At 44.9% G+C, this 72,089-nt stretch overlaps 1 long non-coding RNA gene across 1 annotated transcript; it reads left to right on the plus strand.

Moving 5' to 3' along the window:
- The first annotated feature begins 3,422 nt into the window (after positions 1 to 3,422).
- LOC140453314 (uncharacterized) lies at positions 3,423 to 59,157 on the plus strand. Its single transcript, XR_011952348.1, has 6 exons — positions 3,423 to 3,547; positions 13,566 to 13,692; positions 28,354 to 28,517; positions 37,301 to 37,444; positions 47,970 to 48,095; positions 59,116 to 59,157. It is a non-coding gene; the product is annotated as an uncharacterized lncRNA (long non-coding RNA).
- The last annotated feature ends 12,932 nt before the right edge of the window (positions 59,158 to 72,089 follow it).

Consider the following 72,089-nt stretch of genomic DNA (forward strand, 5'->3'; position numbering starts at 1 on the left):
ATCAGGAAGAGAGGCTGGGAGCCTGCAGAGTGGGGAGATAAATGAGAGGGGGGTGGGGATGGGGAGAAAGTAGCATAGAGTACAATAGGTGAATGGGGTGGGGAAGAGGTGGATAGGTCAGAGTCGAAGATGGGGGAAGGTAGCAAAGAGTACAATGGGTGAATGGGGGTGGGGATGGGGGTGATAGGTCAGAGAGGAGGGTGGAATGGATAGGTGGGAAGGGAGATAGGCCATTAGGACAGGTCATGAGGGCGGTGCTGAGCTGGAAGGCTGGAGGTGGGGTGAGATAGGGGAAGGGGAAATGAGGAAACTGGTGAAGTCCACATTCATGCCCTGGGGTTGAAGTGTTCCGAGGCAGAAGGTGCGGCGTTCTTCCTCCAGGCGTCGGGTGATGAGGAAGTAGTGGTGGAGGAAGCCCTGGACATGCATGTCCTCGGCAGAGTGGGAGGGGGAGTTGAAATGAAGGGTCACAGGGCGGTGGGGTTGATTGGTGCGGGTGTACCAGAGATGTTCCCTAAAGTGCTCTGCTAGGAGGTGTCCAGTCTCCCCACTATAGACGAGACCACATCAGGAGCAACGGATACAATAAATGATATTGGTGGATGTGCAGGTAAAACTTTGGATGTGGAAGGCTCCTTGGGGGCCTTGGATGGTGGTGAGGGAGGAGGTGTGGGCGCAGGTTTTGCAATTCCTGCGGTGGAAGGGGAAGGTGCCAGGAAGGGAGGGTGGGTTTTTCGGGGGCGTGGAACTTACCAGGTAGTCAGGGAGGGAAAGAGGAGAGGGGTGGGGAGGGAAATATATCCCTGGTGGTGGGGTACGTTTGGAGGTGGAGGAAATGGCGGCAGATAATTTGGTTTATACGAAGATTGGTAGGGTGGAAGGTGAGCACCAGGGGCGTTCTGTCCTTGTTACGGTTGCAGGGGTGGGGTCTGAGGGCGGATGTGCGGGATGTGGACGAGATGCATTGGAGGGCATCTTTAACCACGTGGGAAGGGAAATTCCGATCTCGAAAGAAGGAGGCTATCTGATGTGTTCTGTGGTGGAACTGGCCCTCCTGGGTGCAGGTACGGCGGAGGTGGAGGAATTGGGAATAGGGGTTGGGAATTTTGCAGGCGGTAGGGTGGGAAGATGTGTAATCTAGGTAGCTGTGGGAGTCGGTAGGCTTGTAAAAAATGTCGGTGTCAAGTCGGTTGTCATTAATGGGGATTGAGAGGTCCAGGAAGGGGAGGGAGGTATCAGAGATGGTCCAGGTAAATTTAAGGTCAGGGTGGAATGTGTTGGTGAAGTTGATGAATTGCTCAAACTCCTTGAGGGAGCACGAGGTGGTGCCAATGCAGTCATCAATGTTGCGGAGAAAGACGTGGGGAGTGGTGCCATTGTAACTACGGAAAATGGACTGTTCTACGTAGCCAACAAAGAGACAGGCATAGCTGGGACCCATACGGGAGCCCATGGCTACCCCTTTGGTTTGGAGGAAGTGGGAGGATTTGAAGGAAAAATTATTAAGTGTGAGGACAAGTTCAGCCAAACGAATGAGAGTATCGGTGGAAGAGTACTGTTGTGGACGTTGGGAGAGGAAGAAACGGAGGGCTTGGAGATCCTGGTCATGGTGGATGGAGGTGTAGAGGGTTTGGATATCCATTGTGAAGATGAGGCGTTGGGGGCCAGGGAAACGGAAGTCTTGGAGGAGTGGAGGGTGTGAGTGGTGTCTCGAATGAATGTGGGTAATTCCTGGACTGGGGGATAGGACAATGTCGAGGTAGGTAGACATGCGTTTGATGGAGTAGGAGCATGCTGAGACAATGGGTCGGCCAGGTGGTCAGGCTTGTGGATCTTGGGAAGGAGGTAGAACCGGGCAGTGCGGGGTTCCCGGACTATGAGGTTGGAAGCTGTGGGAGGGAGATCTCCTCCTGAGGTGATGAGGTTCTGTATGCTCTGGGAGATGATGGTTTGGTGATGGGAGGTGGGTCATGGTAGAGGGGGTTGTAGGAGGAGGTGTCTTTGAGTTCGCATCATGGTTTCAGCGGTGTAGAGATCAGTGTACCAGACTACCACTGCACCCCCTTTATCTGCTGGTTTGATGGTGAGGTCGGTATAGGAGCAGAGGAAGTGGACGGCTGCACGTTGTGAGGGTGAGAGGTTGGAGTGGGGGAGGGGGTAGATAGGATAAGGCAGTTAATGTCCCGGTGGAAGTTGGAAATGAAGAAATCGAAGACAGGTAATAGGCCAGCGCGGGGTGTCCAGGTGGATGGAGTGTATTGGAGGCCAGCAAAGTGGTGCTCAGAAAATAGGCGGGAGTCTTCATTGTAAAAGTAAGCTCCGAGGCGGAGGTGGTGGAAGAAGTGTTCGATGTCACGGCGTATATTAAATTCATTGATGTGTGGACGGAGGGGAATAAACGTGAGGCCTTTGCTGAGGACTGATCATTCGTCCTCAGTGAGGGGGAGGTCAGGGGGATGGTGAAAACTCGGCAGGACTGGGAGCTGGGACCAGGCGTAGGTGTGGAGCTGGGGGAGGCGACGGAGCCTGTAACTGTAGTGGGTGTGGTGTTAGGGTGAATGGGGATAGAGTCATGAGCAGGGGTGGTGTTCCCCTCAGGGTTCTGGGGGCAGGGATGGTGACGGTGGGACCTGGGGGTGGTGTCAGCAGAATGCAGATGAGTGGCGTTGGTGGGGGCGGAAGTGGTGGCAAACACGGCAGTGGGGGAGAGGGGGGGGCGTGGAAGTCACTGAGTATGTGACATCAGCGATGATGTGAGGGGTGGAAGTGATGTCACTTGCAGTGTATGAGGAATTGTGAGCGGCAGAAATGGCATTTACTTTATTTTAACCAATAATTTCCCGTCACAAATCTATTTGACAATGTCGTTTTTAATTAAATTCAGTCCCTTACTGTTTCTTTCTTTTGGTCTTCATTCACATCTCCATGGTGTTCCAATATTTCAACCTTTCTCTTTGGACTTCGGAATTTCCATTCACCTCAGACCTGTCCCCCTCCTCATCTGTGTCCATTTATAGCACACTGCATAATCCTGGTACCAGAGGAGCCTATCCCAATAAAATAGCTCAGTCCTCCCTGAGTACTGGTAGCAGTGCTCACTGGTCAGAACCACTTCTGTTGATACCATTGTGTGATCCTGACACCTTCCAGCACACTGCTGATATCACTCAGTCTCTCTCCATGTGGTATCCCTCACTGCGTGGGTCTAATTGCTGCCTCTGTCAGCGTCTCTCACTCTTGCAGCTACTCCAGATCCTGAGCCAACAGCATTCTCCACTCCAGTGGGAAGCAACTGCACAGGCCATGGATGGAGACTGGGAATTTCCGGATCTCTGTGGGACTCAGTGCCATTCTCCATGTGTAACCTTCATTGCATTAGTCTAATTTCCCATTCTGTCTACTTCTCTGTCTCCTGTAGGTATTCCTGATGTCCCTGACTCAGCAGAATTCCCAATTCCTGTCTTGTCCATCACCACATTGAAGACAGTTGGTCAGCCAGAGAGAGATGGAGAGTGAGATCTGGAGCCTTCAGTAAATCCTGCAGCCGGTAAGATCACTCACAGTAAACACCACAGTGAGGAGTTAGTGGACTTTAATTCAGATCCTGAGGGTATGATGTAGGAACAATGCTGGGCAAGGAGAATGAGAAAATTCTCAGGCTTCATTATCACCATCTTGTCTGTAAATTCATTGTTCCACAGAACCCTCCCTATGTCTGTCAGTTTCTCCATTGTCTGTTTCATCTATACCACTTCCCCTATCTCTATCAGCCCCTACAATCCTGCTTATCCCTGTAAGTTCCTCCGACCAGTACAACTCTCCAAGTTTCTGCCTTTGCCTTTAGTGCCGGGTTCTGTCACATCTCTCCTAAACTCAAGAAAAACAACTCTTCAGTTCCTCAAGCCATCCTGGTCAGTGTAGTCCTTTCCAGACCTGAAAAACCTCCCTGTCTTTATGACTTTTTTGAACTCCGACTACCTTCATGATCTCTGTAACCTTCCCGTCACGACAAAAAAAAGCTGTGTACCTTAGTAACCTCCTCCAGCTGTTAGACTCCTCCTTGTCTCTGGGCACAAAGCAGAGTGACCCTGCTTCTCTCATCAATTAGTTTCTCCATTTCTAATGATGACTATGAACTCTTCCTGTCTCTAAAACGCACTCAGTCTCTGTAAACTCTGCTGGTCCCGATTGATGGAATTTCCTTCGGTAACTACAAACCTTTATACCTTTAACCTCCTCCAGACGCAACCACACAGTTTATTTCTAAAACCTCTGAGTGATAGAGTCATAAAGATGTACAATTTGGAAACTGACCCTTCGGTCCAACCCGTCCATGCCGACCAGATGTCAAATTCAATCTCGTCCCACCTGCCAGCACCTGGCCCATATCCCTTCAAACCCTTCCTATTCATATACCCTTCCAAATGCCTCTTAAATGTTGCAATTGTACCAGCCTCCACCACATCCTCTGGCAGCTCATTCCATACAGGAACCACCCTCTGTGTAAAAGTTGCCTCTTGGGTCTCTTTTATATCTTTCCCCTCTCACCATAAACCTATGCCCTCTATTTCTGGACTCCCTGACCCCAAGGGAAAAGACTTTGTTTATTTATCCTATCCATACCCCTCATAATTTTGTAAACCTCTGTAAGGTCACCCCTCAGCCTCCGATGCTCCAGTGAAAATAGCCCCGGCCTGTTCAGCCTCTCCCTGTAGCTCATATTCTCAAACCCTGGCAACATCCTTGTAAATCTTTTCTGAACCATTTCAAGTTTTACAAACCTTTCCGATAGGAAGTCTACCAAAATTGCACACAATATTCCAACAGTGGCCGAATCAATGTCCTGTCCAGCACAACATGACCTCCCAACTCCTGTACTCAATACTCTGACCAATAAAGGAAAGCATACCAAATGCCGCCTTCACTATCCTGACTACCTGTGACTCCTCATTCAAGGAACTATGAACCCACACTCCAAGGTATCTTTGTTCAGCCACACACCCTAGGACCTTACCATTAAGTGGATAAGTCCTGCTAAGATTTGCTTTCCCAAAATGCAGCACCTCGCATTTATCTGAACTTAACTCCATCTGCGAGCTCTCAGCCCATTGGCTCAGCTGGTTCAGATCCTGTTGTCGTCTGAGGTAACATTCTTCGCTGTCCACTACACCTCCTCCAATTTTGGTGTTATCTGCAAACTTACTAACTGTACCTCTTCTGCTTAACATCCAAATCATTTATGTAAACGACAAAAAGTAGAGGACCCAGCAACGATCCTTGTGGCACTCCACTGGTCACAGGCCTCCAGACTGAAAAACAACCCTCCACCACCACCCTCTGTCTTTTACCTTTGAGCCAGTTCTTTATCCAAATGGCTAGATCTCCCTGTATTCCATGAGTTCTAACCTTGCTAATCAGTCTGCCATGGGGAACCTTTTCGAACGCCTTCCTGAAGTCCATATGGATCACATCTACTGCTCTGCCCTCCTCAATCTTCTTTGTTACTTCTTCAAAAAACTCAAACAAGTTTATGAGACATGGATTCCCACACACAAAGCCATGTTGACTACCCCAATCAGTCCTTGCCTTTCCAAATACATGTACATCCTGTCCCTCAGGATTCCCTAACAACTTGTTCACCGCCGAGGTCAGGTTCACCGGTCTGTCATTCCCTGGCTTGTCTTTACTATCCTTCTTAAACAGTGGAACCACTTTTGCCAACCTCTAGTCTTCTGGCACCTCACCTGTGACTATTGATGATACAAATATATCAGCAAGAGATCCAGCAATCACTTCTCTAGCTTCCCACAGAGTTCTCGGGTACACCTGATCAGTTCCTGGGGATTTGTTCACCTTTAACCATTTCAAGACATCCAGCACTTCCTCCACTGTAATCTGGACGTTTTGCAAGATGTCACCATCGATTTCCCTACAGTCTATATCTTCCATATGCTTTTCCACGGTAAATACTGATGCAAAATATTCATTTAGTATCTGCCCCATTTTCTGTGGCTCCACACAGTGGCCGCCTTGCTGATGTTTGTGGGGCTCTATTCTCTCCCTAGTTACCCTTTTTTCCTTAATATATTTTTTAAAAACCCTTTGCATTCTCCTTAATTCTATTTGTCAGACCTATCTCATGTCCGCGTTTGCCCTCCTGATTTCCCTCTTAATTATAGTCCTACTTCCTTTATACTCTTCTAAGGATTCACTTGATCTATCCTGTCTATACCTGACATATGCTTCCTTCTTTTTCTGAACCAAACACTCAATTTCTTTAGTCATCCAGGATTCCCTCTACTTACCAGCCTTCCCTTTCACCCTGACAGGAATATACTTTCTCTGGACTCTTGTTATCTCATTTCTGAAGGCTTCCCATTCTCCAGCCATCCCTTTACCTTCGAACATCTGCCGCCAATCGGTTTTCAAAAGTTCTTGCTTAATACCGTCAAAATTGGCCTTTCTCCAATTTAGAACATCAACTTTTAGATCTGGTCTATCCTTTTCCATCACTATTTTAAAACAAATAGAACTATGGTCGCTGGCCCCAAAGTGCTCCCCACACTGACACCTCAGTCACCTGCCCTGCCTTATTTGCCAAGAGTAGGTCAAGTTTTGCACCTTTTCTAGCAGGTATATCCACATACTGAATCAGTAAATTATCTTCTACACACTTAAAAAATTCCTCTCCATCTAAACTTTTAACACTATGGCAGTCCCAGTCAATGTTTGGAAAGTTAAAATCCCCTACCATAACTACCCTATTATTCTTACAGATAGCTGAGATCTCCTTCCAAGTTTGTTTGGCAATTTCCCTTTGACTGTTGGAGGGTCTGTAATACAATCTCAATAAGGTGATCATCCCTTTTTATTTCCCAGTTCCACCCAAATAACTTGCCTGGATGTATTTCTGGGAATATCCTCCCTCAGCTCAGCTGTAATGCTATCCCTTATCAAAAATACCACTCCACCTCCTCTCTTGTCTCCCTTTCTATCCTTCCTGTAGCATTTGTATCCTGGAACATTAAGCTGCCAGTCCTGCCCATCCCTGAGCCATGTTTCTGTAATTGCTCTGATATCCCAGGCCCATATTCCTAACCATGCCCTGAGTTAATCTGCCTTCCCTGTTAGGCCCCTTGCATTGAAATGAATGCAGCTTAATTTATTAATCCTACCTTGTCCCTGCCTGTCCTGACTGTTTGCCTCACTTCTGTTCTCAGTTGTACCCATCTCAGAACAAGTTCCCAAAATCTTCCCTGTGATTGTTACCACGTCCCATCCCTGCATTCCTCAAAATTCCTGGAAAATCCTCCCATTCCTAAAACCCGCCCTGTATCTATCAGCTGTTCCATCTTCCACAACCCTCCCTATCACTGTAAGACAGCCCCCCCGTCCCAGTTACTACAGCCCGCTGCATCACTAAATGCCAGTAGTCACTGTGCATCTCTATAAACTTACTATCTATATAACCTCCTTCAGTCCCCACAGCCCTCCCTATCTCCATACAATCCTTCAGTCCTCACAACTCTTCCTATCCATGTAACCTGAATCATTCCCCACAAACCTCCCTAACTCCATAAACTCCAAAAGGCCCCACGACCCTCCCTATCTCCATAATCTCATCCTGACCCAATGACACTCCCGCTCAGAGTAACCTCCTTCAATCCCCATGATCCTCCTGATCTGTGCAACCTCATTCAGGCCCAACAGCCCTGCAGATCTCTTTGGCCCCTTTCAGGCCCCACAGCACTCCCTATCTCCATAATGTTCTTCAGTCACCACTGCACTCTCTGTGTCCATAATCTCATACAGTCCCCACATCATTACCTCCTTAATTCCAAAGCCTCAATTACCTGTTGAACCTGTAAACTACCTTTTTCAGACTGAGAAACAAGAACTCCCATACCCATTTCTGCTGCCAGTCTTAAACCGAACAGTGTCAGCCTGACAGTAGGTCGGGAGCTGAAATATGTTTGAAATGATATGTCAATATTCAATAACTGGACCCTTAGAAACACATTTAATAAAAAGACAATGTGGATTTGAGCCTGTTGGATTGTATTTATATTGGTGTGAGTATAAATGGCAGAGTAGATAAGGGTGAAGGAGTGACTGTAGTGAGGATACGGTGTATTTGAATTATCAGAAGACGTTACACAAGTTTCAATAAGGGCTAAGGAGTAACTTGGTAGAGAATAGGGCACCTTAACTATCAGGAGGTGGGTGAGATATTGGACAAGATAGTGTTGTCAGAAGTTACTGTGGAGAAAGACATGGAAGCTCGGGAACTTGGGGAAATAAAGAGTGATGTGTTGGAAAGAATCCTCAACAGAGAAGAGAAAGTGTTGGAGTCTTAAAACAAATAAAGGTCGATCAATCCTCAGTAGCTCATTATGTCTATCCTAGAATATTGTGGGAAGCTAGGGAAGAGGTTGCGGTGTCCCTAACAGAGATATTTATATTATCCACAGACACAATGCGTTACCAGAAGACTGGAAGGTGGCTAATGTTATTCCATCACTTAAGGGTTGCAGGGAAAAGCAAGGAAATTACAGTCCCGTGAGCCCAGTGTTGGGGAAGTTGTTGGAGCAGATTCTGAGAGAAAGGAGCTATATATATTTGGAAAGGCAAGGGCTGATTCAGAGATAGTCAGCATTGCTTTGTGAGTGGAAAACCGTGTTTCACAAACTGGATTGATTCTTCGAGGAGTTGGCCAAGAGATAGATGAAGGCAGAGCAGTCACCGTTGTCTACATGAGCTTCAGTAAAGCATTTAACAAGGTTCCAAGGGATGTAGAACATCTAGTGAAGAGGAAGAAGGAAGCTAACCTCAGGTTGAGGAACCAAGAATCAGAAGCAGGGCTCTAGAGGGTTACATGGGCCAGCACGGTGGCTCAGTGGTTAGCACTGCTGCCTCACAGCACCAGGGACGCGATTTTGATTCCAGCCCCAGGCAATTGTCTGTGTAGAGTTTGCACATTCTCCCCATGTCTGTGTGAGTTTCCAATAGGTGCTTAGGTTTCCAAAGCCCAAAGATGTGCAGGTTTGGCGAATGAGCCAGAAGTTTTTCAAGAAAGGGAATCGAGATAATCCTGGGAATCACAGACCTGTCAGTCTTCTCTTTGTGATGTGCAGATTGTTGGAGAGGACTCTGAGAGATGAGATTTGTGATTCCTTGGAAAACCATAGTTTGATTAGAGAAAGCCAGCATGGCTTTGTAAAGGACAGGTCATGCCTCACAAATCTTATTGAATCCTTTGAGAATGTGACAAAACACATTTATGGCTCATTGAGAAAGTACAGAGCATGGGATACAGGGAAACCTGCCAGTCTGGATACAGAATTCCTGGCCCATAGAAGACAGAGGGTGATGACAGATGGAAATCATTCAGCCTGGAGCTCAGTGACCAGTGGTTTTCTGCAGAGAGACGTTACAGGACATCTGCTCGTTGTGATTTTATGAATGACTTGGATGTGTGAATGAAAGAGTGGGTTAGTAAGTTTGCCAATGACACGAAGGTTGGTGGAGTAGTGAAGAGTGTGGAACGGGACATTGACTGGATGTAGAGCTGGGCTGAGAAGTGGTAGATGGAGTCAAATCAGGAAAAGTGTGAAGTGATTCATTTTGGAAGGTGAGACTTGAATGCAGAATACAGGGGTAAAGGCAGAATACTGGATAGTGTGGAGGAACAGATGGATCTTGGATTTCATGACCTGAGATCCGTCAAATTTGCCACCCAAGCTGATAATGTTGTTAAGAAGGAATATGTTGTATTCGCTTTCGTTAGCTGCGGGATTGAGTTTTCAAGCGTGAGGTTATGCTTCAGGTCTATGCAGCCCTGTTTAGATCCCGATTAGAATATTGTGTTCAGGCTTCGTCCCTTCATTTCAGGAAGGATATGGAAGCTTTAGAGAGGGTAAAGAGGAGATTTACCAGGATTCTGCCTGGACTGGAGGGCATGTCTTATGAAGAAAGGTTGAGGAAACTAAGGCTTTTCTCCATTGGAATGAAGAAGAGTGAGGGGTGACTTGGAAGAGGTGAACAAGATGGTGTCAGGCATAGATAGAATGAATAGTGAGAGACCTCTTTATTCCATGGCATACATAGTAGCAGGGGCATAATTTGAGGGTGATTGGAGGATGGGTAAGGGGAGAATTCAGATGTAGGTTCTACACGCAGAGAGTGGTGGGTGGGTGGAACGGGACATTTTAACAGACTCTTGGATAGGCACATGGATAATAGCAAAATGAAGGGTATGTAAGTTAGTTTGATCTTACAGTCGGGTAAAAGATGTGCATGGCATGTGCGTGGCCGAAGGGTCTTGTGCTGTACTGTTCTGTGTTCTACGATCCGTATGGTAAACTGGGTAATATGGTCAGATCAATGTAGAAGGATATGACATTCAGGAGGAGCTAGTCAACTGGATACAAAATTGGCTTGATGGTAGGAGACAGAGGGTGATGGGAGACTTATTGTCTTTCTGACTGGAGACATGTGACCAGCGGTGAAGTGGGTACCCTGTTGTTTGTCATTTGGATAAATTGTTTGGATGGGAATATTGGTTTCCTGGTAAGTAATTGTTTTGGGTGATACTGAAATTGGTGGGAAAGTGGAGAGTGAAGGTTATCTGTGATACAAAAGGATGAACAGTCCTGCTGGGATAGTGGGCTGAAGAATAGCAGATGGAGTTTAATTAGATAAATGTGAAGAGTTCCATTTTAGTGAAACAAACCAGGGTGGGACTTGTACAGTTAATGTTCGGGCCCTGGGTCGTGTTGTCAGTCAGAGACGCAGGAATGCAGGTAGACAGTTCTTTGAAAGTGGTGTCACAGGCAGACAAGTTGATGAAGCAGGCGTTTGGGATGGTTACCTTCTTTGTGCAGAGCATTAAGAGTAGAAGTTGGGATGTCATGTTGTGGCTGTACAGGACATTGGTGAGGCCACCATAAAAGCATTGTTGATCACTAGGAAGTACTCATCTGGTTCATTTACGTCCTTGAGAGAAGAACATCTGACATTCCAACCTGGTCTGGCCTGCGCGTGACACCAGACCCACAGCAATATGGTTGACTCTGTGCTATGCTCAGGGTAATTAGCAGTGACACCCTCATCCCATGAATGAATAAATAAAAATACATATGTCCCTCCCTACCTCTGTAAACCCTTCCAGCTGCAGCAATCCGTACTGACTTTGTAACACCGTTCAGACCCTGACCCCTCTCTGTAACACTCTCACCACCTCCAGCACCTTCACCTCTCCCAGTTCCTTTTGGGACATAAAACCTTGACAATTATTCCCTCTTCCATCTGACCTCCTCCTGTGAGCAGACCCTTTGCAATCCCTTTAAAACTTACTCCTAAAACATTCTCTCACTTCAGGATTTTAAGTACGTTTTGGTGATCCTCTAAGCCCGATAATCTAATATGATCCTTTTTACTTGAGTGTGGGACCGGTGGGGATTTCTTGCTGAGGATTTGTCTGTTTCAATGGAATGTCCTTTTGTTGAGTGTTTTACACTGTTCCTTCAAATGTTTTCCACTGTTCATTGACAGGCACATATTTCAGTCTGTTTAGCCTATTTACCTTGGTCAGTTCTCCTCTCAAACCCATGTTATTGGTTATTTTTGTTTCTAGTTGTAGCTTGTCCTTTCTGTGATTCACTTTAAACCTTTACATTACTTTAAACTGCACTTTATCACAATTTCCATGAAGATCTCTCCAGGTGACATGACTCATTCACTCAGTTTCATCACACAATGGTCGCTCTGAGACAGTTACGTCCCTCACCAGTTGCACAATTTGTTATTCAAAGAAACACTGGAAAAAAATTTTTCTGAACTCCTCTTCCAATATCACTGTTGTCAGTGTGACTGTCCCAGATTATGTGAATATTGAAGTTTCCGAAAATTCCAATGATTTCCTGTGTAATGCAGTGATGAGCAATGGAATGCTGTTCGGTGGCTAAAACTGTTCTGCTGCTTGTGTCCTTGGCAAGTAGTAGCCAGAATTTACATTCAGACGGACTCTACTTCATGATCTGAGACCAAATGCTTTCTCTGTAATGTCTTTCTTACCCATTATTGTTAGCGTTACCCATTTTGCCTGAGTTTCTGCAAGGTTGTGATCCATTGAATATTTATGTCCACCTTTTGTTCGCCCTGTAACCACGTCTCTCTGGTGTCTAAATATTTTTTTATCTCAGTGTCAGAAATCCATCTACCTTATTGATAAGACTTCGTCCATTCAAAAAAAAAATCATAATTTACTCTTTCCCTCAATTTTCTGTCACAAACCTATTCACTGATGTACAGTTTTAGTTAAACTCTGTCCCCATTCTGTTCCTTTCTGATTGCCTTCAGCCACATTCTCATGTTGCTCCATTACTTCACCTTTTCTCTTTGTGTTTGGAAAGCTCCTTTCACCTGGACCCTGTCCCAGCATTCTCTCTGTCAGTTTAAAGCCCTATCCATAAACCTACAGACATGATTGGCGAGGTCACAGGCCCTAGCACAGTTCCAGTAGGACCATTCTAATGGATTTTTTTATAAATCAGGTATGGGATGTGGGTGTCCCTGGCTGACCAGCCTTCATGGCCTATCCCTAGCTGCTCATGAGCTGAGTAGCTTGCTCGGCCATTTCAGAAGGCAATTGAGAGGCAAACACTTTGCTGTGGGTATGTCATACAGACCACGTGAGGATGATCAGATTTTGTTGTCGCAAGGGCAAGTGGGCGGCACGGTGGCTCAGTGATTAGCACTCCTGCCTCACAGCACCAGCGTCCCAGGTTCAATTCCAGCCCCGGGCGACTTTGTGGAGTTTGCACATTCTCCGCACGTCTGCGTGAATTGCCTCCGGATGATCCGGTTTCCTTCCACGGTCCCAAGATGCGCAGGTCAGGCGAATTGGCCATGCTACATTGCCCCTAATGTTAGGTGTATTAGGTCGAGGGTGATGGGTCTGAGTAGGTTACTCTTGGGTCGAAAGGCCTGTTTCCACACTGTAGGTGATCTAACGGATTGTGTTTTTTGTACATCAGCAATGGTTTCATATTTGTTTATGGGTTGTTAATTGATATTTTTTAAATTATTGATTTTAAATTCCACCATATCTTGTGATGAGATTCAAACCTGCCTCCCCTGAGCACTAACTGAGGTTTTGGACAAATGCCCTAACAATAATGTTACTCGGCCATCACTTCACCTGCTCACTGGTTGCTCATCCCTGAGCACTGATACATGAAGCTAAACCCATTCTTCTAACATGACTGTGTGATCCTGATACCTTCCTGCACTCTGGTGATATCACTCAGTCTCTCTCCATGTGGTATCCCTCACTGTGTGGGTCTAATTGCTGCCTCTGTCATTGTCTCTCGCTATTGCAGCTACTCCAGATCCTGGGCCAACAGAATTCTCCACTCCAGAGAGACACAACAGTGCAGGCTAGGGATGGAGTTTGGGATTTTCCAGATATCTGTGGGGCTCATTTCCATTCTCCTTGTGTAACCCTCACTGCATCAGTCTAATGTCCCATTCTGTCTATTTCACTGTCTCCTGTCGATACTCAGGAAGTTGCTGACTCAATAGACTTCCCAACTGCTGTGTGTCTCATCCATCACCTCATTGAAGATGGTTGGTCAGGCAGAGAGACAAAGGGAAGGGAGATCTGCAGCCTTCAATAAATCCTGCAGTGAGGTAAGATCACTGATAGTGCACAGAGCAGGGAGCAATGAGAGGGCTCCAAACATCGCTAACAAGACATGATATAGATACAGTGCTGGATGGGGAGCACAGTATAGACACACCCCATGCTCAATCACCACGTCAACTTTAACTTATGTTGCACTGAGAAAGCATCGGGAGTTCATAGTTATCAATCCAGTCCTGCGCTGTCTAAGTGAGCATCAGGACAACAGACGTTAAAGCTGGCTTCCGACGAGAGGTTGGGAATGCTGCCTGGAATCTTTCTGTTCTGTGTTCTTCCTCCAACACTGTACTAAGTCTCACTACTCTGCAACACTGTATCTATGGCATGGCTTGTGCACCAGTGCCTTCAGTCATTTTTAACTCCTATAACAGTAGTTGTCCCTGTAACCTGCTCCATTCCCGACAGTCCCTCCACATATTTGAGACGTACTGCATTCCAGACTACCATCCCTATCGCTGTAACTTGTTTCAGTGTCTACAACATGCCTTATTTTGGTACACTAATCCTCTTTAACTGGATACAGAGTGATACAGCACGGAAACAGAACCTGAGGTCCAACCCCTCAATGCTGCCCATATTACCTAAACTGAATGAGTCTCATTTGCCTCCATTTGGCCCTTATCTCTTCAAACTTCTCCTCTCCATGTACCTGCCCAAATGTCTTTTCCATGCTGTAATTGTTCTTGTTTCTCCCATGTGCCTGAGGCAGTCTGTTCCGTTTATGCACCATCCTCTGTGGATAATGTTCCCCCTCAGCTCCCTCTTTAAATCCTTTCTGTCTCTCACCTCCTGTTCATGCCCTCTAGTTTTGGACTCACATACCTTTGGTTATTCACCATTCTTAGCGTCACCCCGTGGCCTCCTCTGCCCAAGTGAAATATTTAGGGCAATGTTACAAGTATCTCCAACGTATGAAACAAAGTGCTGGCGAATGTTGGCAAATGTGCCAAATGCTGCTTTCCCCACCCTGTCCACCTGTGATCCCACTTCCGAGGAACAATGTAACTTGCACCCCCTGGTCTCTCTCTCTCTCTCTCTCTCTCTTCAACAACCCTGGCCAGAGCCCTTCCATTAACTGTATTAGTCCTCCCTGGTTTGTCTTAACAAAATCCAACACCTGAATTAAACTCCATCTTTCATTCCTTTGTCCACTGGCCCAGTTGGTCAGTATCCCCTTTGATAACCGTATTTACTGCCCACTACACCATTCATTTGATCATCAACAAACTTTCGCACAATCACTCCTATATTTTCACCCAAATCGTTTATGTCGATGATGCACATCAGTGGACCCAGCCCTGATCCTTTCTTCAATAATGGAATCAAACCATATTCTTGTCATAGAGCCATACAGCATGGAAACTGACCCTTCAGTTGATACCCACCATAATCTAAAATTAAACTCTTCCCAGCTGCCTGTTGCTGGCCCATATCACTCCAACCCTTCCCTATTCACCTGTTTATCCAAATATCTTTTAAACGTTGTAATTGTACCCACATCAACCCCTTTCTTAGGAAGCTCATTCCACACTCAAACCACCCTCTGTGTAGCAAATTGCCCCATATCTTTTTTTTGAACATCTCTCTCCTCTAACCTTAAAAATGTGGCCCCTCCTCTTGAGACTCCCCCGTCCTGAGGAAAAGGCAACTACCATTAAATTGATCTATGTACCTCATTTTTTTTCATAAACCTTTATAGCATCATGTCTCAACCTCCAGGCTCCAGTGAAAAAAGACTTAGCCTATCCAGCCATTTTTCAGAACTCAAGCCTTCCATACCCAGCAATATCCTGTTAAATCTCTTCTGAATGCCCTGCAGCTTAATAATATCCTCCCTGTTAACTGGGCGACCAGAACTGGACAGAGTATTGTAGAACAGGCCTCGCAAATGTCTGTGCAATCTCAACATGACGTCCCAAATCCTCCACTCAATGGACTGAGCAATAGTCAGGCATGCAAAGCACTGTCTTATCCATCCTGTGATGCAAGCTTCAAGGATTATTTACCTGAACCCAGAGGTCCCTCTGCTCTGAAACACTAACTGAAGCCTGAACATTAACTGTATAAGCTCTACCCTTGTTTGTTTTACAAAATGCATAATCTCGTATTTATTCAGATTGAATTCCATCTCTAGTTTTTCAGCCCATTCACTCCCTTCATCAAGATCCCTTTGTAATCTCAGAAAACCTCCTTCACTGTCCATGATGCCACCCTCCAGCCTGCCAGCCCATCACTCATGGCTGTCAGTAGTACACATACCTTTGCTAGGGGCTCCACAATTTCTTCCCTAGCATCCCTCAGTGTCCTGTGATACACTTAATCAGTTTCTGGGACTTGCTATAGCTTTGTGTTTTAAAACCCCCAGCACCACCTCTTCTATAACATGCACTCTTTTCAAGTCATAGAGATACACAGCATAGAAACAGACCCTACGGTCCCCAACTCGTCCAGGCTTACCAGCAGATCTAAATAAATCCATTCCCTTTTCCAGCATTTGGCCCATATACGTCTACACCCTTACTATTCATATACCTTTTAAATGTTGTATCAGTCTCCATTACTTTCTCTCTCAGCTCATTCCATACACCCATCACCATGTGTGTGAAGAAACTGTCCCTTCAGTCCCTCTGTAAACTATTCACCTCTAACCTTAAACTTATGCCCTCTAGTTTTGGGCTCCCCAACTTCTGGGAAAAGACCTTGAATGCGTACCCTATTCATGCCCCTCATGTTTATATAAACCTCTGTAAGGTCATCCCTCCGTCTCCGATTCTCCAGTGACAGTAACCCCAGCTTATTCAGCAACAACCCGGGCAATATCTTGTTAATCTTTTCTGAGCCCTTTCAAGTTTCACAACATCCTTCCTGTAGCAGACAGACTGGAATTGCAGAGTACTCCAATTGTGGTCTAACGTATTACTCTTGTTCCCCAGTCTTTCTCCACAGGAAGTTCTGGAATGAAAAAAATGTTTAGGATCTGAGAAAATATCCTACAGTTCCACACATCGATGGCCTCATTGATCTTTAATGGACATTATTTTGTCCTGAGTTACTTATGCACTCTTAATGTACTGATACAATCACTTTTGGATTCCCCTTTCCTTTTCTGCTGAGGCTATTTCATTTAGCCTTTCTCCATTCCTGTTTTCTTCTCAAAGTGTATTCCTACAGCCCCTGTATATCCTCAGGGATTCCCTTGATCCAGCTGGCTATTCCTGACATGTTGCCCCCTTTTCCTTGACCAGACCCTCAATAGACAGCCAGTGTTTCCGAATGCTGTCAGCATTGACCTGCACACAAACAGGAAAATGTTGGCACTGATCGATCAGTTTATCTCACTTTTAAAATATTCTCACTTGCCAAACTTCCCTTTCCCTGTAAATAATTCCCTTCCCCAATCACATTTTTAAAATTCCTGGCTAATACGATCAAGATTTGTCAGGCTCCATTTTATAACTTGCACTTGTGGACCAGGACTGTCCTTTTCCAAGGCTGTTTTCAAACTACTAGAACTGTGGTCACTTTGGCAAAATGCTTTCCCACTCACATCTCAGTCCCTTTCCCTACCTTAATTCCCAAGGGGAGGTCAGGTTTTGCCCCTTTCTCTTTTCAGGTCATTTACATATTGTTTGGCAGTTTTCTGGAACACAATTACCAAATTCCTCCCTTGCAACCACTGAACACTGGCAGTCCCAGTCGAGGTTTGGAAAGTTCAAAAACCCCAACCATAACAGCCCATTATTTTTGTTTGATATTTAAGATGTCCCGACATGTCTGCCACAGATTATTCTGGGTCAGCAGTCCGATCGTATCAAAGTGATGACCCATTCTTATTTCTCTGTTCCACTAACATAGCTTCACTGGACGATCCCACAGGAATATCCTCTCTAAGTACTGCTGTGATGATTCATGCAATGAAAACCCACCACCACACGTCCTCTCTTGCCTCCCCTTCCTGTAGCATCTCCACCTTGAAACAATGAACTGCCAGTCCTGTCCCTCCATCAGCTTTGTTTCTGTAATAACTATAATATCCCAGTCCCATGTTCCAATCCATGCCCTGAGTTCATCTTCCTTAGCTGTCAGGCCCCTCGCATTGAAATAAATGCAGTTTAATCATCAGTTTTCCCCCATTCCCTGCTATGTTCTTGCCTGCCCTGTCGGCTGAAATTCCTGTCTTTAACTTGTGTACCAGCCTCAATCTTCTTTCTGGCCTTACGTTTATTTAAGATCCAAAACCCTGCCAGACTGGGTTATATCCTCTCAAGCAGCTCCAGCAATTCACCCCACCAGGATATGGGTCCCTCTCCCGCTCCCAGTTGAGGTGCCTTTCCCACCCTGTCAACCTGTGCTGACACCTTCAGCGGTCTATGGACCTTCTACTTTCATATCTGAGTTATTAATGTTCAATGGTTCCTGCACAGATCTCTGTGGTACACCCGCTGGTGAAAATATTCTATCCACTAATTTTGCACTTTAAAACTTTATAGTTCTTTAAACTGCACTTTATCACAATTTCCCAGACGATCTCTCCAGGTGACGTTACTCATTCACTAAGTTTTATCAAACAACAGTCGCTCGGAGACAGTTACGTCCCTCACCAGTTGCACAATGTGTTATTCTAAGAAACACTGAAAAAAATTCTCTGAACTCTTCTTCCAATATCACTGTTGTCAGTGTGATTGTCCCAGACTTTGCGAATATTGACGTTTCACTAAATGTTCACCATGCCTGTATTAAACATGCCAATGAATTCCTATTTATTGCAGTGACGAGCCATGAAATGCTGTTCGGTGGGTGGTCTAAATCTGTTCTGCTGCTTGTGTCCTTGGCAAGTAGTAGCCAGAATTTATATTCAGACTGACTCTACTTCATGATCTGAGACCAAATGCTTTCTCTGTAATGACTTTCTTATCTATTATTGTTAGCCTCGTCCATTTTGCCTGAATTTGCACAAGGTTGTGAACCATTGAATATTTATGTTCCACCTTTTGTTCACCCTGCAACCACATCTCTCTGGTGTCTAAATCCCTTTTATCTTTGTCACAAATCCATCTACCTTATTGCAGAGACTTTGTCCATTAATAAAAAACATAATTTACTCATTCCCACAATTTCCTGTCACAAATGGATTTGCTGATCTACAGTTTAGTTAAACTTTGTCCCATCCTGTTCCTTTCTGTTGTCTCCGGTCACATTCCCAGGATACTTCACGTTTTCTCTTTGGATTTGAAAAGCTCCTTTAACCTGAAGCTTGTCCCTGCATCCTCTCTATCAGTTGAAACCTCTGTCCATAAATCTACCAACGTGATTGGCCAGGACATTGTTCCACTGGAACTGTGCTGGGACAAATCTGAATGGATTTTTTAAAAAATCAGGTATGGGATGTGGGTGTCTCTGTCTGACTAGCCTTTATTGCCCATCCCTTGCTGCCCTTGAGCTAAGCAGCTGGCTCGCCCATTTCACAGGGTAATTGAGAGGCAAACACTTTGCTGTGGGTATGTCGTGCAGACCACATGAGAGTGAACTGTTGTCTTTCTCTGAAGGTCAAGTATTTGGATTTTTATCAATACTTATTTATGGATTGTTAATTCCAATTTTTAAAACATATATTCATTTAAAATTCTACATGGTTAGAAGTTAGAAAGAAGAAGGGGGTGGTCACTTTGTTGGGACTGTATTGTAGACTGTTGTAGACCCAACAGATACCAGAGGAGCAGCTGTGTAGAGAGATTGCAGATAACTATAGGAATAATAGAGGAGTGCAGGCTGGAGATTTTAATATTCCCTGTACTGACTGGGCCACCTCGAGTATAAAAAGAACTGGACGGAGAGCAATTTTTCAAATGTGTCCAAGGAAGGTTCCTAAATCAATATGCAGAGGGTCCTACTCTACTCAGGCGGGTGCAACACTGGACCTCCCCTCAGAAAACGTGGTCGGGCAAGTGACTGAAGTGTCATTCAGAGAGCACTTTGGGTCCAGTGACCACAACTGTCTTCGTTTTAACATAGTTATGGAAAAAGATCAGCAGGTCCACAGATTGAAGAGGAAAACTGGAACAGGGCCAGATTTGGGGCCATTCTGCAGGATCTGGCCAGCGTCAATGAAGTGAATATAAAATTGCACAACGTCCAGTTATAATCCAACTCGCTTTGGAAGCGCTGGTGATCACTGTAACAGATGAAAGGCTTAAACTAAATTTATTTGATATTATATTCCATGACACTGCCATCCTGTTGCTATAAATTCTGTAGCTTAGGATTGTGCTCCCCAACCACCTGATGAAGAAGCAGTGTTCTGAAAGCTAGTGCTTTCAAATAAACCGGTTGGACTGGAACCGAGTGTCGGGTGATTTTTAACTTTGTACACCCCCAGTCCGACACCAGCGCCTCCACATTATGATTCTAATCGATTGGGTGAGTCTGTTTGAAGGAAAAGGAACAACTGGCAAATGGGAGGCTTTTCAAAGTGTGATCTCAATTATCCAGGGCCAGTATGCCCCATTTGGGGGAAAGGGAAAAGCTGGCAGGGTTAGGGATCCTTGGCTGATGAGGGATAATAAGGCTCTGGTCTTGAAATGAAGACTGCATGCATTTCCGTATCTACATATTCTTAAAGACACGATCAATCTGTGGAGACCCTACAATCCTCTCAGTCCCTGTAATACTCCCAATCTGCAGAAGTCATTCCAATACCTGTGACTCTTTCAATACAGTTCCTACAAGACCCACTATCGATGTGATATCTTTTCATTGCCAGCACCCACCCTGTCAATGTCAGCTCCTCCAGTGTCTCCATCCATCTACTCATTTCCACAATCTTCTCCAGCTCTTCCATGTGTAAACATCACCCTCCCCTACAACCCTTCCCACTCTGACCAAACTGGAGGAGGTTCCTAATGCTCCCTAATCTGTGAAACTGTCTCCAACCAAAATTGCTGTCTTTATCACTTGGAGAATCTGTCTGATTCCACACCCCCTTTATCTAAATAACCTGCAGAACCTAAGCCTTCCTGTGCCTATAAACATCTTCAGTCACGACGACCCTCCATACGTCTATGTGTTTTTCCAATCTGTACAGCCTACTTTAACTCTGTACCCAGCTCCATTCACCTGAAACATTCCTGTCTGTGTAAACACCCCATCCTACCAACATCCTTATCCCTGTAAACTGCTCCATTCCTCCCAACCTCCCCATCTCCATGAACTCCTGTAGGCCCGACAGCTCTCCACATTTCTGTAACCTCCTGTGGCTGTATGCTCCTCCCTCCCTGTGAAAGCACCTCCAGTCCCCACAATTCTCCCAGTCTGGTCATCTGCTCCAGATCAGACCATTGATGTCTCTGTTACCTCATAAAACCTGAGCAACGCCTCCTATTTGTGTCACTTCATTCAGATCGCATCCTCTCCCGCTTCCCGAAACCTCTTGCTGCCATCATAACCCTTGCTATTTAGAACATGGAATAGCACATTCCAGTACAAGCCCTTCTGCCCTCAATATTGTGCTGACCTTTTATCTTACTCTGAAGATGAAACGAACCTACATACCTTACATTTTACTATCATTGATGTGCCTATCCAAGAGTTGCTTAGATGTCTGTAATGTGTCTGAATCTACTACCATGGCTGGCAGTCCATTCCACGCACCCACCACACTCTGTGTAAATAACGTACCAGTCCCTTCCATACCGACAGGATATCCCAACCCAATCTAGTCCTACCTGCCAGCACCTGGCCCATATCCCTCTGATGTCTAAGCTAAACCTTCCGCCAGTCCCCTTGTGATAGCCATTTCCCCATGGGAAGTAGTCTCTGGTTATCCACTCTATCTATCCCTCTCATTCCCTTGTACACCTCAATCATGTCACCATTCTTCCTCCTTCGCTGTGATCAGAAAAGCCCTCGCTTCCACAACCTCCCTTCTATGGGCATGCCCTCCAGTCCAGGCAGCATCCTGCTCAATCTCCTCTACACTGTCTTTAAAGCTTCCACATCCTCCCTATAATGAAGCGAACAGAACTGTTCACAATATTCGAAGTGTGGTCTAACTGGGGTTCTGTAGAGCTGCATCAAAATCTCACATCTCTTAAATTCAATCCCCCTGCTAATGAAAGCCAACACACCATCCGCCTTCTTAACAGCCTGTCAACTTGGGTGGGAACCTGAGGGACACAGGATCCCTTTGTTCCTGCACGCTGCAGAGAATCCTGCCTTTAACCACGTAAAGGTTTTCTGCAGAATCCTCCAATCTAAAACTATCCCTATCTTTGTAAGTTCCTCCAGTTCCTACAACACTTATAAACTGTGAAACCTCCTCAAGTCCATATATTCCTAATGTCCGCAAAATCCTCCCGTCCTGATGTCCCTCCATATCTCTGTAACCCCCACCATCCTCCAGTGCTCATTGCAGAGGAAGGAGGAGTTGTAGAGTCTGGGACATGTTACGAGGTATGAAGGGCTGCAGAATCTGGAGGATGGTACAAATGTCGGAAGGGACGTGGGACTTCTAGAAGGTTAGAGGTTCCGGGATTCCTTGAACCTGCAGGATGGGACAGGGGATGGCTTGTGGAACCTGGAGGATATTATGATTTGAACCACAGGTAATTTTTGATTGGACCATTCAGCCGATCTTACAGTCATGGAGATGTACAGCATGGAAACAGACCCTTCATTCCAACCCAGCCATGCCGACAGGATATTCCAACCCAATCTAGTCCCACCTACCAGTACTTGGCCTATCTCCCTCCAAACCCTTTCTATTCATATATCCATCCAAATGTTTCTTAAATGTTGCAATTGTACCATCTGTAAGATTGGCTGAAAGATCCAATCAAACATTACCTGTGGTTCAAATCATAACATCCTCCAGGTTCCAGAACCCATTCATGGTCCCATCCTGCAGATCAGATATCCCAACCCAATGTAGTCCCACCTGATAGCACCCGGCCCATCTCCCTCTAAACCCTTCTTATTCAGATACCAAACCAGGTGCCTTTTAACTGTTGCAGTTGTACTAGCCTCCACCACTTCCTCTGGCAGCTCATTCCATATATGTACTATCCTCTGCGTGAAAAAGTTGCCCCTTTTTATCTTCTATATCTTTCTACTCTCGCCCTAAACCTCGCCCTATAATTCTGGATTCGCACACCCCAGGAGAAAGCCTTTGTCTCTTTACCCTATCCATGCCCCTCTTGATTTTATAAATCTCTATAAGGTCACCCTCAGCCTCCGACTCTCCAGGAAAAACAACCATCACCTGTTCAAACTCTCCCTATAGCTCATCCCTGGCAACGTTGTTGTAAATCTTTTGTGGACCCTTCCAAGTTTCACAAAATCCTTCCGATCGGAAGTAGAACAGAGTTGGCATGCAGCATTCCAAAAGTGGCCTAACCACTGCCCTGTACACCCTCAACATGACCTCCCAACTCCTGTACTCGATACTCTGACCAATAAAGGAATGTATACCAAGCGCCTTCTTCACTATCCTATTTACCTGTGACTCTACTGTCAAGGAACTCTGTATTTCATTTGAATAATTGCATAGACAGGTAGAGTGGCCCGAGGTCTTCTGGGTGATGCTAGTTCAGTCTAAGCTAGTCGGCATAGCCAGTGAAATATTTGCAGCACTGTCTGATGGATGGTCGAGAGATAATGAACATGTCAAACAGGCTATTTTAAGTGCTTATGGATTGCTTATGAAAGGGAAGCCACTACAATTCCCTTTACTGTACCATCACTATCTGTCAAAGCTCCTTCAGGTCTATATCCTCCGAATTGTTGAAACCTGCTCTCACCATTACAACTCCCATTATTTCCTAACATTGTTGAGTCTCTAAAAGCTTCCCTATCAGGTAAATCTCCTTCACTGCATACAACACTCCTAGCCTGTGTAATCTCTTCAATTCCTTCAGTTCCTATATACCGATGTATAGGTGTGACTGCTTTGTGGTCATTGTATCCTAATTTATATCTGCAAAAGGCTCCGCTCACTGTAGCACATCCTATGCTCCTAAGTGAATCTGATCTCTCACAAGACTCTCTATCACTCTCTCCTCCAGTCTCGACAAGCTTCCCTATCCCTGTCATATCTTGCAGCACTCACTCACTCTCACTGATAAACCTTCCAGTGCATAAATTCACCTCTCCTTCTAACTGTGCCCAGTCTACAACTTCATCCCTGTCTGTGCAACATCCTCCAGTCCATATTCTCCTCTCTATTGCTGCAGCATTCTCCAGCTTATATCATCTTCCATGTGCTTGCAACATTCTCCAGTCCATACTACCCAACCTTTCCTTGTAATATTTTCCAGTCCACACCATCCTCCCTATCACTGATATTCTCCAGATCCCACACCTGTTGTTAAATGTACGACATCCTGGAATCCTGTGAATGTTTCTACGCACTGATCAACATAGTGCATGTAACAATCCAAAACCTTATACCCATCCCTATCTCTGGAATCTAATCAAAGACGCTTTATCTCACTAACTTCCTCCAAACAATAAAATGTTTTCTCCTGCGAACATTCTGTAGCAACTGTAGCTATGTTTAACCTTGCAACATTGTCGCGCCCCCGAACATCTCTCCCACTCTCTAGCCTCTATCCATCCCTCCAAGGCCCTCTCTCGGTGACACGCGCCATGCATTTGCAACAAGGCAGATGGAATGACAGCATTAACTGAAGAGAACAGATATGATCGAACTGTTATTGTGAGGTGTGGCTGCAGAATGATCATGACAGCAATGTGATTATTGAGGTGTTGTAGGGATTTAGGCAGGATTAGCAAAAAACCAAACAAGGTCCCTTTTTATTGTGAAGAAAGGACACAGTTAGTGCATTAGTGAGACAGCCAATTTAATCTGGGAATCAAAAATTAGAGTTATTTTGAATGGACAGCTTCCAAATAGCAAGGGAGATCTGGAAGATCAAATCACAATCCATGCTCATTAGTAAGTTGGATACAATATTTTCTTGGTGATAGTAGACAGAGGTATGTCGAGTGGTCATTTTCTGATTGGACATCTGTGGCCAATGATGTTTCACAAGGATCAGTGCTGCGATGTCTGTGTGTAATTTATATCTGTGATTCAGGTGAAAAGGTCAGCAGTTTGAGTGGTAATTTTGCAGACGACATTTGAAAAGGCATATAATGATTAGGGATAGTTAGGAGAATTGTGGATAGTGAGGAAGAGTGTTAAAGGTTGCAGCAGTATGTAGATCAGCTGGAACGTTGGACAGAGATATGCCAAATTGAATTTCATCGGGACAGGTGTAAAGTGATGCATTTATGAAGTCAAATGGAAGAGAGAAGTACACTAATTGACTAGTTGGAAACATTGATAAACAGAGAGGCATTGGAAGCAAATCCGTAGCTCCCTCAAAATAACTACACAACAGGATGCGGTGGTAGAGGGGGAGTATGGTATGCTTACATTTATTGGGCACAGTATTGAGTACAGACGTTTGCATGTCATGTTGTGACTGAATGAAACTTCAGTCGGCCACGTTTGGAAGATTGCGTGTCATTCTCGTTGACACACCATAGGAAGGATGTGAAGGTTTTGGGGAGGGTGTAACAGAGGGTTGGCAGAATGATGCCTGGATGAGAATGTGTTTACTGTATGGAGGTTGGACACAGTTGGATTGTTTTGCGAGAATATCCGAGACTGAGGGGTGACCTGGTACAGGTATATAGCATTAGGAGAGGCGTGAACAGTGTGGATAGTTGGAATCCTCTTTCCAATGTAGAAATATCAAATACTAGGGCGCATCGGTTTAAGGTGAGAGTGAGAAGTTTTAAGTGAGATGAATGAGGCCAGTTGTCTTTACCGAGAGGGTAGAAGCTGCTCAGGAGGTGGGAGAGGTGGCAACAAGAGCAAACATTTGAAGGGCATTTAGACAGAAACATGAACGGACAGAGAATAGAGAGATATCGCCCATGTGCAGGCAGATGGGATTAGTTTAGAATACCATCATGGTCAGCACAGCCATGGTGGGCCGAAGGGCCTATTACTCTGCTCTACTGTTCGATTTTCTAACTTAACGACATCTCATTGGAAAATCCCGCCATCTCCAGGATCAGCCGAGTGAACCTTCCCTGGCCTGCCTCCAACACAAGAATGTCTTTCCTTAGGGCACGCATACTGTTCAATATAATCTAGGTGTGGCCTGATTTGTACCTTGTATCGTTTTAGCAAGACCTCCCTATTTTTAGACTCCATTCCCTTTGCCTTCTCGATTACCTGCTGATCCTGTAAGCTACCTGTTTCAGATTGATCCACAAGGATTCCCAAAACCCTTTGTGCAGTCAGTCTGAAACCAAACGGTGTTAACCTGAGAGTAAGTCGGGAACGTGCTGGAATGTGCTATAAAGAATATGACAATAAATGATAACTAGATACTTAGAAACAATGAAAGATGTATGACTTTATAAAAGGGGAATATTTTAAATCTGTTGGATTCTATATTTTGGTGTGGCCATAAATGGCAGAATAGATAAGGGTGGGGGAGGTTAGTTGCGGTAGAGGTATATTTGAAATTTCAGAAGCATTTTGACAAGTTTCAACCAGGGCTAAAAATTAGCTCGTGAGAGAATAGGGCCCCTGAAAGGTCAATGAGGCTGTCTATGTGGAATCACTGCTGATCGGGGAGATACTGAACAAATATTTTGTGTTCGGATTTACTGTGGAGAAAGACATGGAAGCTCGGGAAGTTAGGAAAATACATAGGGATGTCTTGAAAAGAGTTAACATTGGAGAACAGGAGGTGCTGGATGTCTTAAAATGCAATAAGTTAGATAGAACCTTTGGACATGATCAGATGTATCCCAGCGCCTCGTGAGAAGCGAGGGAGAAAATTACAGGCCCCCTCCTAGAGATATTTGCATCATCAACAGCCACTACAGACCAGTAAGACTGATGGCAGGGGTGGTAAGTTGTTGGAGGAGATTCTGAGGGAAACGATCATCGTGCCTTTGGAAAGGTAAGGACAGATTAACGATCGTCAGCATGGCTTTGTGCATGGGAAATCATGCCTCAAATGTGAGTGTGGAGATAGACAAGTGAGAGATCAAAGCAGAGCAGTACACGATGTCCACATGAACTTTATCAAGGCCTTTGACAAGGTTCTGCATGAATGATTGGATAGTAAGTTTAGATCAAGCATTACCAGGGAGCGCTCACCAACTGGATACAAAACAGATTGACGGTAGGAGACAGAGCATGTTCATAGAGGGTTACTGCTCAAACTGCAGGCCTGTGACTAACGGTGTGCCGTGGGGTTCGGTGCTGGGTCACTGTTGTGCATCATTTATATAAATGTTCTGGATGAAAATACAGGAGCCATAGTTAGCAAGTTTGTGAGTGAGACTGAAATTGGTGGGAAAGTGAACAGTGAAGAGGGTTATCGAAGAGTACAATGGGATCAACACTACTGCTAGGCCAGTGAGGTTAGGAATAACAGGTGGAGAAATGCACTGTGTTGTATTGTGGTAAAGCAGACCAGGCTGGACTTGTACAATTAATGTTCGGGCCCTGTGTATTGTTGTCAATCATTTCAGTGACCCAGGGAGTCACAGTTTTTTAAAAGTAGTGTCACGGGTAGACAGGCTGGTGAAGCAGGCGTTTGGGATGGTTCCCCTTCATTGGACAGAGCATTGAGAGTAGGAGTTGGGATGTCATGGTGTATCTGTACAGGACATTAGTGAGGCCTCTGTATAAGCATTGGTGATAATCTGGTAAAAATCAACATGTTCACGTATGTCCTTTAGGGAGGGATATCTGACATTCTTACCTGGTCTGGCTCACATGTGACTCCAGTCCCACAGCAATATGGCTGACTCTGAGCTGCCTCTGGGCAATTAGCAGTGGGGTAATGTATGCTGGTCCATCCGGTGAAATCCTCAGGCCATGAATGAATCAATGAAAATACAGATGTCCATCCCTACCTTTGCAAACAGCTCTAGTTGCAGCAATTCGTACTGGCTTTGTAACATTGTTCAGGCCTTTGCCCCTCTCTGTAACACCCTCACCATCTCCAGCACCTTCAATTCTCCCTGTTCCGATCATCTGATTAAACGCTGACAATGTTTCCTCTTCCTACTGCACTCCTCCTGCTAGGAGACTCCCTCGCGATCTCTTTAACAAATGTGTCCCCATTTCTAAACATTGGCTTCTTCGGAATTGATCATTTTTTTTTCATCTCTTATTCAAATCTGGTAAGTCCTGGACCAAGATCTTCTGAAGTGGGGAATGAGCATAGGGAAGCACTTCGAGACTTGGTGTGGGGAAAATGGGAATCCAGGAGAAAAAAACACAAGGAGCGTGCTGTCACATCAATGCCCCACCCACCCCCTTCTCATGTCCACCTTCTGCCACAAGTGGAACAGAGTCTGTAGAAGGCCAAATCGGTTTGTCCAGCCAACTCCAGCCTCCCACCCCCCACTGAGAGTGGCAGAGAGTCAGCCTCTTCTGTGATGTGATAGGAAGGTTGTATCCCCTCAATTATCCCAGTGCCTTTGTTACAAATTCAAACAATTCCCTGTTAATACAGTGTCTAATAATGTGATATCACTCAGTATCTCTCCATGTGGTATCCCTTGCTGTGTCGGTCTATGTTCTGTCCTAACAGCATTTCTCCCTCTTACAGATGGTCTGAGATCCTGACTCAACAGAATTGTCCACTCCAGAGAGACGCAGCAGCACAGGCAAAGGATGGAGGCTGGGATTTTTAAGATCTCTGCTGGACTCAGTTCCACGCTGCATGAGTTAATCTCATTGCATCAATCTAATTTCCCATTCTGTCTCATGCAGGTAATCAGGATGTTCCTAACTTCTGTCTCATCCATCACCTCATTGAAGCTGGTTAATCAGCCAGAGAGAGGGAGATCTGGAGCCTTCAGTACATCATACAGCCAGTAAGATCACTCACAGTAAACAGCACAGGGTGGAGGTAGTAGACTTCTATATTCAGACCTGGAAGAGCGGACATCGATACAGAGGTGGGAAAGCAACATTCTAGGCTTCATTCCCACCATCTTGTGAGGGTCCTGCTTTCACCTCTGCTGTACTGGTCCTCAATGCAACAGCACAACGGATCGCAGGCATCAATCCTGACCCATGCTTTATTCGTGATCTCTGTAATATTCTCCAGTCCTGATAATCCTTCCTCGGTTTGGAATCTCCTCTAGTCCACACCACACCTCTGTCTTTGTCTCTGTCAGGTTCTCCAGTCCCTAACACATTAATCCCAAGCTCCTCCAGTAGATACTAAATTCCTTCATCCCTGTAAACCCTGACAGCCCTGTCTATCCTTGTAAGCTCCTCCTACCAATATTCCATGTCAATGTATTTGTCTTTAACCTCTCCATCGGTCCCTACCTATGTAATCTTCTCCAGCTCCTACAACCCTTCCTTAGCTGTGAAAAATTTCTAATCTCCTTATCCTTCTCCAATTCTTTGATCTTTATCTTGTTAAATTTCATCCTCATTCCTGACACCATACCCCTCGCGACCACAGGAACCTCTTTCAGTTTGTGCAACCCTCCCCATCTGTGTAACTGTCTCCAACCCAGTAACCTGGCATTTTCCATTGCCTTCCTATCTCTGTAGCCTCCAGACCCTAGAAGCCGCCTTATATCTGTAAATGTCCTCAGTCACGTCAACCTTCCATATCTCTGTTAGTATACACAATAATCTCCGAGATGAAACAGCTCCCTGTTTGTGCCTCTTCGTCTGCCTACCTCTTCCTTTCTCCATCCCTATCCTTATCTCCGGGATCTAATCCAGTTCCCTCTATCTCTGAAAATTCCTTTAATCCCCAAACTGCTTTGTCCCACTGACATTCTTGACCAGATGTAACTCTGTTTAACTCTAGCATCCTCGAGTCCCTGTAAGCCTCCCTATCTCTGTAACCTCTACACATCTGTTCAACTCCCCACTACCGAGGAATGACTCCCTGTAATCGCCATAAGGGAGAAGGAATGACAGTGATCAGATATGATGGAACTGTCATTCCGGTGATTTAGCTGCATAATGACCATCGCTGGGACGTGAGTACTGAAGGGTTGTTGGGATAGAGTCAGAGAGATGTACAGCATGGAAACCGACCCTTCGGTCCAACCCATCCATGCTGAGCAGATATTCCAACCCAATCTAGTCCCAATAGGCAGACTAGGCAAAAAGCCAACAAGTTGTGAAGGAAGGATGAGATTAATGCATTAATGAGACAGTCATGTGGATCTGAATATAAAAGTGTAACTGAGAATAAGCAAACAGCAGCAACCGTTAGCAGGAATTCTTTTGCAGGCACCAGACAGTGATGGGAATGTCAATATGGTTACAGTCAGGACACTGAATGTACTTGTAGCAAGGGCAGTACAGTAGCTGTGTGTGACAGTGGTCTCCATGCCGACTCATACAGCAATGGGTATCAGTGCTGTAACGGATAGAATCCTGGATTGTATGTGAGATAGTTTTCTATCATATCATATTTGTAGATCAAATACTGTAGATCAAATAAATATCCAAGAATCCCATTATAAAGGTGTTTTGTGAGCAGAGACACATAATATTATGCAGGACATTTTGAGTTTGTGCTCAGACCTTGAGATTTAGGAGGGGAATGAGGCCATTTGGCCCATTGAGTATGCTGTGTCCTTCAATCAGATCATGGCTGTTCAACTCTACTTTCCTGCCTTTTCCACAAAACCCTTGTTTCCCTGATTAACTAAAATCTGCAGGAGGTGACAGAACAGTTGGAGAGATAGACAGAAATGGCAAATTGAGTTTAATCTGGACAAGTGTGAGATGATGTCAAATTCAAGAAGAAAGTTATCATACTAATGGATATTGATATACAGAAGGATCTTGGTGCAAGTCAGTAACTCCCAGAAAATGGCAACAGAAGTGTTTCAGATGGGACAGAAAGCAAATGGAGCACTGACCTTCATCAGTCACAACATTGGGTATAGTGGTTTGCATCTGATGTTGTATTTGTATCAAATGGTCGTTTGGCCACATTTGGAGTACTGGGTGCTGGTCTCATCTCCACACAATAGGAAGGATGTAGAGGCTTTGGAGAGGGGACAAAAGGGGTTTATCAGCACGTTGCCTGTGTTAGGGTTTTTAAGAGTGTGTTTGGTGAAAGAGGAAATTAAATAAAGTTGGATTGTTTAATGAGAGTATAAGAGGCTGACAGGTGACCAGGTACAGTAATATAACATTTGGAACAGGGTTAGATAATGTAGATAATCAGAATCTCTTTTCCAGTGTGTAAGTTTCAAATGCAAGAGTGCATAGGTTTAAGGTGAGAAAGAGGAAGTTTAAACGAGATGTGTGAGGCAAGTTTTTTTAACGTAGAGTGGATTTTACTGAGGGAGGTCGTAGAAGCAGAAATGTGAGTAAAGGTTTCAAGTGGGATTTAGACAGAAACATGAACAGGTAGAGAATAGAGGGATATGGACCATGTGCAGGCAGATGGTATGAGTTAGAATAGTATCTTAGACAGCATAGACGTGGTGGGCCGAATGGCCTGTTTCTGTGCTGCACTGTTAAGTTTTCTAACTTCCCAGCATCTGACCCAGCATGCTGAAATTGTTAGAAAGGATATGACAATATACAATAACTGGCCACTTAGAAACACATTTGATAACAGAGAATTTGTTTTTGAGCCTGTTGGATTTAATTTGTTGGTGTGAATATAAATGGCAGAATTGTAAGGGTGTAGGAGGGGTGTAGTGGTATAGGGGATATGGTGTATTTGAATTATCAGAAACCTTTACACAAGTTTCAATAAGGGCTAAGGAGTAACTTGGTAGAGAATAGGGCCCCTTAAAGATCAATAAGGTCACCCAAGTGTGGAACCAGAGGGGATGAGTGAGATATTAGACAAAATAGTCTTGTCAGTATTTACTGTGGCGAAAGACATGGAAGCTCGGGAACTTGGGGAAATAAATAGTGATGTCTTGGAAAGAATCCTCACCAGCGAAGAGAAAGTGCTGGAATCTTACAACAAATAAAGGTAGATCAATCCTCAGTAGCTCATTAGGTCTGTGCTCGAATTTTGTGGGAAGCTCAGGAAGAGATTGCAGTGTCCCTAACAGAGATATTTATATTATCAACAGACACAGTAACGTGTCGGAAGGGTTGCTAATGCTGTTCCATCACTTAAGGGCTGCAGGGAAAAGCCAGGAAATTACAGCCCCGTGAGCCCAGTGATGGGGAAGTTGTTGGAGGAGATTCTGAGAGAAAGGAGCTCCTTAATGAGAGGTCCTTAATGAATACTATGTCTCAGTATTCACTGCTGAGAAGGGTCTTGTCGTTTGTGAGGACAGCGTGAAACAGGCTGATGTACGTGAACAGGTGGATGTTAAGAAGGAGGATGTGCTGAGAATTTCGTAAAAGATAAGGATAGATACGTCGCTGAACCAGACGAGATGCGTCCAAAGTTAGTACACGAAACGAGGGAATGGATTGCTGTGCACCTGGTGATGACCTTTGCGCCCTCACTGTCCACTGGAGTTGGACTAGATGATTGGAGGCAGGAAAATATTATTCCCTTGTTCAGGAAAGTGAATAGGGATAATTCTGGGAATTGCACACCTGTCAGTCTTGTGTCTGTGGTGTGCAGATTATTGGAGAGGACTCTGAGAGACAGGATTTATTATTCCTTAGGAAACCATAGTTTGATTAGAGGTAGTAAGCATGGTTTTGTAAGGGGCAGGTTATGCCTTTCATATCTTCTTGAATCTTTTGAGAATGTGATGAAACACCTTTATGGCTCATTCAGAAAGTATGGAGACATGGGATACAGGGAAACCTGTCTGTCTGGATACGGGATTACTGGCCCACAGAAGATAGAGGGTGATGATAGTTAGAAACAACTCATCCTGGAGCTGAGTGACCTGTGGTTTTCTGCAGGCAGTTGTTACAGGATCTCTGCTCTTTGTGATTTTATGAATAAGTTGGATGTGTGAGTAGAAGAGTTGGTTAGTAAGTTTGCCAATGACGTGAAGGTTGGTGGAGTGGTGGATAGTGTGGAGGGCTGTTGTAGGTTGCAATGGTGCAATGACAGGATGTAGAGTTGGGCGGAGAAGTGGCAGATGGAGTTCAATTTGGAAAAGTGTGGAGTCATTCATTTTGAAGATTGAATTTGAATGCAGGATACAGGGTTAAAGGTAGGATCTTTGGCAGTGTGAAGGAACAGAGGGATCTCTGGTTCCAAATCCATAGATCCCTCAAGGTTGCCACCCAAGCTGATTGGCTTGTTAAGAAGGAATATATTGTGTTGGATTTCATTAGTTTGAGAATTGAGTTTTAAAGTTGTGAGGTTATGATGCAGCTCTATAGAGCCCTAGTTCGACCCCACTTGGAATATTGTGTTCAGTTCTGGTCCCTTCATTACAGGAAGGATGTGGAAGCTTTAGAGAGGGTAAAGAGGAGATTTACCAGGATGCTACCTGGACTGGAGAGCATGTCTTATGAAGAAAGGTTGAGGGAGCTAAGTCTTTTCTCATTGGAATGAAGAAGAGTGAGGGGTGACTTGGTAGAGGTGAACAAGGTGATGAGAGTCATAGAGCGAATAGAGAGAGATTTTTTTACCCTGACATAAATAGCTATGACAAGGGGGTATAATTTTCGGGTGATTAGCAGATGGTTAAGCGGAGATCTCAGAGGTAGGCTCGTTCCATATGAAGTGGTGAATCTGGAACGCACTGCCAGCGGTGGCAGTAAAATTAGATGCATTAGGGACATTTAATATCCTTCTGGATAGGCACATGGATGATAATAAAATGAAGGATATGGAAGTTAGAGTCATAGAGATGCACAGCACGGAAACAGACACTTCGGTCCAACCCGTCCATGCCCACCAGATGTCCCAACCCAATCTAGTTCCACCTGCCAGCACTCGGCCCATATCCCTCCAAACCCCTCCAATTCATATACACATCCAAATACCTCTTCAATGTTGCCATTGTACCAGCCTCCACCACTTCTTCTGGCCGCTCATTCCATACACATACCGCCCTCTGCGTGAAAAAGTTGCCCCTTTGGTCTCTTTCATATCTTTCCCCTCTCACCCTAAACCTATGCACTCTAGTTCTGGACTCCCCCACCCCATGGCAAAATACTTTGTTTATTTACCCTATCCATGCCCCTCATAATTTTGTAAACCTCTATAAGGTCACCCCTCAGCCTCTGACACTCTCCCTGTAGCTCAAATCCTCTAACCCTGGCAGCATTCTTGTAAATCTTTTCTGAACCCTTTCAAGTTTCCCAACACCTTTCTGATATAAGGAGACCAAAATCGCACGCAATATTCCAACAATGGCCTAACTAATGTGCTGTACAGTCGCAACATGACCTCCCAACTCCTGTACTTGGTACTCTGACCAATAAAGGAAAGCATACCAAACACCCTCTTCACTATCCTATCTACTTGCGACTTCACTTTCAAGGTGCTATGAACCTGGACACCAAGGTCTCTTTGTTCAGCAACACTCCCTAGGACCTTACCATTAAGTGTTTGAGTCCTGTTAAGATGTACTTTCCTAAAATGGAGCACCTCGCATTTATCTGAATTAAACTTTATCTGCCACTCTTTTTTTATCTTACGGTCGGATAAAGGATTGGCATGTGACCATGGCCAAAGGGTCTTGTTCTGTACTGTTCTGCGTTCTACCTGTAGTATCTTAAACTTGGTAATAAGCTCAGATCAGTGTAAAAGGATACGGCATTCAGGAGGAGCTAGTCAACTGGACTGAAAATTGGGCTTGATGGTAGGAGACAGAGGGTGATGGGGGACATGCTGTTTTTCTGACAGGAGGCATGTGACCAGCGGTGGAGTGGGTCCACTGTTGTTTGTCATTTGGATAAATGGTTTGGATGGGAATATTGGTTTCCCATTAAGTCAGTTTTTTGGTTGACACTGGAATTGGTGGTAAAGTGGACAGTGATGAAGGTTATCTGTGATACAACAGGATGAACAGCACTGCTGGGATAGTGGGCTGAAGAATAGCAGATGGAGTTTAATTAGATAAATTTGAAGTGTTCCATTTTGGTGAAACAAACCAGGGTGGGACTTGTACAGTTAATGTTAGAGCCCTGGGTCGTGTTGTCAGTCAGTGACCCAGGTACACAGTTCTTTGACAGTGGTGTCACAGGTAGACAGGCTGGTGAAGCAGGTGTTTGGGGTGGTTTCCTTCATTGGGCAGAGCATTAAGAGTGTGTGTTGGGATGTAATTTTGTACAAGATATTGGTCAGACCACCATAAAAGCATTGTTGATCAGTGGGAAGAACTCATCTGGTTCACTGACCTCCTTTAGGGAAGGACATCTGACATTCTAACCTGGTTTGGCCGACATGTGACTCCAGACCCACTGCAATATGACTGACTCTGAGCTGTCCTCTGGGTAATTAGCAGTGACACCCACATCCCATGAATGAATAAATAAAAATACATATGTCCCTCCCTACCTCTGCAAACCCCTCCAGCTGCAGCAATTCAGACTGGCTTTGTAACATCGTTCAGGCCCTGACCACTCTCTGTAACACTCTCACCACCTCCAGCACCTTCACCTCTCCCTGTTCCTTTTGTGACAATAAACCCTGACAATGATTCCCCTTCCCATTGCCTTCCCCCTGCTAGCAGACCCTTTGCAATCCCTTTAACACTTACTCCTTCAACACGCTCTCATTTTAAGATTTTAAGTACTTTGTGATGATCTTCTCATCCTCATAATCTAATATGATACATTTTGTCCTGAGTGAGTGGCCGGTGGGAATTTCGTGCTGTCTGCTTCAATGGAATGTCCTTTTGTTGAGTGATTTACACTGTTCCTTCAAATGATTTCCACTGTTCATTTACAGGCACATGTTTCAGTCTGTTTAGCCTGTTTACCTTAGTCCGTTCTCCTCTTAAACCCATGTAATTGGCTGTTTTCATTTCTAGTTGTAGCGTGTCCTTTCTGTGATTCACTTTAAAACTTTATATTTCTTTAAACTGCACTTTATCACAATTTCCTGAAGGATCTCTCCAGGTGATATTACTTATTCACTAAGTTTCATCACACAACGATCGCTCTGAGATAGTTATGTCCCTAGCCAGTTGCACAATCTTATTCAAAGCAACACTGAAAAAAGTTCTCTGAGCTCCTCTTCCAATATCACTGTTGTCAGTGTGACTGTCCCAGATTATGGCAATATTGAAGTTTCCCAAAATTATCATAATGTGTTTGTTAAAATATTCCAATGAGTTCCTGTTTAATACAGGGATGAGCAATGAAATGCTGTTCAGTGGCTAAAACTGTTCTGCTGCTTGTGTCCTTGGCAAGTAGTAGCCAGAATTTACATTCAAACTGACTCTACTTCATGATCTGAGGTCAAACGTTTTCTCTGTAATTTGTAATCCATTATTGTTAGCGTTACCCATTTTGCCTGAATTTCCATAAGGTTGTGATCCATTGAATATTTATGTCCACCTTTTGTTCGCCCTGTAACCACGTCTCTCTGGTGTCTAAATCTCTTTTATCTCTGTGTCACAAATGAATCTACTTTTTTGAAGAGACATTATCCATTCCAAAAAAAAACATAATTTACTCTTTCCCACAATTTTCTGTCACAAATCTATTTGCTGATCTACAGTTTTAGTTAAACTCTGTCCCATCCTGTTCCTTTCTGCTTGTCTTCAGTCACATTCCCATGTTGCTCCCATACTTCACCTTATCCCGTTGGATTTGGAAATCTCCTTTCACCTGAACCCTGTCCCTGCATCTTCTCTGTCAGTTTAAAGCCCTGTCCATAAACCTACTGACATGATCGGTCAGGACACTGGTCACAGCACAGTTCCACTGGGACCATCCTAATGGATTATTTATTAAAACAGGTATGGGATGTGGGTGTCTCTGGCTGACCAGCCTTTCTTGCTCAGCCCTAGCTGCCCTTGAGCTGAGTAACTTGTTCGGCCATTTCAGAGTGTAATTGAGAGGCAAACACTTTTCTGTGGGTATGTCTTGCAGACCACATGAGGATGGGCAGATGTCCTTCTCTAAAAGACAAGTGTTTGGGCTTTTCTTTGTACATCAGCAATGTTTTCATACGTATTTACGGATTGTTAATTACCATTTGTTTTAGTTATTGATTTCAAGTTTCTCCATTTCTGATGGTGGGATTTAAACCTGCCTCCACAGAACATTCACTGAGGTTTGGCATACATGCTCTCGCAATAATACCAAGCCAGCACGTCACCTGCTCACAGGTTGCTCAACCCTGAGCACAGATACATTATGAAGCTAAACCCGTTCTTCCTACACACTTGTTTCATCCTAAAATCATCCTGCACTCTGATGATATCACTCAGTCTCTCTCTATGTGGTATCTCTCACTGTGTGGATCTAATTGCTGCCTCTGTCAGCATCTCTCACTCTTGCAGCTACTCCACATCCTGAGCCAACAGGATTGTCCACTCCAGAGGGATACAACAGCGCAGGCCAGGAATGGAGACTGGGATTTTCCAGATATCTGTGGGACACAGTATCATTCTCCCTGTGTAACCCTCACTGCTTCTGTCTAATTTCCTATTCTATCTATCTTTCAGTCTCCTATACGTACTCAGGAAGTTACTGACTCAGTGGAAGTCCCAGCTGCTGGGTGTTTCGTCCATGACGACATTGAAGATGTTTGGTCAGCCAGAGAGACAAAGTGCAGGGAAATCTGGAGTCTACAATAAATCTGCAGTGAGGTAAGGTCACTCACAGTGCACAGAGCAGGGAGCAATGAGAGGGCTCCAAACATCGGTTAACAAGACATGACATCGATACAGTGCTGGAGGGGGAGCACAGTACAGACACACCCCAGGCTCAATCACTGCCCCTACTTTAACTTACTTTGTACTGAGTCAGCATCGGGAGTGTCACAGTTATCGATCCAGGGCTGTGCTGTCTTAGTGAGCATCAGCATAATAGAGAGGAAAGCAGGCCTCCCACGAGAGGGTGGGACTGCTGCCTGGGGTCATTCTGTTCTGCGCTCCCTCTCTATGTCATGTCTCTATGTCATGTATCCTTGACCAGTGTCTTCAACAGTGTGTAACTCCTACATCCGTTCCAGTCCCTGTAACCTCCTCCCTTCCCTTTCGTCCCTCCACATATTTGAAATGTACTGCATTCCAGCCTACCATCCCTGTCTCTGTAACTTGCTTCAGTGTCTACACCATGCCTTATCTCAGTAGTCTCCTCCTCCAACAACTGGAGACCGAGTCATGAGGCACGGAAACAGAACTTATGGTCCGAATAAGCCGTGCTGACCAGGATTACCAAACTGAACAAATCGCTTCAGCCTGTGTTTGGCCCATATCCATTCAAACCTTTCCCTCTCCATGTAGCTGCCCAAATGTCTTTACCATGTTGCAATTGTTCTTGTTTCTCCATGTGCCCCTGGCAATTCGTTCTGTCTATGCATCACACTCTGTGGATAATGTTGGCCCTCCGCTCCCTCTTTAAATCCTTGCTCTCACTCCTCCCATTTATGCCCTCTAGTTTTGGACTCACCTACCCTTGGCTATTCACCTTACTCAGGGCCCGCAAGATTTTGTAAACCTTGATAAGTTCACCCCATAGCCTCCTCTGCCCAAGGGAAATATTTTGGACAATGTTACAAATATCTCCAACTCATATAGCAAAGTGCAGGCCAATGAGGGAAAGTGTACCAAATGCTGCTTTCTCCTGTGATGCCACTTCCAAGGAACAATGTAACTGTAGCCCTTGGTCTCTCTCTGTTCGACAACACTGCCCAGGGCCCTGCCATTGACTATGTTAGTCCTGCCTGGTTTGTCTTAACAAAATCCAACATCTGAATTCAACTCAATCTTTCATTCCTTGGTCCACTGCCCCCCTTGGATGAGATCCCCTTTGATAACCCTATTTACTGCCCACTACACCATTAATTTGATCATCCATAAAATTACAAACAATGGCTCCTCTATTCTCAACCAAATCGTTTATGTAGATGATTCACATCAGTGGACCCAGCCCTCATCCTTATGGCACACCGCTCGTCACAGGTTTACAGTCTGAACAACAACCCTCTCCCACCTCCCTCTGTCTCCTACTGTGAAGCCAATTTTGTATCCAGTTGGCGAGCTCTCCCTGATCCCATGTGATCTAACCTTACTAACCAGTATATTAAGCTAAACCCTGTCAAAGGCCCTTCTGGCGTTGGTGTAGACAATGTATGGTCACCACTTCTACGAAAACAATCAAGTTAGTGAGCCCTGACTTTGTCTGCACCATGCCCTGCTGACTATCTTTCATCAATCTTTGCTTTTCCAAATGAATGTGACCCCTGTCTGGCAGAATCACTTTCACAACTTACCCACCACTGACGTTGGGCTAATTGGTCTTAAGTTCCCTGGCTTTCCATTGCAGCCTTTCATAAATAATGGAATAAAATATATTCTTGTCATAGAACGATACAGCATGGAGACTGACCCTTCAGTTGGTACCAAACGTAACCTAAAACTAAACACATCCCAGCTGCCTGTTGCTGGCCCATATCCCTCTAACCCCTCCCTATTTCTGTACTTAATCAAATGTGTTTTAAACATTGTATTTGTACCCACATTCCCCCCTTCCTCAGGAAGTTTATCCCACTCACAAACCACCTTCTGTGTAACAATTAGCCCCCATGTCTTTTTTTTTAACATATCCCTCTTCTCACCTTAAAAATGTGGCCCTTCCACTTGAGACTCCCCCATCCTGAGGAAAAGGCAACTGCTATTAACTCTATCTATATCCCTCAACTCTTTCATAAATTTCCATCAGGCCATCTCTCATCCTCCAGGCTCCAGTGAAAAAAGACTGGCTGGATAGGCTTTTTTTCAGAACTCAAGACTTCCATACCCAGCCACATCCTGGTAAATCTCTTTTGAAACCCCTGCAGCTTAATAATATCCTCACAATAACTGGGCGACCAGAACTGGACAGAGTACTGCAGAACAGGCCACACCAATATCTGTGCAATCTCAACATGATGTCCCAAATCCTACACTCAATGGACTGAGCAATAGTCAGGCATGCCAAGCAGTGCCTTGTCCATCCTGTGATGTAAACTTCAAGAATTATGTACCTGAACCCGGAGATCCCTCTGCTCTAAAACACTAACCGAGGCCCGAACATTAATTGTATAAGCTCTACCCTTGTTTGTTTTACCAAGTGCACTACCTCGCGTTTATTCAGATTTAATTCCATCCATGGTTTTTCAGCCCATTCAGCCATATTATCAAGATCCATTTTAGCAAACCTCCTTCACAGTCCACGATTCCACCCTCCAGTCTTCCAGCACATCACACTTGGCTGTCAATTGCACAAATACTTTTGCTCGGTGCTCCACAATTTCTTGCCTAGCATCCCACAATGTCCTATGATACACTTAATGAGGTCGTGGTGCTGTCCATACCTTTGTGTTTTAAAACCTCCAGCACCACCTCTTCTATAATATGCCCTCTTTTCAAGTCATAGAGATAAATACCATGGAAGCAGAGCCTTCGGTCCAACTCATCCATGCTGACCAGAAGATCTAAATGTATCCATCCCATTTATCAGCATTTGGCCTAAGTACCTCAAAACACTTGTTATTGATATACCCAACCAGATACCTTTTAAATGTTATAATTGTATTTGTCTATGTTACTTTCTCTCTCAGCTCATTCCATACACGTATCACCATGTGATTGAAAAAGCTGTCCCTTCAGTCCCTTTGAAATCTTTCCCCTCTAACCTTAAACCTATGCCCTCTAGGTTTGGACTCTCGAACCCCTGGAAAAAGACCTTGAAAGTTTACGCAATCCATACCCCTCATGTTTATATAAACCTCTGTCAGGTCACCCCTCAGTCTCTGATTCTCCAGTGACAGTAACCCCAGCTTATTCAGCAACAACCCGGGCAATATCTTGTAAATCTTTTCTGAGCAAATTCAAATTTCACAACGTCATTCCTATAGCAGGGTGACTGGAATTGCAGAGAACTCCATTTGCGGTCTAACATATTACTCTTGTTCCCTGAATTCCCCAGTCTTTCTCCACAGTAAGTTCTGGAGTGAAAAAATTGTTTAGGGTCTTAGGAAATATGCTGCAGTTCCACACATCGATGGCCTCATTGATCTTTAAGGGCCCTTATTTTGTCTCGAGTTTCTCTTTTACACTTAATATATTTATACAACCACTTTTGGATTCTCCTTATGCTTCTCTGCCGAGGCTATTTCATGTACCCTTTCTGCATTCCTGATTTCCACCCAAAGTGTATTCCTACAGCCCCTGTGATCCTCGTGGATTCCCTGGATCCAGCTGACATGTGCCCCCTTTTCCTTGACCAGACTCTCAACAGACAGTCAGTGTTTCCGAATGCTGTCAGCATTGACCTGCACACAAACAGGAAAATGCTGGCACTGAAGGCTCAATTTATCTCACTTTTAATATATTCTCATTTGCCAGATTTCGCTTTCCCTGTAAATAGACTCTCCAATCACCTTTTGAAAGTTCCTGGCTGATACGGTCAATATTAGTCTGGCCCCATTTTACAATTTGAACTTGTGGACCAGGCCTGTCCTTTTCCATAGCCATTTTCAAACTCATACAACTGCCTCAGTCCCTTTCCCTACCTTGTTTCCCAAGTGGAGGTCAGGTTTTGCCCGTTTCTCTTTTCAGTCCATTTATATATTGATTGGGAGTTTTCTGGAACGCAATTACCAAATTCCTCCCTTGCAAATGCTGAACACTGGCAGTCCCAGTCTCAGTTTGGAAAGTTTAAAAACCCCTGCCAGAACAGCCCTATTATTGTGATCGATATTTGCGATCTCCTGAAATATTTGTTTCTCAGTCTGCCACGGATTATTCGGGGTCAATAGGACAATTGTGTCAGAGTGATGACCCATTCTTATTTCTCTGTTCCACTAACATAGCTTCACTGGGCAATCCCACAGGAATATCCTCTCGACGTACTGCTGTGATTATTCTTGCAATCGAAGCCCACCACCACACATCCTGTCTTGCCTCCCCTTCGATGCTTCCTGCAGTCCCTCTACCTTGAAACAATGAGTTGCCAGTCCTGTCCCTCCCTCAGCTGTGTTTCTGTAATAACTATAATATCCCAGTCCCATGTTCAAATCCATGTTCTGAGTTCATCTTCCTTAGCTGTCTGGCCCCTTGCACTGAAATAAATGCAGTTTAATCATCGGTTTTCCCCTATTCTCTGCTATGTTCTTGCCTGCCTTGTCTGTTGAAATTGCTGTCTTTAACTTGTGCAACAGTCTCAATCTTCTTTCTGACCTTACGAGTGTTTAAGGTCCAACACCCTGCCAGATTAGATTATATCCTCTCAAGCAGCTCTAACAATTCGCCCCACCAGGATATGGGTCCCCCTCCTGCTCCCAGTTCAGGTGCCTTCCCTACCCAGTCCACCTGTCCTGACACCTTTAGGGATATTTGGATTGTCCACTCAGGTCCCTGTGTTCCTTAATAGTCGGCAAGAACCAACCATTCATTATGTCTGCCCTTCGCTTATCATACCTCCCACAGGGTATGACCTCACATTGATCAGAACTAAACTCTGCTCAGATTATCATCTGATGGTCATCAGACTGTAGCGAGAGACTATCCCCCTCACTGTGAACAACATCTTCATCTTTCATATCGTCTGCAAACCTATCAATGATAACCTTTGCTTTCACATCGAAGTTATTATTCGACAGACTAACCAGCAATGGTTCCTGCACAGATACCTGTGGTACACCCGCTGGTGAAAGAATTTCAAACACGAAGAGATTTATCCACGAATTTTGTATCCAATTTACCAACTTGCCTTGAATCCCAGTGGCTCTTCCCTTTTGGACCAGCCTTCCATGTGGGACCTTGTCAAAGCCCTTATTCAGGTCCACGTAAACCACATCATCTGCACTGCCCTCATCAATATTTTGAGAGATCATTTAAAAAAACACGCAACTGAATTCCTCAGACAGTATCTTCCTCTGCCAAATCCGTGATGACTCAGCCGAGTTAATCCCTGCCTTTTCAAGTGTTGATTCATCCTCAGAATTGTTCCCAGAAATTGCCCTCCCCCTGCTGTCAGACTATCTGCTCTGTAATTACCTGGCCTATCCCTGCTACCCTTCCTGAACAAAGGACCCACATTAGATATCCCCCAGTCATTCGACACTTCACCTGTGTCCAGCAAAGTATTAAATATATCCACCAGGGCCCCAGCAGTCTCCTCCCTTACATCCCATAGCAGCCTGGGATACATTTCTTTGGGCTCTGGGGATTGCTCCACCTTTATGCCTGTGAAGACATTTAATACTTGCTCCTTATTGATCTTACCATGTTGTAGAACCTCATCATCCTAACTGAAATCCCCGGCTAAAATTCTTTCTCCTGTGTGAATACAGATGGGAAGTATTCATTGAAGACCTCACCTACTTCCTCTGGCTCCATGCACAGATTATTCCTTTGGTTTCTAATAGGCGCAACTATTTAACTAGTAATCTTCTTCCTCTAACTGTATTGATAAAATACCTTGTGGCCTTTTCTTAACAGTATCTCCCAAGGGTATTTCAAGCCCATTCTTTGCTCCTCATTTTTAAGGACCCCTTGCACTCTCTATACTTTTGAAGTGCTTCCCCTGTTTTCATCGCACTGTCCTTACTTTATCCAGCTCACGATATCGCTTGACCAGTATTCACTGGAGTTACTGTCTTTGTCTTTCACTCTTCTCTTCTGGGAGCACACTAGCCCTGAATTCTCACTGTATCACTTTAACTTTCTTCCTTTATCCGAATATGAACCCAACTGCAAATAGTTCCTCCCAGTCTGTGTTTGCCAGATCCTGTCCCGTGATAATGATAATGCCCAGTGACAGTAACATTCTAATGATTAGGGGCTTCCCCAAATTTGGCACCTTCACTTCTGCACTCTCCTTATCTCTTTCTAAAATGACTTTGACACTTAGTGTTGTGTCCACTATCCCCAAAACGCTACAAAAATCCTTATGTCTGTCATCCTGTCCAGCACGTACAACCCACTCTGTCTGTAACATCCAGCCCTTACTGATCTACCCTCCAGCCTCTCCAACACATGATATCACTGCAACCTTCTCCAGTCCCCACAGCACTTCTCCATCCTTTCATACAGCACCTCATTACCTCTAACTATTCAGAGAGTGCGGAGGCATGGGATACAGGGAAACCTATCTGTCTGGATGCAGAATTCCTGGCCTATAGAAGACAGAGGGTGATGTTAGATGGAAAACATTCAGCCTGGAGTTCGGTGACCAGTCGTGTTCTGCAGGGATCAGTTCCCGGAACCATGCTCTTTGTGATTTTTATAAATGACTTGGATGTGGGAGTGGAAGATTGGGTTAGTAAGTTTGCCAATGACACAAAGATTGTTGGAGTGGTGGGTAGTGTGGAGATCTGTTGCTGGTTGCAACGGGGCATTGACATGATGGGGAGCTGGGCTGAGAGGTGGCAGAAAGAGTTCAACCTGGAAAAGTGTGAAGTGATTCGTTTTGGAAGGTCGATCTTGAATTTAGAATATTGGGTTAAAAGTAGGATTCTTGGCAGTGTGGAGTAACAGTGGGATGTTTGGTTCCACGGCCATAGATCCCTCAAAGTTGCCACACAGGCAGATAGGGTTGTTAAGAAGGAATACGTTGTGTTGGCTTTCATTAGCTGGGGGATTGAGTTTCAGAGCCGTGAGGCTATGCTGCAGCTCTATGGAGCTCTGCTTAGACCACACTTTGATATTACATTCAGTTCTGGTTCTCTCATTACAGGAAGGATTTGGAAGCTTTAGAGATGGTAAAAAGAAGATTTACAAGGATGCTGCCTGTACTGGAGGCATTTCTTATGAAGAAAGGTTGAGGGAGGTAAGGCTTTCCTCATTGGAGTGAAGAAGGATGAGGGACGTCTTGGTAGAGGTGAACAAGATAATAAGACGTGCAGACACAGTGAACTGTGATTATTTTTTCCCCCATGGCAGAAATGGCTATCAGAAGGGAGTATAATATTAAGGTCACTGGAAGAAGGCTAAGGTGAGATTTCAGAGTTTGGTTCTCCACAGAGTGGTGGGTGTGTCGAATGTACTGCAGTGGAGGTAGTAGAGTTAGATACATTAGGGGCATTTAATAGACTCTTGGAAAGGCACATGGATGATAGTGCAAAATGAAATGTATATAGGTTAGTTTGATCTTGGAGGAGGATAAAAGGTCGGCAGAACATTGAGGGCTCAAGGGCCTTATACTGTACTGTTTTATGTTCTACGTTCCGTATGGAAAACTGGGTAAGATGTTCTGATCAAGGTAAAAGGATACGGCATCCAGGAGGAGCTAGTCAACTGGATATACAATTTACCTCAAGGTCGGAGACAGAGGGTAGTTGGAGACATTTTGTTTTTCTGACTGAGGGTGTTTGTCATTTGAATAATTGATTTGGCTGAGAATATTAGTTTCCTGGTAAATACGTTTGTAGGTGGCACTAAAATTGGTGATATACTGGACAGTGAAGAAGGTTAACTATGATAAAACAGGATGAACAGTCCTGCTGGGATAGTGGGCTGAAGAATAGCAGATGGAGTTTAATTAGATAAATGTGACGTGTTCCATTTTGGTGAAACAAGCCATGGCAGGATTGTACAGTTAATGTTCGGGCCCTGGGTAGTGTTGTCAGTCAGCGAGCCAGAGATGCAGGTACACATTTCTTTGAAAGTGGTGTCACAGGGAGACAGGCTGGTGAAGCAGGCGTTTGGGATGGTTTCCTTCATGGGTCACAGCATTGAGAGTAGGAGTTGGGATGTCATGTTGTAGTGGACACTGGTGAGGTCACCATAAAAGCATTGCTGATCAGGAGGAGAAATACATCTGGTTCACTTACATCCTTTAGGGAAGGACATCTGACATTCTAACCTGGTCTGGCTGTCATGTTACTCCAGGCCCACAGCAATATGGCTGATTTGGAGCTGCCCTCTGGGTAATTAGCAGTGGGGCAAAGAATGCTGGTTCTGGTAGTGACACCCACATCCCATGAATGAATAAGTTAAATACATATGTCCCTCCATTCCTCTGTGAACCCCTCCAGCTGCAGCAATCCATACTGGCTTTGTAACACCATTCAGGCCCTGACCACTCTCTGTAACACTCTCACCACCTCCAGCACCTTCACCTGTCCCTGTTCCTATCATCTCATCAAACCCTGACAATGATTTCCCTTCTCACTGCCCCCCTCCTGCTAGCAAACAGTTCACAATCGCTCTAACAATTACTGCATAAACACTGTCTCACTTTAGAATTGTTAGTACTTTTTGGTGATCTTCTAAGCCTGATAATCTAATAAAATCCATTTGTCCTGAGTGAGGGACAGCAGGAAATTTCTTGCTGAGGTTTTGACTGTTTCAATGGAATGTCCTTTTGTTGATTGTTGTACACCATTCTTCAAGTGTTTTCAACTGTTTGCTTACAGACACACATTCTAGTCTGTTCATCCTGTTAACCCTTGGTCAGTCCTCCTCTCAAACCCATGTAAATGGGCTATTTTGTTTCACATTGTGTCTTGTCCATTCTGTGATTCATGTTAAAGCTTTAGAATTAATTAAATTTCACTTTATCCCAGTTTCCCAGAGGATCTCTCTGTTCTCCATTACTCATTCACTCAGCTTCATCAGACAACAGTCGCTCTGAGATAGCTGCGTCCCTCGCCAGTTGCACAATGTGATATTCAAAGAAACACCGATGGGAAAAAAAAATTCTCCTCTTCGAAAATCACTCTTGTCAGTGTGATTGTGCTAGATTATGCGAATATTGAAGTTTCCCAAAATTATCTCAATGCCTTTGTTAAAAATTCCAATCAGTTCCGGTTTAATGCAATGATGAGCAAGGAAATCCTGTTCGGTGGCTAAAACTGTTCTGCTGCTTGTGACCTTGGCAAGTAGTAGCCAGAATTTACATTCAGACAGATTCTACTTCATGATCTGTGGCCAAATACTTTCTCTGTAATGCCTTTGTTACCCATGTCTGTCAGCGTTACCCAACCGTCCTTTCCCATTCTGCCTTAGACCCCGCAAGATTGTGAACCATTGAATATTTATGTTCCACCTTTTGTTCGTCCTGTAACCATGTCTCTCTAGTGTCTAAATCCCATTTATCTCTGTGTCACAAATCCATCTACCTTATTGAAAATACTTTGTCCATTCCAAAATAAAACATAATTTAATCTTTCCCATAATCTCCTGTCACAAACCTGATGTACAGTTTTAGTTAAAGTTTTTCCATCCTGTTCCTGTCTGCTTGACTTCAGTCACATTCCCATGCTGTTCTGATGCTTCACTTTTTCTCTTTGAATTTGGAAAGCTCCTTTCACTTGAACCCTGTCCCTGCATCCTCTCTATCAGTTTAAAGATCTGTCCATAAACCTGCCAACATAATTACCAACACTCCGTTCTCATCATGGTTCCATCGGGTCCCAGTACAATGGGATTGTTTTTATTTACTTGTGGGATATGGGTGTCTCTGGCTGACCAGCCTTTCTTGCCCAGCCCTAGCTGCCTTTGAGTTGAGTAACTTGCTCGGCCATTTCAGAGGGAAATTGAGAGACAAACACTTTATTGTGGGTATGTCGTGCAGACCACGTGAGGATAGGCAGATGTTCTTCTCTAAAGGACCAGTGTCTTTTTGATGAACAAAGATTATTTTGGACATCAGCAATGGTTTCATACTTATTCATGAATTTGTAATTGCAAGTTGTTTTTAATTATTGATTTAAACTTCCCCCATTTCTGTTGGTGGGATTCAAACCTGTCTCCCCTGAACATTAGCTGAGGTTTGGGAGACATGCTCTAGCAATAATACCACTCGGCCATCACTTCACCTGCTCACAGGTTGCTCATTCCTGATCGTTAATGCCAGTGCATACTGAAGCAAAACCCGTTCTTCCTACACAATTATTTGATACTGACATCTTCAAGCAGTCTTGTGATATCACTCAGTCTCTCTCCATGTGGTATCCCTCACTGTGTGGGTCTAATTGCTACCTCTGTCAGTGTCTCTCACTCTTGCAGCTACTCCAGATCCTGAGCCAACAGAATTCTCCACTCCAGAGAGGTGAGGCAGAACAGGCTAAGGATGCAGACTGGGATTTTCCAGATCTCTGTGTGACTTAGTGCCATTCTGTATGTGTAACCCTCAATTCATCCGTCTAACATCCCATTCTGTCTATTTCTCTGTCTCCAGTAGGTTCCTGACTCAATAGACTTCCCATCTGCTGGGTGTCCCGTCCATCACCACATTGAATATAGTTGGTCAGCCAGAAAGACAAAGGGAAGGGAGATCTGGAGTCTTCAATAAATCCTGCATAAGGTAAGATCACTCACAGCCCACAGAGCAGAGAGCAAGAGTGGGCTCCAAACATCGGCTAACAAGACATGACATAGATACAGTGCTGGAGGGGGAGCACAGTACACACACCCCTCAGGCTCAATCCCCACCCCTGGGCGGCACGGAGGCACAGTGGTTAGCACTGCTGCCTTACAGCACCAGAGACCTGGGTTCAATTCCCGCCTCAGGCGACTGACTGTGTGGAGTTTGCACATTCTCCCCGTGTCTGCGTGGGTTTCCTCCGGGTGTTCCAGTTTCCTCCCACAGTCCAAAAATGTGCAGGTCAGGTGAATTGGCCATGCTAAATTGCCCATAGTGTTAGGTAAGGGGTAAATGTAGGGGTATGGGTGGGTTGCGCTTCGGCGGGGCGGTGTGGACTTGTTGGGCCGAAGGGCCTGTTTCCACACTGTAAGTAATCTAATCTAATCTAATCTAATCTACTGTAAGTTCTGTTGTACTAAGACTCATTACTCTGCAACACTGTATCTGTGGCATGTCTTGTGCACCAGTGTCTTCAATAATTTGTAACTCCTATAACAGTTCCTGTCTCTGTAACCTCCTCCCTTCCCGATAGCCCCTGCACATATTTGAAATGTACTGCATTCCAGACTACAATCACTATCACTGTGACTTGCTACAGTGTCTATCACATGCCTTATCTCCTCACCCAATAACTGGAGACAGAGCCATGCAGCATGAAAACGGTTCCTTGGGTCCAACTAGTCCATGCTGACCAGAGTCCCTGAACAAGTCATGTTTCCCTGCACTTGACCCATATCCCTTCAAACCTTCTCCTCTCCATGTACCTGCCCAAATGTCTTTTACATGTTGTTATTGTACTTTTCTCCAGCACTTCCCCTGGGAACCCATTCCATGCCTGCACCATCCTCCGTGTGAAAAATGTTCTCCTCCAATCCCATCTAAGTCTTTCCTCTCCCATCTCATATTTGTGCCCTCGAGAACACAGATCATGACAGTGCAGTACTGGCCTTTCAGCTCTCGATGTTGCGCTGACCTGTGGAACTAATCTGAAGCCCAAGTAGCTAACACTAGTCCATTCTTGTCCATATGCCTATCCAATGACCATTTAAATGCCCTTAAAGTTGGCGAGTCTACCACTGTTGCCGCCAATGCATTCCATGGCCCGGCTATTCTGAGTAAAGAACCTACCTCTGGCATCTGTCCCATATCTATTTATTAATATTAGTATCTACCTCAATTTACTGTCTCCCCTCGCATTAGGCATCGCGATCCAAGACAAAAGGCTCTCACTGTCCAACTCATCTAACTCTCTGTTTATGTTATATGTCTCAATTAATTGGCCTCAAATGTCTTCTCACGAACAGAAACAGATTCAAGTCTCTCAGCATTACTCGTAAGTCCTTCACTCCAGACCCGGTAAAATCTTAGTAAGTCTCCTCTGAACCCTATCCAAATCTTCAACATCCTTCCTGTAATGCGTTAGTCTGAACCATAGTCAAAACTCCAAATGCGGCTGCACCAGAGTTTTGAACAGCTGCAGCATTATCTCATGGTTCTGAAACTCAATCCCTGTACCAATAAAAGCTCACACGCTGAATGCCTTCTTAATAACTCTTTCAACCTGGGTGGCGACTTTCAATGAATCCATGTACATAGACACAGTGATCTCTCTGTTCATCTGCATTACCAATATCTGCTTTACCCACATTCACCTGTTAGGTCACCTTCTCAAATACGTCAATAAGGTTTGTGAGGCATGACCTACCCTTCACAAAACCGTGCTGAATATCCCTCATCAACGTATTCACCTCCAGATGATTGTAAATGCTAGCCTCTTTTACAAGCCTTTCCAACACTTTACCCAGAATCGGAGTAAGGCTCACAGGTCTATAATTACCCAGGGTTGTCTTTACTTCCCTTCTTGGTCAAGGGGTCAACATTTGCTATCCTCCAGCCATCTGGCCCTATTCTTGTACATAATGATGACATAAAGATCAAAGCCAAAGGCTTGGCAATCTCCTTCCTGGCTTACCAGAGAATCCAAGGATCAATCCTATCTAGTGCAAGGCACTTACAAATTTTAACACTTTCCAGAATTGCTAACACCTTCTCCTTTTGCAGTTCAATCCCATCTAGTTATGGACCCCACTACACTGGGGTAAAGACGTTGGCTAATCAACTTTCCTGTACCCTTCATGGTTTTCTAAACCTTGATAAGGTCACCCCTCAGCCACCTCCACCCAATGGGAATGAGAAAGACAATGATATAAATATCCCTGCTCATGTCCCTGGCACTACATTGTCACAATGTTCTGGGATACACTTGTTTAGGACCTAGGGCTTTCTCTCCCTTTCTGTTCTAAGACCTCCAGTGCCACCTCTTCTGTAATAGGGACTCTTTACAAGCCATCACTGTTTCTTTCCTTTGTTTCCTAGTTTTTGTTCACAGTACGTTCTGACATGAAATGCTCATTTTGGCTCTTGCCCATCTCCTGTGGTTCCACACATCGATGGCCTCACTGATCTTTGAGGGGCCCTAGTGTCTCTCCAGTTGCTTTTTTGTACTTTTGTGCTGTAGAAAACTCGTTGCATTCTCCTTTACCTTATCTGCCAAAACTATCTCATCCCCCCCACCCCCATGTTACTTTCCAGCTTATTCAGCCTCTCCGTTTCTGTCACACCGTATCAGTAACATCTTCATCAATCCTTGCAGCATTTACAGTTTCGGAAAATGCTTCCTAAATCAGGATGATCAGCATTCTACGCAGTATTCCAAAGCTGTGCTGACTATCCCTAATCAATCCTTGTCTTTGGAATGCATATAACTCCTGACCTGCAGACTTGCTTCCAACAATGTATGCACCACTGACATCAAGCCAATTGGTGTTGATGTCCGTGGCTTTCCCTCGTAGCCTTTCCTAAGCACTGGCACAACATTAGCCCCCCTCCAGGCTCCCTGGAGACACTGATAACTTCCAGCTATCAGTGATAGAAAAATCTCTTTTTGGGACTCCCCAATTTCTTCCTGAGCTTCTCACAATATCCTGAGATATACTTCATTAGTTCCCAAGGACTTGTCTCCCTTATATGCATTTTAATACCTCTTAGTACCTCCTGTTATCTGGAGTCTTTTGAAGACATCACATTTTTTCCCCCTGACTTCACCAGTCTTCCTCCACAGTAAGTTCAAACATGACATTTTCGTTTAGTATTTCACCCATCTCCTGTGGCTGGCTCCATTAATCTTCAAGGAGCCGTATTCTCCCCCTAGTTAATCTTGTGTTGTTAATATACATGTAGAATCAATTTGGATTTTCCTCAGCCTGATTTGCCAAAGCTTTCTCAGGTCCCCTTTGGGCCCTCGTGATTTCCCTCTTAAATGTATTACTCCACCCGCAATGTTCTTCAATGAATTCCCTTAATCCAGCTGGCTATATGTGACATGTGCCCCCTTTTGTTGACCAGAGCCTCAATACCCCCCCTTATCCAATGTTTCCTACTTGTGTCAGCATTGTCATTCACACTAACAGGAATATGATGGCCCTGACCTTTCATTTTATCTCTCTTTTGAAAGTTTCCCACCTGCCTAACGTCCCTTTACCTGCAAATATCCTCCACAATCAATTGTTAAAAGCTCTTGAAGCAAGGCCAGTTTTGATCTTTAACTTGTGGACCAGGCTTATCCTTTTCCATCGCTATTTTCAAACTAATAGAATCGTGAGAACTTTGCGAAAGTGTTGCCCCACTAATGACTCAGTCCCTTTCCTTTCCTTGTTTCCCAAGGGGAGGTCAGGTTTTCCCCCTTTCTGCAGTCTGACCATTTACATTCTGACTGAGACAGTTTTCTTAAATATGACAAACAAATTCTTCGCACCCAAGCTCTGAACACTCTAGCAGTCCGGGTCTTGGTTTGGAAAGTTAAACTCCCCGACCATTACAATCCTATCATTTTTATAGATCTCTGAGATCTCCCGACATATTTGCTGCTCAAATTCCCGCTGACTACTGCGGGCCTGTAGTACAGTCATATCAAACTGATGACCCATTCTCATTTCTCAGTTGCACCATTATGGCTTCACTGGGCGTTCTCTGGAATCTCCTCTCGAAGTCCTGCTGTAATGTTTTCATTGATCAAAAACTCCACTCCCCCTTCTCTGTCACCTCCTGTTCTCTCCATCCTGTAGAATCTGTACCCTGGAACATTGAGCTCCCAGTCCTGCCCCTCCCTCAGCTGTCTTTCTGTCATACTATGGTACCCCAGTCCCATGTTCCCGTCCATGCACTGAGTTCATCTGCCTTAACTGTTAGGCTTTTTACTTTGGAATAAATGCACTTTAATGAATCAGTTTTCCCTCTATTTAAATTCCTGTCTTGAAATTCTGTCCCAGCCTCAATCTTCAGACTGTAGCCTGAGACCATCTCCCTCACTGTGGACAACACCCTCACCTTCACGTCAGCTGCAAACTTACTAATGATACCTTCTGCTTTCACATCCAACTCATAAATGTATATAATACTGTACAAAATAATGAGAGGAATGCATAGAGTAAATAGCCAGAGACTTTTTTCCCCAGGGCAGGATTGACTGGTACGAGAAGTCATAGTTTGAAGATATTAGGAGGGAGGTATAAAGGAGACATCAGAGGTAGGTTCTTTACGCAGAGAGTTGTGAATGCATGGAATGCGTTGCCAGCGGTGCTGGTGGAAGCGAAGTCATTGGGGACATTTAAGCGACTGCTGGACATGCACATGGATAGCAGTGAGTTGAGGGGCGGCACGGTGGCACAGTGGTTAGCACTGCTGCCTGATAGCGCCAGAGACCTGGGTTCAATTCCCGACTCAGGTGACTGTGTGGAGTTTGCACGTTCTCCCCGTGTCTGTGTGGGTTTCCTCCCACAGTCCAAAGATGTGCAGGTCAGGGTGAATTGGCCATGCTAAATTGCCCGTAGTGTTAGGTAAGGGATAAATGTAGGGGTATGGGTGGGTTGCGCTTTGGCGGGTCGGTGTGGACTTGTTGGGCCGAAGGGCCTGTTTCCACACTGTAATATAATCTAATCTAAGGGTCCGTAGGTTAAGTTACTATATTTTACATTAGGATTAAATCTCAGCACAACTTCGTGGGCCTATGGGCCTGTTCTGTGCCGTACTTTTCGATGTTCTATTTTCTATAATAAACAGCAATGGTTGCTGCACAGATCCCTGTGGTACACCCGCTGGTGAAAGAATTTCAAACACAAAACTTACCCTCCACCGTTGTGGATCCAGGTTGCCAAATTGCCTTGGATCCCATTGGTCTGTTGGACCTGCATTCCAGGAGGGACTTTGTCAAGCTCCTTAATGAACTCCATGTAACCTACATCTTCTGCACTGCCCTCATCAAAATCCTCAATCATAATTTCAAACAAAAATCTCAGCTGAATTTGGGACAGGATCTTTATCAAATTCGTGATGAGTATCCATAATCGATCTCTGCCTTTCCAAATGTTGATTCATTCTGTCAATCAGAATTGTTTCTAATGATTTCCCTCCCCCTGCTGTCAGACTCTCTGCTCTGTAATTACCTGGCCTATCCCTGCTGCCCTTCTTGAATAAAGGAACCACATTAGCGATTCTCCAGTCATTCAGCACTTCACCTGTGGCCAACAAAGTATTAAACATATCCATCAGGGCCCCAGCAATCTCCTTCCTTACCTCCCATAGCAGCCTGGAATACATTTCATTGGGCACTGGGGATTCCTCCAACTTTATGCATGTGAAAAAATGGATCATGTTCGAGAAACTTGCCATCCCAACTGAAATCCCCGGGTACAATGCCTTTCTCCTGTGTGAATACAGATGGGAAGTATTAATTGAAGACCTCACCTACTTCCTCTGGCTCCATGCACAGATTGGTCCTTTAGTTTCCAACTCTTCCCTCAGTAATTTTCCTATCCTTACTATACTGCTAAAATACATTTATTTTTCTGGAGCCCAACTTGCAGTCCCTATACTTTTGAATGGCTTCACTTGTGTTTATTGCAGTGTATTTTCTTTATCAAACTCACAATATCACTTGATTAGTATTTGCTGGACTTGCTGTCTTTGCTATTCCCTCGTCAGGAACACACTGGCCCTGAACTCTCACTGCATCGCTTTAACGTACTCCCACTTTCCAAATATAGACCCAACTGCAGATAGTCCTCCCAATCTCTGTTTGTCAGATCCTCTCTATTGATAGTGATACTGATAGGAGATTCAGTTGTGAGGGGGACAGACAGGAGGTTGTGTGGCTGCAGAAGAGACCCCAGGATGGTGTGCTGCCTCCCTGGTATGAGGGTCAAGGATGTCTCTGAGCAGTTACAGAACATTCTGAAGTGGCAGGATAAATATTCAGAGATTATTGTTCACATTGGTCCACATGACACAGTTAGTCAAAGGGATGGTATCCTGTGAAATACATACAGGGAGTGCGGAAAGAAGTTAAGAAGTATTACCTCAAGGGTTGTGATCTCCAGAATACTCCCAGTGCCACATGCCAATAAGGGTAGAAATAGAAAGATCGGCTAGATGGATACGTGGCTGAGGAGCTGGTGGAGGGGGCAGGGTTTTCAGTTCTTGGATCATTGGGATCTCTTCTGGGGTAGAGGTGACCTGAAAAAGGGGGGCAGGTTAGACTTGAACCAGAGGTGCACCAGTATCCCTGGGGGGAGATTTGTTTGTCTTACCCCAGAGGGTTTAAACTAGTTTGGCAGGGTTTTGGACTCTAAGTAAGAGACGACCCATTGATCAGTCAAGGGAAAAATGCATCAGCCATCGAGAGCATGTTTTCTATCCAGGATATCTCGGGGCACAGTAAAGGGAGGGAAAAGACTTCTGGTTTAAAGGACATTTATTTCGAGTCATGAGACCTGACAGGTAAGGCAGACGAGATCAGAGCATGGATTGGCTCTGGGGACTAGGATATTATAACCATAACAGAAACATCGCTGGGAGAAGGCCAGGACTGGCAACTCAGTGTTCCAGGACACGGAAGCTACAGGCGTGATAGAAGGGCAAGTATGTGAGGAGGGGGAGTTGTCCCTTTTGGTAAGGGAGGACATAACAGTGCTGAGAGAGGATACTCTTTCGGGGTGATCAAATGAGGTCATATGGTTAGAATTTAGAATCAAAAAGGGGTTGGTCAGTCTGCTGGGATTGTGTTCTGGACCCACAAATAGCCAGCGGGTATGAGAGGAGAAAATGTGTAGAGAGATTGCAGGTACATATAGAAATAATAGAATAGTATTGGTTGGAGATTTTACCTTCCCCTAGATTGCCTGGACCACCCGGAGTGTAAAAAGTCCTGTATGGGGTGGAATTTGTCAAATGTGTCCAAGAAAGTTTCCAAGATCAAAATGGAGAGGGCCCCACTCTACTCAGGCAGCTGAAAACGAGACCTCCCCTCAGAAAACGAGTTCAGTCATTTACTGAAGTGTCAGTCGGTGAGCACTTTGGGTCCAATGACCACAACTGTCTTCGTTTTAACATAGTTATGGAAAAAGTTCAGGCAGGTCCACAGAGTAAGGTCTTAATCTGGAGCAGGGCCAATTTTGGGGCTATTTGGCAGATTGAGCAGAGGTCGATTGGGTGAATTAAAAATCACACAACACCAGGTTATAGTCCAACAGATTTAATTCAAAGGACCAGCTTTCGAAATCCAGGTAATCATTCTTAAAGATGAAAACTTCAACTAAATGTGTTTGATATTATATTCCATGACACTGCAATCCTGTTGCTATAAATTCTGGGCATGTTTATTGAGCTCCACAACCACCTGCTGAAGGAGCAGCGCGATGAAACCCAGTGCCTCTAAATAAACCCGCTGGACTGTAAGCTGGGGTTGGGTGGTTTTTAACGTTGTCCACCCAAGTCCAACAGCAGCTCCTCCACATCATGCACCCATCCACTGGGTGAGTCTGTTTGAAGGAAATGGAATGACTGGCAAATGGGAGGATTTTAAAAGTGTGATCTCTGTTAGAGTGACGGGAAAAGCTGGCAGGTTTAGGGATCCCTGGCTGATGGAGGATATTGAGGCTCTGTTCAAGAAAAAGAAGGCGGCACACATTGTCTTCAATGTTTCCGTATCTACGTAACCTCTTCCAGTCCTAAAGACCCGATCACTCGGTGGAGACACAACAACCCTCTCAGGTCCCTGCAGCACTCCCGATCTGTCGAACCCACTGAAAGCCTGTGATTCTCCCGAACCAGTTCGGACAAGACTCACTCTCTGTGTAACATCATCCCATCGCTAACACCCACCTTTTCAATGTAAGCCCCTCCTGTATCTCCATCCATTTACTCATCTCTATAACATTCTCCAGCATTTACGCCCCTACTTGTGTAAATGTCACCCTCCCCTATAACCCTTCCCACTTTGACCATTCAGGAGGAGTTTCCTAATGCTCCCTTATCTGTGAAAATGTCTCCGACCAAAATTACTGCCCTTCTGGAAAATCTGTCAGACTCCACACTCTTCATATCTAAATAATCTGCAAAGTTAAACGTCCTATATCTGTAAACATCTTCAGTCACGAGTACCCTCCATATCTCTGTTTGGTCCTCCAGTTTATACAATCCACTTTATCTCTGTAATCTGCTCCATTCACCGAAAATCCTCCCTGTCTGTGTAAACCGCTCCATCCTACTAACATCCTTCTCTCTGTAAGCTGCTCCATCCCTCCCAACCTCTCCATCTTCATGAACACATGTAGACAGTACAGCTCTCCACATTCCTGTAACATCCTGTGGCTCTATGTGCTCCCGTGAAACCACCTCCAGTCCCCACAACCCTCCCAGTCTGGGCCGTCTTCTCCAGATCAGATCATTGCTGTCTCTGTTACCTCCGACAATCCTAGTAAACCCTTCGTAATGTGTCTATTCATTCAGATCCCATCCTCTCCAGCCTCCTGAAACCTCTTCCTGCCATCGGAACTCTCCCTATTTAAAACAAGGAACAGTACAGCACAGTACAAGCCCTTCAGCCCTCAGTTTTGTGCCAATCTTTTATCCTACTCTAAGATCAATTTATCCTGCAGACCATTGAAAGAACAAAGAAAATCACAGCACAGGAACAGGCTCTTCAGCCCGCTAAGCCTCCGCTGATCCAGATTCTATGTCTAAACCCTTCACCTATTTTGTGAGGATCTGCTCCCTGCCCATTCAGGCATCTGTGTGGATACATCTTAACTGACATTATCATTCCTGCCTGTTCCTCCTCCGCTGGCAAAGTGTTGCAGGCCCCCATCACTCTCTGCGTATGGGGGCCTGCCACGCATATCTGCCCTAAATCTTTCCTCTCTTACTGTGAACTCGTGACCCCTAGTAATTGAGTTTCGCACTCTGGGGAAAAAAGCTTCTTGCTATTCACCTTGTCTATAAATCCCATGATTTTGCAGACCTCAATCAGGTCCCCAATCAAACTTTGTATTTCTAATGAAAATAATCCAAAACTATTCAATCTCTCCAAATTGCTAGCGCCCTCTATGCCAGGCAACATCCTGGTGAACCTCCTCTGCACCCTCTCCAAAGCATGCACATCCTTTTGGTAATGTGGAGACCAGAACTGTACGTAATATTCTAAACCAAACTCCTAAGCAACTGTAACATGACCTGCCAACTCTTGTACTCAATACCCCGTCCAATGAAGGAAAGTATGACTTATGCCACCTTGACCACTTTACTGACCTGCGTTACCACCTTCAAGGAATAATAGACCTGAATACCCAGACATCTCTGTACATCAATTTTCCCCAGGACTTTTCCATTTACTGTGGGTTCACTTTTGAATTGGAACTTCCGACATGCATCACCTTGCGTTTGCCAAGATTGAACTCCATCTGCCGTTTCTCTGCCCGCCTCTCCAATCCATTTATATTCTGTAGTATTCTCTGACAGTCCCGTTCACTGTCTGCTACTCCACTAATCTTAGTGTCATCTGCAAACTAATCAAGGAACCGATACCTTCTTCCAAATCATTGATATGTATCGAAAGCAACAGTGGTCCCAGCACGGATCCCTGTGGAATACCACTGGTCACAGGTCTCCATTTTGAGAAATTAATTTTGCTGTCATTCATGTGCCTATCCAAAATGTATTCAAATGTCCTAATGTATCTGACTCTACCACCAATACTGGCAATACATTCCACTCATCCAACACACTCTGTCTAAAGTACCTCCCTCTGACATCACCCCTCAACCTTCCTCCAATTACCTTACAATTTTGCCTCCAAGATATAGCCATTTTCGCAATTGGAAAAAAAACTCAGGCCACCCACTCTACGTATGCCTCTCATCATCTCATACACCTCTATCAAGTCACTTCTCATCCTTTTTTATTCCAAACAGAAAAGCCCTGGCTCCTCAACCTTTCTTCATAAGTCCTCCCCTCCAGTCCAGGCTGAATCTTGATAAATCTCCTCTGCACCATCTCCAAAGCTTCCACGTTTTTCCTGAAATGAGGCAACCAAAACTAAGCACAATATTCCAATCGTGGTCTAACCACAGGCTGTATCAAGCTGCAGAATAACCTCACAGCTCTTAAACTCAATCCCCTACTAAGGAAAGCTGACACATCATTGGCTTTCTTCACAACCCTAACAACTTGGTTGGCAACTTTGAAGAATCTCTGGACGTTGACCCCAAGAATTTTCTGTTACTCCTCACTGTCAAGAATCCTGGCTTTAACCTTGTAACATTTCTCTGCAGAATCCTTCAATCTTAAACCCTCCAGATTTTGGTATTTTCCTCCAGTCCCCACTACACTCTTAAACTGTGAAACCTCTTCCAGTCCCTACAATCCTCCTTAGCTCTGTATCCTCTGTAAGCATGCGGTGGTAGACGTGTGGTTTAGGCGATGGGTTAGAAATCCATTGGGGCTTGCCCACACAGGTATGAATCCAATAGGGCGGTGGGGTTGATTGGTGCAGGTGTTAGGAGATGTTCTCTAAAGTGCTCTGCGAGGAGATGAGGAAACTGATGCCTTCTCACATCTTGCTTCACAGAACATCTCCACGACACCTGAAAATCAACTCACCGCCCTGTGGTCAAACATTTGAACTCCCCCGCCCACTCTGCCGAGAACTTCGCCACTCCCTCACCACCTGAGGAAGGAAGAGAGAAGAACGTCTTATCTTCTGCCTTGGGACCCTTCAACCCCATGACATCAATGTGGACGTCACCAGTTTCCTCATTTCCCCTCCCCCCTTACCCGAGTTCCAACCATCCAGCTCAGCGCTACCCTCATGACCTGTCCCACCTGTCAATCTTCCTTCCCACCTATCCACTCCACCGTCCTCTCTGACCTAACAATCTTATCCCCATCAACAACCACCTATTGCACTCTCAGTGACCTTTCCCCCAACTCTCCTTCCCATTTATCTCTCCACCCCCGAGGCTCCCAGCCTCATTCCTGAGGAAGGGCTCCAGCCCAAAACATCGACTCTCCTGCTACTCAGATGATGCCTGACTTGTGCTTTTCCAGCAATACACACTCAACTCTGATCTCCAACATTTGTAGACCTCACTGTCTCCTCTTTATCAGATGAGCCAATGGAGTGAAGAGTGTCAGCTGGCGAGAAAGGCACAACAGAAGAACTTTTATTTATAAGGCTCCCTAGCAGCATTTCATTGTTCATCACTGCAATAAACAGGAATTTGTTGCAATTTGTAACAAAGACTCAAGGGAAAACAGTCGAGTGTCAGAGGCTGAGGGGGTGGCCTTATCGAGGTTTATAAAATCATGTGGAGCATGGTTAGAATAAACAGACAAGGTCTTTTTCCTGGGGTAGGGGAGTCCAGAACAGAAGGCATAAGTTCAAGTGAGAGGTGAAAGATTTAAAAGGGACCTAAGGGGCAAATATTTCACGCAGAGGGTGTTGTATGTACAGAATCAACTGCCAGAGGAAGTGGTGGAGGCTAGTATAGTTGCAACATTTAAAAGGCACCTGGATGGCGATATGAATAGGAAGGGTTTAGTGGGATATGGGCGAAATGCCGGTAAATGGGACAAGAATGGTTATGACATCTGGTCGGCGTGGATGAATTGGACTGAGGGGCTTATTTCTCAGCTGTATATCTCTATGACTGTATGACACTAATTGTTTTCCACTGTTCACTTACAACCATATATTTTAGCCGGTTTCCCCTGTTTACCTTGGTCAGTTCTCCACTCGCACTCATGTAATTGGCTTTGTTTCTGATGCTCGGGTGTGTTTTATGGTCACTTGAAAACTTGATAATCTCTTTGAATTCCACCATATTGCAATCTCCTGGAGGATCTCTGTGTTACATCACTCCTTCAGTCAGCTTCATCACTCAACGGTTGATCTGAGATAGTGACATCCCTAGCCATTTGCACAATATGTTACTCAAAGAAACACTGACAAAAACATTCAAACAGGAGCTTGCAGAATATCATTCTTGCCAGTGCGACTGTCCTAGATCATGCAGATATTGAAGTCTCTCAAAATTATCACACCACCTTTGTTACAAATTCCAACAAATTCCTGTTTATTGCAGTGATGAACAACGAAATGCTGCTAGGGAGCCTTAAAAATAAAAGTTCTTCTGTTGTGCTTTTCTCTCGTAGGACATAGAATTCACATTCAGGCTGATTAAGCCACATCATCTGAGGCCAAATGCTTTCTCTGTACTGCCGTTGTTCCACATCACTGTCAGGTGTTAGGCTCCTGCGCTCCTATTCGGCCTGAGATCCATTAAGGTTGTTTACCATTAAATATTTATGTTCCACCTTTTGTTCACACTGTAATTATGACTGTCTGGTGACTAAATCTCAGCTATCTCTATGTCACTAGTCTATTAACTTATTGCAGATACTTTGGCAATTCCAGAAAAGAACATTATAATTTCCTCTTTCCCACAATGTCCTGTCACAAACCTATTCACTGATGTACAGTTTTAGTTCAACTCTGTCCCTTCCCGTTCCTTTCTGCTTGTCTTCAGCCCCATTCCCCATGCTGTTCCGATGCTTCACCTTTCGTCTCTGAATTTGGAAAGCTCCTTTCACCTGAACCCTATCCCCGAATCCTCTCTGTAAATAAACCTACTGACATGACTGGCCAGGATACTGCTCCCAGCAGGGTTAGTTTGAAAGCATTCATGGGATGTTGCTGTCTTTGGCTGGCCAGCACGTCATGCCCACCCCGAGCTGTCCTTGAGCTGAGTGGCTTGCTAGATCATGTCAGAGGGCAGTTGAGTGTCAGTCCCATTGTTGTGGGTCTGAATTCATATGTAGGCCAGACCAGCTGCCTACAACAGATTTCCTTCCTTAAAGGCTATTGAGTATTCACATGGGTATGCCTGACACCGGCATTAAATTCTGGATGAACAGTCTAGTGAGAGTAACACCAGACCATTGCCTGGCTCACTGATAGCTCCCTCATCCCTGAGTACTGATCCCAGTGCACCATGAATCAAACACTCTTCTTCCTGACTGTGGTTTGATCCTGATGCCTTCCTGCACTCTGGTGATATCACTCAGTATCTGTCCATTTGGTATCTGTCACTGTCAGGGTCTAATTGCTGTCTCTGACTCCACCTTTTGCAGCTACTCCAGATCCTGAGCCAACAGAATTCTCCACTTCAGAGAGTCCAGGCAGCACAGGCCAGAGATGGAGACTGGGATATTTCAGATCTCTGGGACTCAGTGTCATTCTCCATGTGTAACCCTCAATGCATCAGTCTAATTTCCCATTCTGTCTATTTCTCTGTCTCCTGTCGGTACTCAGGATATTCCTGACTCAGCAGAATTCCCAACCCCTATCTCGTCAATCACCTCATTGAGGATGGTTAGTCAGCCAGTGAGAGATGGAGTGTGATATCTGGAACCTTCAGTAAGTACTGCAATGAGGTACGATCACTTACAGTGAACAGAGCAGAGCGTATTTAAGGGATTGAAGTTTGATCCAGAAGACACAACACAGATACAGTGTTGAAGGATGAACACAGACCATGAAGATTCCAGGCTCAATCCTCACCCTCTTGTTTACTTTCATCTCTGCTGTACTGAGCCTTCCTCTGACAATATAGGAAGTTCACAGTTATCAATCCAGGCCTGTGCTGTCTTAGTGAGGATCAGTACAACAGAGGGGAAAGCAGGCCTCCCTTAGGAAGGTGGTATTGAAACCTGGGATCTTTCTGTTCTATGTTCCCCTCTCACACTGTCTCTTGTCGTGTGATAGCGTCATACAGCAAAGAAACATACCTTTTGGTCCAACTCATCTGCACGAGTGTCTTGAATGCTTTTAATTCCCAGAAAATGTCTTATTTCTGTAACCTCCACCCCTCCCATAATCCTGCTATATATTTGAAACCTACTCCAATGCTGACGACTCTCCCTATTTGTAAATTGCTCTGGTCTCAATAACATGCCCAATCTCAATAACCTCATCCTGGACTCAGTACAATAATCCCTATTCCTGTAGTCTTGCAAAACAACTACAGTCCACCCTGTCTCTGTAAAGTCCTCTAGCCCGGACCAAAATACCGACCTGTTATCTTTCTCAAGCCCTAAGAGACCATGATATCACTGTAACCTTCTGCAGGCCCGATCATATTCCTGCCTCCTGGCCTATAGCACCACACGACCTCAGTAACCATCTCCCATCCCTAAAGACCTCCTTATCTATATAAACACCTACAGACCCTTTTCCAGCTGAAACAACACCATATACCTCTATTTGCTCCTCCACATCCTACAACCCTCCCACCATCGCAAACTCTCTCTTTGTGTAACTCTGCAATTTGGGGCATCATGGTGGCTCCGTGATGAACACTGATGCCTGACAGTGGCAGGGACCGAGATTTAATTGCAGGCTTGGGTGACTGTCTGTGTGGAGCTTGCACATTCTCCCCATGCCTGCGTGGATTTCCTTCAGGGACTCTGGTTTCCACCCACAGTCCAAAGATATTCAGATTACGTGAATTGGCCATTCTAATTTGTCCATCGTGTTAGGTCGGTGTGGACTTGTTGGGCCGAAGTGCCTGTTTCAGTACTGCAGGGGATTTAGTCGAATCTAAACTCTACCTCTGCGTTCCATATTAAAGTCCCTAAAAATATATCTCTATCCATAAATAACCCCAAACCCTCCAAACCTCCCAGTCTCTGTAAACTCCGACAGCTCCAACATTCCTCCTTTTCTATGTAAACTCTTCCAGTCCTAAAACCCTCTGATAATGTGGAGATCTTACCATCCTCCCTATCTGCGTCATCCTCTGCGTAAGGTTGCTGCACCACTCGCAATCTGTAGAACCCACTCCAATGCCTGTGACTCTCTCAATCCAGTTCGTTCAAAACTCTCTATCTATGTAACCTCCTCCCGTCACTTCACCCGCCCTGTCAATGTAAGCTCCTGTGGTCTCTTTATCTTTCTAATCATATCCATAATCTTCTCCAGCTCTTACACCTCTATCTGTGTAAACGTCACCCTGGCCCAGAACCCCCTCTACCGCAGGAACCTCCTCCAGTGTGTGTAATGCTTCCTAATATGTGTTATTGTCACCAAGCTCTATTGATGTTCCTGTCTCTGTAAGCTCTGACAGACTGTCCAGCTCTCACGTCCATTTAATTTCCAGAACTTTCGTATCCGACATTAACTACAGCCTTTCACATTTCTGTTCGTTCCTCAATTCTATACAACTTTGTAATCTCAGTAACTAGTACCATTCCATAAAATACTCCCTCTCTGTGTAAACTGCCCCATCCTACGCTGAGAAGCCTCACTGTCCTTTTGATAACCTATGGTCCATTCAGATCTCCCTGTATCTTCCCTGACTCCATTGAATACAGCCCATCTCATGTTGTAATCCTCATATGTTACTCCCTATCTCAGTGATATTCTTCATTCCATGCAATTCTCGTTCTCTATCTCCACACCTTCCAACCCCCCTGATCGAGGTAAGGTTATTGATCCCTTGCAGCATGTTTAATACCTGTAGCAGACTCCAGCTCCTCAATGCACTCTGTCGCTGTAACCTCCTCAAATACTACAGCTCACTGTCTTTGTAACATCTTCCAGCATCTCCAACCCTCTTGATTTCTGTAACCTCCTCCATAGCAGCACTCCACATCTCTGTAACTGATGGGAATGCTGCAAACCTGCCTTCATAGACCCCACTAACTCTCTGAACTCCTGCGGCCTTACAATCCTCAGTATCTCTTGACTTCTTCAATCGCGACAATTCTCCTTGGCTCAGTGAACTTATCCAGCCCCTTTGAACCTCCCTATCTCACTGATCCCTGCAGATCCAAGTACTGTCCTTGTTAGTGTATGCCCCAGCACTAATAATCCTCCCTATCCTATAATCTCCATGAGCTCCAACCACCATCCCTATCTGTGTACACTCCAGTCCCTACAACCGTCCCCATTTCTGTAAGTCCGGCAGCTCCAGTTGTCACCCTTTTCTGTGCAATCTCCAGTCCCTCGAATCTTCCCTTTCTCTAAAAACTCCTGCAGCTCTGACCACCACCACTATCTGTGTAATTTCCACTGCCTACGCCCCTCCTTTTCTCCAAAACCTCCAGTCACTCCAACTGCCACCCATATCTGTGTAATCTCCAGTCCCGACCACCTTCCAGTCTCTGTATCTCCTGGAGCTCCACCTACCAGCCCTATCTGTGTAATCTCTCCCTATCGCTGTAACTTCTTCCAGACTGATAATCTTCTACCTCTATGAGACATGTTTCATCCCGACAACCTATCTGATCTCTTACCACCAACAGTGATCTCAAACCATCCGAACTCTATAACATCCTCCAGTCTCCCTGCTTTTCTCTGTAAGCTTCCCTAGTGCCGGCATTCCCTATTTTCTCCGGTTACAGATTCTTGCTCAGGGGAACAACATCTCAGTACCGAACCTGTAAGAACACAAGGATATTCGGTGTATGAATAATTTTGCCTTATTTTCTACAATCTAATAAGTTCAAGTACAACCTTTTTCACCTACTCTCATCAATATCCTTCCATTTTGAGCAACAGTCTGTTGAACCTTCTCTGGGCTGCCTCCAATGCAAGAACATTCCCCCTCAAGATAGGGGACCGAACCTGTTCACAGTATTCTCAGTGTGAGCTGACTGGAACCCTCTATAGTTGTTACAGGCTTTCCCTACTTTTATTCTCCATTTCCTTTGGAATCAATCCCAGCATTCCACTTGCCTTCTTTATGACCTGCTGACCTTGTATACCACCTTTCTGAGGTTTATACACAAGGCTCCCCACCTTACTCTGTGGTGCAGCTTTCTGCAGTCTGTCTGAAACCAAGAGGTGACTGCAAAAACTTGGAAAATGCCGGAGTGCATGGTAAACGATATGGCAGAAAGGACAAATGCATACTTAGAAACCTATGGAATAAGCACTGTCTACAAGACCATCGGATACAAGCATAGAATTAGGCCATTCAGTCTATCGAATCTGCCACACCATTCAATTGTGGCTGTATTTTGTCTGAGCCCCATTCTCCCAGCTACTCCCTGTAACCATTGATCTCTTCGTTCATGAACAGCCTATTTATCTATGAGTTAAATGCACTGAATTACTTACCTCCACAGCCCTATGAGGTAGTGAGTTCCACTGATCCATCACCCTCTGGCTGAATAAATTCCTTCACATCTCCATTCGAAAGGGTCGTACCTTCACACGGAAGATGTGCCCTTGGCCCCTAGTCTCTCTGCCTAGTGGAAACATCTTCCCCACATCATCTCCATTTAGGCCCCTCAGTATTGTGTAAGTTTGAATGAGTTTCAGCCACTGCCTCCTAAACTTCATCGAGTACAGATCCAGAGACTTTACCTGCTCCTCATATGACTAGCATTTCATTCTGGGCTCATTCTTGGAGAACTAGTTCTTGTACCCCTTCACATTTTTTTCCAGACTGTTAATGCATGACATGTACAGCGTGGTCCCACCACTGACCCCTGCGGCGTTCCCCTCATCACCAGATCCCATTGTGAAAACAACTCCTTTATACTCACTCCCTGTCTTCTGTCAATCAGCCAATCCTCTATCCATGCCAAGCATGTTGTTCTGAACCTGAAATTCCATTTCATAAACCCTGCCGGATTTGATTTCCTGTCTGGCTGTAAACAGCAGAGTAGATAAAAGGGAGGAACGGTTTGTCGGGAATTTTATAAATATTTCAACAAGGTCCCAATGAAGAGGAGGATAAGCAAAATTAACATGTGTGGGGTTGGAGGGAATGTACTGGCATGGTATGGGAATTCTTTAACTGAAAACTAAGCGGGAATAAATGGATTAGTGCTTGACCCCTAACTATTCACATAGGGATTCGATACATTTGATGGATGGACAAAATCGACTGATTCCATGTTTGTTGCTGACATCGAACTCGATAGGAATGTGGGTTGTGTGGAGGAAGCAAAGGGGACATGAACAGTCCATGAGTTTCCCTTGTTCAAATTCATTGATGGGATGTGGCCATCACTTGCTCGGCCATCATTATCTTCCCATTTGTACTTCCCTGGAGAAGGTGATGGTAACCTGCCTTCCTGATGCACTGCAGTCCTTTTAGGTGCAGGGACAGATACAGCGCTGGGAGGATGGAGTGTGGCTTGGCAGTCACTTTGGAAATGCTGGTGTTCCCGTGCACCTGGAACTAATGTACTTCCAGGGTATAGTGGTTCTGGGTTTGTGAAGGACTGTTGAAAGAGCCTTCCTGAGTGACCTCCGTGCTGCTTGAAGATCTTTTATTTATTTATTCACTCGTAGTCATGAGCATTGCTGGATGTATTGTTGATTTGGAGTTGTCCCTGATAATGTGATGGTGAGCTGCCTTCCTGAGCCACTGCACCAGCCGATGGAAATGCTGTTATCTGTATCCCCTCCAGCAGGCGCCACAACACTCCTCATGTCTGTAGATGCATACAGACAATGCAGCTCTTCCTGTATATGTGACATCTTCCTCTACCGACAACACTTATTGTTCATCAGAATGTCTCACCACCTCCATTCCCATCTACACTCATGATCTCTCAATTTTTTTTATTCTTGTTTAAACTTCTGATCATCTATAACCTCTTCCTTTCTAAATTTGTAACCCCTAGGTATCTGCAACTCTCCATATAACTGTAATCAATGACAGCACAGATTCCCTTCCTTAAATCACTGTGAATTACAGCGGCTGGTTGTGCTAAATTGGTACTTTTCATCCCCCTTATCTATCTTAGCTCTTCCAGCCGCTGCAATCCCACTAATTTGCAATGCTCCCATTCTCTGTACCTCCTTATGTCCTGAGGGTCCTTGAATATCACGAGTGCTTCAAACATCTGTAACCCCCCCAGTTACTGCGAGTCTTCTAACTCTGTAACATCGAACAGTCTCCAGTACCGTACAACACTTACTGGCTGTCAATTTGAATTTGTTGAAGTCTTCACATCTCAGTAAGTAGCTCACAAAAAGCCCTTTAGAGTCTACAAGGCTCCGTAACCAACAAGCCATCATCTCTCTATTTATTTTGCCTCCCTCAGTGCTTACAACCCTCCCTGTATCTTCCAGTAACCTGCTTTAGACACTGCAGGTCTGCCTACCTCTCCAGATAACCTGTTCCATCCCCGACAGCTCGCTCAATCACTGTAACACCCTCTGTATACTCTCAACCTCCTCTTTTCCTCTGTCCTCCAGGCACAGCTGCGATCCTATGTGGGAGCAGTGTGGAGTGGGATATTATACATCTCAGCTGAGGCTTGAGGCCTACCATTAGCTGGGAATGACAAAGGGAGAAAACCTGACCTTGAGAAGCACAAAGCTGGAGAATATAAATCAGCAGCGTGGATCGAGGCCGACTGGGACTTGGTGTTGGAGAAACAGCAGAGCAGGAGGCTCTAAATCAGCACCAAGTCACAAGGGAGTGACCACGTGAGGGAGCAACTTGAAGCAGGAACATGAGGCTCACACTCACCTGGGTGTTACAGAAGCACCAAAGTGGGAGGATATAAATCAGCACTGAGGATCAAGGCCTAATCGTGCCTGGGAGTCACAGAGACGGTGACCCTGTGAGGGAGCAGAGTGGAGTGGGAGCTGGAGGATTACACGTACCTGGGAGGCACAGAGATGGTGACCCTGTGAGGGAGCAGAGTGGAGTGCGAGCTGGAGGATTACACGTACCTGGTAATCACAGAGACGGTGACCCTAAGAGGGAGCAGAGTGGTGTGGGAGCTGGAGGATTACACGTACCTGGGAATCACAGAGACGGTGACCCTGTGAGGGAGCAGAGTGGAGTGGGAGCTGGAGGATTACACGGACCTGGGAGTCACAGAGACGGTGACCCTGTGAGGGAGCAGAGTGGAGTGGGAGCTGGAGGATTACACGTACCTGGGAGTCACAGAGACGGTGACCCTGTGAGGGAGCAGAGTGGAGTGGGAGCTGGAGGATTACACGTACCTGGGAGTCATAGAGACGGTGACCCAGTGAGGGAGCAGAGTGGAGTGGGAGCTGGAGGATTACACGTACCTGGGAGTAAGAGAGATAACTTTCTGCTACTTGGACCTGCCTGCACCGAGTTTGACAGAAGGGCTCGAGCCATCACAGAAAAGGCTATAAGTTTCATTGGCTTATAATGACGCCGTTATTAGCGACTGTCAGTTAACTGCTGTAAGTCAGCAAATGTATTTTGTCAACTTCTGAAATAAGAGTTGAACTCACAACTAAGAGGAAGAAGTGAAATTCTGAGCCAATATAATAAATTATCCTCAGTAAGCCATAGTGGAATTAGAGAGTTAACCATATTGTTATTTCCCTGATATTAACTTAATTAATTACTAAGAATGAAGTTACTCTAGACATGTTGCATTTTAAGACATGACAAGACATGTTTGTCAGATGGAAAATGTGTTCTGTTACATTGGGATGTTATAGCACCTGCTCGTGTCCGAGTTGGACACTGGGTGTTGGAGTTCAGACAGTGACTAGAGACTCAATGGGACATCTGTGATGCTGAGAATTAGGGGGATAGCACATACACAGAGCAGATCACCCTGCAGACATGACAGCTGAGAAGAAGAAAGGGAACAGGGGTATAGACAATCGAAGAGAAACATTCAAGGAATGGGATAATATCCTGATATCTCCGTCCCAATTCAGTTTCCTGGTTTGGAAGCTGATGAAGGTGCTGGATGCTCAGGGAGGGCAGTCGGAGCCATGTCTGCTGCACCACAAGCAGCCTGACTCTACAGGAGGTGGGGGGGGGATGTGGGGGATAAGGAAGGGGAAGTAATAGGCACAGGGGAGTCAGGAAATTGAAGAAGGTGTCAGTATTCCTGTAATTCCAGGATAGTGGAGTGAAGAATGTCGCGGTGTCTGCAGGACATTCGTCTGATGGACAGTGAGCAGCCATGTTGGTAGGAATGACCTGGGAGGGAAGGTTGAAGTGGTCTGGGAATCAGAATTTAGGGAGCTTGGTGGATGGTAAGCAAGCAGGACCTCAAATTTAGCAGTCCCTTGGTTAATGCCAGTGCCGTGTCCAAGTGAGAACAGAACTCGGAGTTTTAGGTAAATGAGAGTGTACTGGAACGATGGTGCAGCAGGAAGGGCTTCAGATTCCTGGGACATTGGGACTGATTCTGGGGAAGGCAGCAGCTGTACAAGCTGGATGAGCTAACGTGACAGAAACAGGACTAAATCTCTTACGGGGTGTTTGGGAGTGATTGAAAATAACTTGGCGTCTGCTTAGGATCCAAAAAGGAATAGTCGAGGAGTCTACCAGGAATCTCAAAATAATGGGAGATATAGTTGGTACGAATTTACAACAACAAGTTTATCAGTGCAAGATGGAATGAGAAAGAAAGCCTTATGGACATGGACATGAATACTCGGGATGTAGGGCGTTCCAGGTGCAGATTGGTGTGTGGAAATCTGATGTACTGATCACAGAGAGCTGGCTCAGGGAATGGCAGGCCTTTGTGTTAAATATTGCCAGGTATAAAGGATTCCAAAATAATAGTAGGGAAAGGAATAGATGAAGGTCGAAGTACTGGTTGAGATTAGCGTTAGTTAAGGGGTCCAAGAGAATGAGGATCCATCCAAGGACGGAATGAATTTGGCTGGAGCTACAGAACAAAATGTGTACAATTACACTGAGGTACAGTCTATCAGCCAGCCACCATTGGAAAGGATGGAGAGAATAAATATGCAGGGGCATTTGAGAGCGATGATAATACTACAGATTAGTTATACTGAGAAACTTAATTTATCCAGATATTGACTGGGTTATTGGTGGTGTTGGGTCATGAGGGGCCAGTATCCCTGGATTATATGGAGGAGAGCTCACTTCAGGAGTATGTGTCCAGCCTAAGAGAGTATGCACTGTTGGACCTGGTCCTTGGGAAAGAGATGGGGCAAGTGGATGCAGTGTCAGTAGGGGAACGTTTTGGGGTGCAGCGATCATTTTATTGTAAATTTCAGAATGATGATAGAGAATGATATACAATAATTGAGAGTGAGAAACATTAGTTGACTGCGATCAGCCTTCAATAGGGCAAGAATGAAGCTGGGAACCTTTCAACAAGGCCAGTGAAATGATAGTTTTAAATAGCTAGATCAGATGGAGCTGGGATTGTGGAGATGTGGCTGCAGTGTGCCCACGACTGAGAACTCGATAATCAAAGGTTTTCCCCATTTCTACAGGAAGGATAAGCAGGCCAACACAGTGAAGTAGCATTGTGTAAAAGGATGGGATCAGAATTATTGTGATGCTAATCAATTCGCACACTGCTACTCCCTGCCCTCACCCCTCATCCCTGTGTATTGATCCTATCAGATGTTGGTAACCTTTGAAAACTTCAGAAAATAGCACAGTACAGAGGAGATTACTCTGTCCACTGTCTGCATTGGACAAGATATAACGTTGTTTGAAGCCCCAGTTCTGTCTCCCCAGACAGTGTCGGACTTCAGCTGTAGATCCCGGCACCTTTTTAAAATGGTTTGAGAGTTTCTGCCTCTACTCCACTTCCATGTGTGACTCCCAGATCCCGACCATACTCTGGGTGAAATAACAACTTTCCTCACAACTTCGCTAATATTTCAACCAATTACATTAAATATACACCACTGGTAACTGAGCTCTCCAACAGGAACAAGGTGTTCTCTCCCTTTCTACCCAGGCTCCTGACAATATGTGCACCCCAATCAAATCTCCTCTGAGCATCCTCCGTTCCAATCGTTCCCCATAACTGCACTTCCACTGTCACAGGGAGGAGAATCTCCTCTGGACCGTCTCCAGTCCAAAGCCATCCTTCTATGTGATGGGGTGACCAGAAATGTACACAGTCTCCAAGCTATGACTGGGCTCATTATTTATACAGTTCCAGGATAAGCTTCCTACTCTGAAGTTCCGTATTTTGTCTGACAGAGGAAATAATGCCAATTGTTGCATTAACGAGATGATTGATGTTTCCAGCTACCTTCATTTATCCGCCCACACAGACTATTCTCTCATTTATTGTCCATTCCTCTCTTTTGTTGATGTCCCCAAATGCATTGCCTTGCACTTCTCTGGGTTGTTTGCTCCATTCACCTGGACCCCATAGTTGCTGTTTTTAAATAGGCTCCCATGGGATCTCTCGTCAAATCCATGTAAGTCACATGCAGTTACAAGTTACTGCCTCAAACCAACACAGTCAGATTAATTACACAGAATCTTCCTTGAACAAATCCCGGGACTTTCTCAGTGACCGTTCATCCACTGTCTCAGAATTCCAGCCGCGACCTATTGTCAGTCCCTTGCTCGACATTAAACAAAGCTGCAGTGTTAGCCATTCTCTAGGCCTCCGGCACCATCCCTGCATCCAGTGAGGATTGGATAATGTGGGTAACTATAAGGCAGGGCATTTTCCTCGGCTTTATTTAACAGTTTGGAACATTGTGTTACCCCTTTTTGAGGATTTGAATCTCCTTATGATTCTCCGCTCCAAGTTTGTTGCTCCCAATATTTCACACTGCATCCCTAT

Source organism: Chiloscyllium punctatum, chromosome 27 (genome assembly GCF_047496795.1).
Source record: "Chiloscyllium punctatum isolate Juve2018m chromosome 27, sChiPun1.3, whole genome shotgun sequence".
Lineage (NCBI taxonomy): Eukaryota > Metazoa > Chordata > Chondrichthyes > Orectolobiformes > Hemiscylliidae > Chiloscyllium > Chiloscyllium punctatum.